Here is a 72,089-nt window from a genome sequence, read left to right on the forward strand (position 1 = left end):
CGCCAACACAATGATGATACTTTACTCATATCTTGCTTTCCTACTTGAGCTATGTCATGTGCATTATGTATGCCCACCATTTGCACACATGACATGCTTGACATGATTCCTTCTAGTACGTTGCATCTTTGCACTACTAGCTTGCTTGACTTGATCACTATGATTACTTGCTTTGATGCATCACTCATGTTCCATTCTTACTCGCTTTCCTGGGTTGATGACATATATGTTCATACCTCTCACATGATATATCTTAATCATTGTCACTTGTCTCCATTAGTTGCATCTCTCATATCATCTTCTCTTGAGTGCAAACTTGCTATGCTTATTGATCTTGGAGGCTTGGACATATTACTTGTGAAGCATGCTTGTTTACTTGAGCCTATTGTATTTGGTTGTTCTTGCATCATATGCCTCCATACTATGAAATACAACCTTGTCCTTTCTTATGATGAGCGTGATGCATACACTTGTCGGTTATCGTACCACACGAATGATAGGTTTTTCACTTTCGCTAACCTCATTTGTTTTTCCGAGTGTTTGTCATGTTCTTTCGTTTTGAAGGATTCGCAAGGCGGTACCATGATGAGACACATTGGTTATGTGAAGACATACAAGATGCACAACTCCAACATCCTTGAGAAACTCCTAAAGGTGAACTCCTTCACTTTGAGACATCCTCACATATGCATATCGGATGGGTCATTCTTTCATTGTTGTTTCCTTCTTGTCTACATGATGCATCTATTGGATGGAGGACCGACATTGGGGATGGACCCTCTGGACCTTCAAGTTGAGGAATGCCACGACATCGACCTATGGTACATCCATGCCTACCGTGTACATGGCAATATGGTTTACGATCCGAGGTCGGATCTTTCTCAAGGGGGGGGGGGGATGATGCGGAACATCCCACATTCATCTCCATGTACACCTTCATAGCACATCAAGCCCCAAGTGGACCTACCGGACTTAAGGTGAACCCGCTCCTCTTCAAGATTTACATGAATATCTATGGGACTTGGTCGCTACCTCACCACAGAACATTGTGCATTATTAGGTACGAGGACGACCGCCACCCAGCAGCTACGGAGCGTCCCGGAGGCCAAGGAGAAGGACCCAAGGCCACAAGGAAGAACGGGAAGCACAACCGCAGCTGGACAGGAGGTCCCAGGCGACCCCGTGCGCACGGGCCCCGAGACCCCGTGCCCACGGGCTACACAGGGAGCTGGCGCTGGAGCACCCCGTGCGCACGGGCTTGTACCGTGCCCACGGGACCCCCGTGCTCACGGGCCCAACTTACCCCGTGTGCACGGGCCCTACAGGATGGACGGCTGTGATTGCTGTTTGGGCCTCCTCTTCATCCACTTCGTCCCCATGCCTATATATTCCGTACCTAGACCATATGTTAGGGTTAGCAAAGGATATGATAGACATATGTGAGCTTTGCTCCATGGATCCACTCCACTACGAGATCAAGACCTCCTCTTGGAGTGATCAACCTCAAGACCCCCTCATGGGTGGCCCCCCTTCAAGACCTCATTCCTCATAGGATTGGGATGAACTAGTACCTTGTATCTTTCGTTTGTTTTCTTTGAATCATTGTATCTCTCTTTGTGTGATTGGATCTAGCATATGTGTGATTGGATCTAGTCAATTTGAGTGTTTTCCCTCTTGTGTTCATCTTATTCTTGGGGATTCCCCCTCCAATTCGTGAAAGATCTCCACTTAGGGTTCCACCCTACAACAAGAATATGGCGCGTACTCCAATTGGATCATGCACTTCGATGGCTCTAAAATGCTGGCTGGTCTGGGGGCTGGCGTCGTCCTGACGTCCCCCACGGGGGATACAGTCCAATACATACTCCAAATACTATACACAGACTCCAACAACGCAGCCGAATATGAGGCCCTGTTACATGGTCTCCGGATGGCAGTTTCCATGGGCATTCAACGCCTGGAGGTGCGTGGGGACTCGAACCTTGCAATATCTCAAATAAATGGAGACTTCGACGCCAAGGATCCGAAAATGGCGGCTTATCGCAACGCCGTCCTCAAAATGTCAGCTCGGTTCGAGGGGCTTGAATTCCACCATGTGGCTCGGGAAAACAATCAGGCGGCGGATATCCTCGCCCGTATCGGCGCTAAGCGCGACCCTATCCCACCTAACATCTTCTTGGAAAGGCTGTTTAAGCCATCCGTGGCATGGGAAGGGGACACCGGTAACAATAGTCCGGACCCGGCCACAATACCAGATACCGAACACTCTGACATAATCGGAGGCTCTGCCACCGAAATAACACCTTCAGCCCACGTGATAATGGCCGTCATCGCCCCATGGACAGAACCATTCCTGGCCTACCTAACCAGGCAGGAACTACCCGAGGACCAAAATGAGGCACGCTGCATAGTGCGGTGGTCTAAAGCCTACAAGGTCCACGAGGGAGAGCTTTATAAGAAAAGCACTACCGGAGTCCTTCAAAGGTGCATCTCCGAAGAGGAAGGGCGGAAGCTTTTGGCAGAAATCCATGCTGGACTCCGCGGCCACCACGCCACAGCCCGGGCCCTTGTAAGCAAGGCCTTCCGTACAGGTTTCTATTGGCTGACGGCCCGAGCAGACGCACAGGACCTTGTTCAACGTTGCGTCGGTTGCCAGCTTTTTGCAAACCAAAGCCATATGCAGCCTACCGCTCTCCAAAAAATCCCCATTACTTGGCCCTTTGCGGTCTGGGGGCTTGATATGGTCGGACCCCTCAAAGGGGGAACCCATAAGAAAAAATACCTATTGGTCATGGTGGACAAATTTTCACCAAATGGATAGAAGCCAAACCAGTCAAAACGGCTGAATCCGGACCGGTGATAGACTTCATATCTGGGGTTGTACACCGTTATGGCGTCCCCCACAGCATCATCACCGACAACGGCTCGAACTTTACAGCCGACGAGGTAAAACTTTGGTGCAGCAACATGGGCATCAAGCTCGATTATGCTTCTGTCTATCACCCGCAAACTAACGGTCAAGTCAAGCGAGCAAATGGTCTTATCATGAGCGGCATTAAACCTAGATTAGTGCGGTCCTTAAAGGAATCAAACACGCACTGGGTAGAGGAGCTCGACTCCATACTATGGGGGCTGCGGACCATGCCGAATCGCACTACCGGATACACACTGTTTTTTATGGTGTACGGTGCAGAGGCGGTACTGCCCTGCAACATAATTCATGACTCACCTCGAGTGCGCATGTATGAAGAGAAAGAAGCTAAGCTTGATCGGCAGGACAATTTGGACGCCCTGGAGGAGGAGCGTGACGTGGCAAAAGCCCGTTCCGCATTCTATCAGCAACAAGCTCGAAGGTATCAAAGCAGAGAAGTACGGGCCAAAACCTATAACGTTGGCGAACTTGTTCTATGCCTACCGGAGAAGAAAAAGAACAAGCTCAAGCCCAAATGGGAAGGTCCCTTCATTATTGACCAAGTTCTGACCGGTGGAGCATACCGTCTGCGGGATGCATCGGACAATTGACTCGAGCCAAATCCATGGAACGCAGCCAGACTCCGAAGGTTCTACGCCTAGTGCCGGACTCTATGTTCGTCTCCTTACCTCCGTCAATTTTTTAAATATCCGTTATCTGTCTTTTATCTTTTCCTTTTTTCCTTTTCTTCAAGGCCTTAAAAGGCTAAATTGTGTCTTGACTACACAATCTTGACGCGCTAACCGCGCACATTATACCTGGGGGCTTCTTACACAGAAGCTTAATATAACTATTTTCCGGGCTCTATGCCCCACACATGTGTTATTCTTCCACATGTACCTTTTTTCGCCATTATATGCATCGATATGACTTAAGTTTTGGCCAAGTTGGGTTGCCTGGATCTTGTGTTTATGCCCTACGTTCCCGTTAATTCGGCTAGGGCATAAGGGGAGCACCTCTGTGATTGTTACTGCCGGGTCAGCCGGATGTGTACCTCAGACTGGGTGAAGCCGAAAGCTAGCGTTCTTAAGGGAATACTCGGTCGGTGAACAAAAGATGACTTTTATTTATTTTAATACACGCCCCCAGATGTTTATAGCATGCGTCTCTTTTCGCAGTTCAGACATGCACATTAGGGCATGCGTACCCAGGGAAAGGAACCCTTAACGGAACTATTCTCCCTGGAAGATGTTTCTTACTACCCATGTAATATAACATAGCTAGTTGGGTACTTGTCTGTTGAAGCACTTATGACCCCTACGCCTGGTCTCCACGCATACCCCGGCTTTTACATAACTGAGCGGGTATTCGGATACACTCCGGACTATTGGGTCCAGAGGTCGAAGCGAAAAGGTCCGCCATGACAAATGATTTACAATCCGGCTAGGGACAATATATGTCACTTGAAGTACACAGTCACTAAGACTGACTAAATTCTTCTTCTATACCATCCAACAGGCTGTCTAGCCTACAATCCTGTTGGGAATACTTTGCGGCTAATTCTACTTGGTCATACACCAAACTGACGGGGATCTCCTTCCCGTCAGGCCCCACAGGTCCGACCTCGGCCATGTGGTTAGGGTCAGCCTTGGTATACCGCGTCTTCACCATGGCCAAGGCTTCCCTCGCACCTTGTCGGCAGGCTGATATCTTCCATAATCGGAAGCGCCGCCGCGCTCCCTTGAGCTTCTCTATAAGCTCCCCCATGCCCCCTGGCAGGGAGACGGATGGCCACAAGGCTTGGGCAATGCCCTGCATCACCTACCGAACTTGTTCGTGGAGTTGTGAGAGCTCTGGCAGATGATCACCCGCGGACCCGGGCATCTCCTCCTCGGGACGACCCGTCAGCATACCTGCAGATATAAATCTGTTAGCCGGTCTCTTCGCCGAACTCTTTAAAAGTTCGTTCAAGCACTTACTGAAAATGCTGCGTCGAAGCCTCTTATTCTCCTTTACGGAGTCAGCAAGCTGGGCCCGAACATCCTTCAGTTCCACGCCCAGCTGGATATTGGCATCTTGGGGATTGTTTTTCTCCTGCCTAACCTTTTTAAGCACGCGCTCACCAGCCTTTAGCTGTCATTGGGCATGCGGCTCGTTCCCTATCACGACCTCCGGATTCGCTCCGGAGTCATCTGCAGAATCTATTGTTAGATTTGCACACATGCCGCATACTATCTGGTACCTGTCATTCTTTACAATAGAGACAAGTGTTACCAGAGGGGGCCTTCTCGGACTCCTTCAGCGCGGCAACTGCGGCCCGTAGCTGGGCTTTGCACTCTTCCAGCTCTTGAGACAATTGGGTATTCTTCTCTGTAAGAAGCTGCACACATAATGATCCTTAAATCCATTGTGTCAACTGTTTCAAGTCTCAGGGGCTACTGATATATATAATCATCAGATTTTCTTACCCGTATATCCTTTACATACTGGTCCATAGCTCTGGCAAGACCATTTTGAGCAACACGGATGTACGCGTCTCCTGAGTTGAAGGCATCAAACGCCTCTTGGGAGAAACAAGCGTCACGGAGTACGGCCCGGCGACGCCTGTGATTCATAGCGCTCTCCACTTCAGAATTTGTAGCGGATAGCCTATCCGCATCCTCTGTAGGAGGAACATCCGGCGTTCTCCCCATGTTAGCTTCCGCCTCCATGTCCGACCCTGGAGCCCGACTGGTGGAGGCGTGATCGGCAACCTCTCCGGATATAGTCCGGCGAGCGTTTTTCCTACTAGGAAACATGGACGTTATTACATTTTAAAAGACGACAACCACGGAGCGAGGTTCTGTATCATACCTCTGCGACGACGTCTCAGTCCTGACCGCCTTCCTTTTTAGCCTACCCGGCTTCGGTGCCCCTTGTTGGCGAGTCACTGCGGGTTCGGCATGGCATCCCGAGGGCCTTCCCTGTAAGACACCATAGGTGTACAGTAGGTGAAGTGCAAAAAAGGGGATCCTTCTCGGAAGTTGGGACTCCGGTTTTACTTACATGCGATGCAGGGAGTAGCCCAGGATAGTCAGCTATAATGGCCACCATGGCATCATCGCAGCTCAATTGATAGAATGTCCTGTCGATCAGCTCCACAAATATGTCTGGATCCTCTTCGAGTCCAGGATCGAGGGCCCGGTCAGGGTCCTCCGGTTGTGGAGGCGGGCTGTTGACCTCCCTTATAGCTTTTCGCAGTTCCTGCCTTGAAACGACAAGGTAAGTACTTATGATGAAGAATGCGGGAAGGCTGGGAGTAAAAAGTGACAGCTCACCCAGCTTGGAGGGTTGTACATGGAGAATCCATCTCGTGGCTTAATGCGGATGAACTCCTCTTCCTCTCCCTTGTACAAATCGGACAGAATTTTGGCTAGAGCAGCAACTGAGTCCAGTCCCTTACGCCTGCAGCGGGTGGCATCATCTTCCCCGTTAAAATGCCACATGGGGTGCCCTCGATATTGAAGTGGTTGTACCCCCCACATTATACATATTGACATAACCTCGATTATTGTCAGTCCTGATTGAGCCAGCATGTTTATCCGGCCCATCAGGTAAAGGACTTCTCCGTTATCTTCCTCCTGAGGGCTCCGAGGGCACCAGCTGCGGCGTTTCTTCAGGGGAGCGTTGTCGAACTCAAGGAGGCCCATCCGAATATGGTCCGGAAGGGGGACGTCCTCCATATAAAACCACTCCGAAGGCCAGTCCTCGGATGTCTTCTTCGGAGTACCGGACAGGTATCCAGTCCCGGCGATGCGCCATATTTCGGCTCCGCCCACTTGGTACAGTGACCCCTCCTGTGTACGGGGTGCGAGGCAGAATAGCCTCTTCCATAGCTCGAAATGAGCTTCGCAGCCCAGAAACAACTCACAAAAAGCGACATAGCCAGCAATGTGTAATATGGAGGCGGGGGTGAAATTATGCCGCTGGAAGCCATAGAACTCCAGGAGCCCGCAGAGGAACGGATGAATTAGAAATCCAAGCCCTCTTAATAAGTAAGGGACAAGGCATACCCGCTCCCCCATGGATGGGCTGGGAAAGATCTCTTGCTCCCCGCCGTTATAGGTGGCGAGCCCGGCTCGAACGGGGACCATATACGCTGGAGGGAGAAACCCCTGGGTCTGTAACTCTACTCATTGGTTGTGAGGGACGGAACACTTCTTCCAATTGCCGGGCTTAGGGCTACGGGAGCGAGAGGAGGAGCTGCGATGACCGGCCATGTTGGAATGGATTTTTTTCCGGGCGCGCTCTGATGGATACTCGTTGTGGGAGGATGGTGTGATCTGGATCTGAGAATCCCCGTCTCTTTAATAGACGATTTACCCACATGGCTAGGGTGGCAATTGAAAAATGCCCCGACTTCTCGCATTCGCTCGACGCATGGAGAATATCCATTATTAGGCGCGGAAGCCAAGGAGTGCAACATTTATGGGAAGCCGGACACTACTCAAACAAGTATTCAGTATTTGGAGAAGAACCCGCCTTGCAATGCCGAAGACAATCTGCGCGCCGGACTCATCCATTGAAGCCTGGTTCGGGGGCTACTGAGGGAGTCTTGGATTAGGGGGTCCTCGGACAGCCGGACTATATCCTTTGGCCGGACTGTTGGACTATGAAGATACAAGATTGAAGACTTCGTCCCGTGTCCGGATGGGACTCTCCTTGGCGTGGAAGGCAAGCTTGGCAATACGGATATGTAGATCTCCTCCCTTGTAACCGACTCCGTGTAACCCTAGCCCCCTCCGGTGTCTATATAAACCAGAGGGTTTGGTCCGTAGGACAACAACAATCATACCATAGGCTAGCTTCTAGGGTTTAGCCTCTGCGATCTCGTGGTAGATCAACTCTTGTAATACTCATATCATCAAGATCAATCAAGCAGGAAGTAGGGTATTACCTCCATCGAGAGGGCCCGAACCTGGGTAAACATTGTGTCCCCCGCCTCCTGTTACCATCCGCCTTACACGCACAGTTTGGACCCCCTACCCGAGATCCGCCGGTTTTGACACCGACACAGTGTGCCATGCTTTATGGATTAGAACCGGGACTTCAACGACGTTTTGAACGTCATGGAGCATATGCGATGTTCCAGGAGTTGAAGTTAATATTTCAAGCAAATGCCCAGATTGAGAGATATGAAGTCTCCAATAAGTTCTACAACTGCAAAATGGAGGAGAATAGTTCTGTCAGTGAACATATACTCAGAATGTCTGGGTACTGCAATGACTCAACTGGAAGTTAATCTTCCTGTTGATAGTGTCATTGACAGAGTTCTTCAATCACTGCCACCAAGCTACAAAAGCTTCGTGATGAACTATAATATGCAAGGGATGGATAAGACAATTCCCGAGCTCTTTGCGATGCTAAAGGCTGCGGAGGTAGAAATCAAGAAGGAACATCAAGTGTTGATGGTTAACAAGACCACTAGTTTCAAGAAAAAGGGCAAAGGGAAGAAGGGGAACTTCAAGAAGAACGACATGCAAGTTGTTGCTCAAGTGAAGAAGCCCAAGTCTGGACCTAAGCCTAAGATTGAGTGCTTCTACTGCAAAGGGACTGGTCAATGGAAGCAGAACTGCCCCAAGTATTTGGCGGATAAGAAGGATGGCAAAGTGAAAGGTATATTTGATATACATGTTATTGATGTGTACCTTACTAATGCTCGTAGTAGCGCCTGGGTATTTGATACTGGTTCTGTTGCTCATATTTGCAACTCGAAACGGGGCAACGGATGAAGCGAAGATTGGCTAAGGACGAGGTGACGATGCGCGTGGGAAGTGGTTCCAAAGTCGATGTGATTGCGATCGGCACGCTACCTCTACATCTACCTTCGGGATTAGTTTTAGACCTGAATAATTGTTATTTGGTGCCAGCGTTAAGCATGAACATTATATCTGGATCTTGTTTGATGCAAGACGGTTATTCATTTAAATCAGAGAATAATGGTTGTTCTATTTATATGGGTAATATCTTTTATGGTCATGCACCCTTGATGAGTGATCTATTTTTGTTGAATCTCGATATTAGTGATACACATATTCATAGTATTGAAGCCAAAAGATATAAGTTTAATAATGATAGTGCAACTTATTTGTGGCACTGCCGTTTAGGTCATATTGGTGTAAAGCGCATGAAGAAACTCCATGCTGATGGGCTTTTGGAATCACTTGATGCTTGCGAACCATGCCTCATGGGCAAGATGACTAAGACTCCATTCTCCAGAACAATGGAGCGAGCAACAGACTTGTTGGAAATAGTACATACTGATGTATGCGGTCCGATGAGTGTTGAGGCTCGCGGCGGGTATCATTATTTTCTGACCTTCACGGATGATTTGAGCAGATATGGGCGTATCTACTTAATGAAACATAAGTCTGAAACATTTGAAAAGTTCAAAGAATTTCAGAGTGAAGTGGAAAATCATCGTAACAAGAAAATAAAGTTTCTACGATCTGATCGTGGAGGTGAATATTTGAGTTACGAGTTTGGTCTTCATTTGAAACAATGTGGAATAGTTTCACAACTTACGCCACCTGGAACACCACAGCGTAATGGTGTGTCCGAACGTCGTAATCGTACTTTATTAGATATGGTACGATCTATGATGTCTCTTACTAATTTACCGCTATCGTTTTGGGGTTATGCTTTAGAGACGGCTGTATTCACGTTAAATAGGGCACCATCTAAATCCGTTGAGATGACACCGTATGAACTGTGGTTTGGCAAGAAACCCAAATTATCATTTCTAAAAGTTTGGGGCTGCGATGCTTATGTGAAAAAGCTTCAACCTGATACGCTCGAACCCATATCGGAGAAATGTGTCTTCATAGGATACCCAAAGGAGACTGTTGGGTACACCTTCTATCACAGATCCGAAGGCAAAATAGTAGTTGCTAAAAATGGATCCTATCTAGAGAAGGAGTTTCTCTCGAAAGAAGTGAGTGGGAGGAAAGTAGAACTTGATGAGGTAATTGTACCCGCTCCCTTATTGGAAAGTAGTTCATCACAGAAATTAGTTCCAGTGATTCCTACACCAATTAGTGAGGTCAATCAGAGTAAGATCCGCACCAGAGTGGTACGGTAATCCTGTTCTGGAAGTCATGTTGCTTGACCATGACTAACCTACGAAGTATGAGGAAGCGATGATGAGCCCAGATTTCGCGAAATGGCTTGAGGCCATGAAATATGAGATGGGATCCATGTATGAGAACAAAGTGTGGACTTTGGTTGACTTGCCCAATGATCGGCAATCCATAGAGAATAAATGGATCTTCAAGAAGAAGACTGATGCTGATGGTAATGTTACTGTCTACAAAGCTCGACTTGTTGCGAAAGGTTTTTGACAAGTTCAAGGAGTTGACTACGATGAGATCTTCTCACCCGTAGCGATGCTTAAGTCTGTCCGAATCATGTTAGCAATTGCCGCATTTTATGATTATGTAATTTGGCAAATGGATGTCAAAACTGGATTTCTTAATTGATATCTTAAAGAAGAGTTGTATATGATGCAACCAGAAGGTTTTGTCGATCCTAAAGGTGCTAACAAAGTGTGCAAGCTCCAGCGATCCATTTATGGACTGGTGCAAGACTCTCGGAGTTGGAATATAAGCTTTCATAATGTGATCAAAGCATATGGTTTTATACAGACTTTTGGAGAAACCTGTATTTACAAGAAAGTGAGTGGGAGCTCTGTAGCATTTCTGATATTATATGTGGATGACATATTGTTGATCGGAAATGATATAGAATTTCTGAATAGCATAAAGGGATACTTGAATAAGAGTTTTTCAATGAAAGACCTCGGTGAAGCTGCTTACATATTGGGCATCAAGATCTATAGAGATAGATCAAGACGCTTAATTGGACTTTCACAAAGCACATACCTTGATAAAGTTTTGAAGAAGTTCAAAATGGATCAAGCAAAGAAAGGGTTCTTGCCTGTGTTACAAGGTGTGAAGTTGAGTCAGACTCAATGCCCGACCACTGCAGAAGATAGAGAGAAGATGAAAGATGTTCCCTATGCCTCAGCCATAGGTTCTATCATGTATGCAATGCTGTGTACCAGACCTGATGTGTGCCTTGCTATTAGTTTAGCGGGGAGGTACCAAAGTAATCCACGAGTGGATCACTGGACAGCGGTCAAGAACATCCTGAAATACCAGAAAAGGACTAAGGATATGTTTCTCGCTTATGGAGGTGACAAAGAGCTAGTCGTAAATGGTTACGTTGATGCAAGCTTTGACACTGATCCGGACGATTCTAAATCGCAAACCGGATACGTGTTTACATTGAACGGTGGAGCTGTCAGTTGGTGCAATTCTAAACAAAGCGTCGTGGCGGGATCTACGTGTGAAGCGGAGTACATAGCTGCTTCGGAAGCAGCAAATGAAGGAGTCTGGATGAAGGAATTCATATCCGATCTAGGTGTCATACCTAGTGCATCGGGTCCAATGAAAATCTTTTGTGACAATACTGGTGCAATTGCCTTGGTGAAGGAATCCAAATTTCACAAGAGAACCAAGCACATCAAGAGACGCTTCAATTCCATCCGGGATCTAGTCCAGGTGGGAGACATAGAAATTTGCAAGATACATACGGATCTGAATGTTGCAGACCCATTGACTAAGCCTCTTCCACGAGCAAAACATGATCAGCACCAAGGCTCCATGGGTGTTAGAATCATTATTGTGTAATCTAGATTATTGACTCTAGTGCAAGTGGGAGACTGAAGGAAATATGCCCTAGAGGCAATAATAAAGTTATTATTTATTTCCTTATATCATGATAAATGTTTATTATTCATGCTAGAATTGTATTAACCGGAAACATAATACTTGTGTGAATACATAGACAAACATAGTGTCACTAGTATGCCTCTACTTGACTAGCTCGTTGATCAAAGATGGTTATGTTTCCTAGCCATTGACATGAGTTGTCATTTGATTAACGGGATCACATCATTAGGAGAATGATGTGATTGACTTGACCCATTCCGTTAGCTTAGCACTCGATCATTTAGTATGTTGCTATTGCTTTCTTCATGACTTATACATGTTCCTATGACTATGAGATTATGCAACTCCCGTTTACCGGAGGAACACTTTGTGTGCGACCAAACGTCACAACGTAACTGGGTGATTATAAAGGTGCTCTACAGGTGTCTCTGAAGGTACATGTTGGGTTGGCGTATTTCGAGATTAGGATTTGTCACTCCGATTGTCGGAGAGGTATCTCTGGGCCCACTCGATAATGCACATCACTTAAGCCTTGCAAGCATTGCAACTAATGAGTTAGTTGCAGGATGATGTATTACGAAACGAGTAAAGAGACTTGCCGGTAACGAGATTGAACTAGGTATTGAGATACCGACGATCGAATCTCGGGCAAGTAACATACCGATGACAAAGGGAACAACGTATGTTGTTATGCGGTCTGACCGATAAAGATCTTCGTAGAATATGTGGGAGCCAATATGAGCATCCAGGTTCCGCTATTGGTTATTGACCGGAGACGTGTCTCGGTCATGTCTACATAGTTCTCGAACCCATAGGGTCCGCACGCTTAAAGTTTCGATGACAGTTATATTATGAGTTTATGAGTTTTTATGTACCGAAGGTTGTTCGGAGTCCCGGATGTGATCACGGACATGACGAGGAGTCTCGAAATGGTCGAGACATGAAGATTGATATATTGGATGACTATATTCGGACACCGGAATGGTTCCGGGGGTTATCGGATATATACCGGAGTACCGGGGGGTTACCGGAACCCCCCCGGAGGCTATTGGGCCTCATGGGCCCAATTGGTGGAAGACGAGAGGAGGCCAAGGGGCAGCCGCGCGCCCCTCCCCCCCCCAGTCCGAATTGGACAAGGAGGGGGGCGGCGCCCCCCCTTTCCTTTCCCCCTCTCTCCTTCCCTCTCCTCTCCTAGTCCAACAAGGAAAAGGGAGGGAGTCCTACTCCCGGTGGGAGTAGGACTCCTCCTGGCGCGCCTCCTCCTGGCCAACCGCACCTCCCCCCTTGCTCCTTTATATACAGGGGCAGGGGGCACCCTAGAGACACAACAATTGATCCCTTGGATCTCTTAGCCGTGTGCGGTGCCCCCCTCCACCATAGTCCACCTCGATAATATCGTAGCGGTGCTTAGGCGAAGCCCTGCGTCGGTAGAACATCATCATCGTCACCACGCCGTTGTGCTGACGGAACTCTCCCTCAAAGCTCGGCTGGATTGGAGTTCGAGGGACGTCATCGAGCTAAACGTGTGCTAAACTCGGAGGTGTCGTACGTTCGGTACTCGGATCGGTCGGATCATGAAGACGCACGACTACATCAACCGCGTTGTGCTAACGCTTCCGCTTTCGGTCTACGAGGGTACGTGGACAACACTCTCCCCTCTCGTTGTTATGCATCACCATGATCTTGTGTGTGCGTAGGAATTTTTTTGAAATTACTACGTTCCCCAACAGAATTGTATTAACCGAAAACTTAGTACATGTGTGAATACATACACAAAACAGAGTGTCCCTAGTATGCCTCTACTTTACTAGCTCATTATTCAAAGATGGTTAAGTTTCCTGACCATAGACATGTGTTGTCATTTGATGAACGGGATCACATCATTAGAGAATGATGTGATGGGACAAGACCCATCCGTTAGCTTAGCATAAATGATCGTTTAGTTTTATTGCTATTGCTTTCTTCATGACTTATACATGTTCCTCTGACTATGAGATTATGCAACTCCCGAATACCGGAGGAACACCTTGTGTGCTATCAAACGTTACAAGTAACTGGGTGATTATAAATATACTCTACAGGTGTGTCCGATGGTGTTTGTTGAGTTGGCATAGATCAAGATTAGGATTTGTCACTTCGTGTTTCGGAGAGGTATCTCTGGGCCCTCTCGGCAATGCTCATCACTCTAAGCCTTGCAAACAATATAACTAATGAGTTAGTTGCGGGATGATGCATTACGGAAGGAGTAAAGGGACTTGCCGGTAACGAGATTGAACTAGGTATGATGATACCGACGATCGAATCTCAGGCAAGTAACATACCGATGACAAACGGAACAACGTATGTTGTTATGCGGTTTGACCGATAAAGATCTTTGTAGAATATGTAGGAGCCAATATGAGCATCCAGGTTCCGCTATTGGTTATTGACCGGAGATGTGTCTCGGTCATGTCTACATAGTTCTCGAGCTCGTAGGGTCCACACGCTTAACGTTCGATGACGATTCGTATTATGAGTTATGTGATTTGATGACCGAAGTTGTTCGGAGTACCGGATGAGATCACGGACATGACGAGGAGTCTCGAAATGGTCGAGAGGTAAAGATCGATATATTGGAAAGCTATATTCGGACATCGGAAAGGTTCCGAGTGATTCGGGTATTTTTCGGAGTACCGGAGAGTTACAGGAATTCACCGGGAGAAGTAATGGGCCTTATTGGGCCATACGGGAAAAGAGGAGGCAGGCCAAGGGGAGGTGGTGCCCTCCCATGGGTCCGAATTGGACTAGGGGAAGGGGGCAGCGGCCCCCTTGCCTTTTCCTACTCCCTCTCTCTTTTCCTCTTTCCGTCCCTCCTACTCCGAAAAGGAAAGGGATTCCTACTAGGACTTGGAAGTCCTAGTAGGACTCCATACTCTTGGCACGCCCCGAGGGGGGCGGCCTCTCTCCCTCCCTCCTTTATATACGTGGGCAGGGGCACCCCAAAGACACAACAAGTCTTCTCTTAGCCGTGTGCGGTGCCCCGCTCCACAGTTACACACCTCGGTCATATCGTTGTAGTGCTTAGGCGAAGCCCTGCGCCGGTAACTTCATCATCACCGTCGCCACGCCGTCGTGCTGATGGAACTCTCCCTCGGCCTCAACTGGATCAAGAGTTCGAGGGACGTCATCGAGCTAAACGTGTGCTGAACGCGGAGGTGCCGTACGTTCGGTGCTTGGATCGGTTAGATCGCGGAGACGTTCGACTAAATTAACCGCGTTACTAAACGCTTCCGCTTTCGGTCTACGAGGGTACGTGGACACACTCTCCCGCTCGTTGCTATGCATCTCCTAGATAGATCTTGCGTAATCGTAGGTAAATTTTTTGAAATACTGCGTTCCCCAACAGGACACACTCCCCCGCTCGTTGCTATGCTTCTCCTAGATAGATCTTGCGTGATCATAGGATTTTTTTTTTGAAATATTGCGTTCCCCGACACCCTGCCTTTTCCTCAGGTGGCTAACCCATGGGCTGAGTTGGCCCTGGGCAAGCAAACAACCCTATTTGGTTGCATGGGAGGGAGGAATATCCGTGGCCTTTCCACAGCCCAACCCCGGGCAGATCTCCCTGTGTCGACAGCTCGGGGAGAAAACACCCGACTCGTTCCTTCTCTCGCTCATGAGTTATGATCCTCCAGCCTCCGACCGCGTGATGCTCCCGCCCCTGCCCCCTTCCTCCCCTCTCGTCAGTCGTCCAAACTAAGCTGATGTTCTCCCCGTGGTGGGAGGGGATCCGCAATGTCCATGAAAATTACCCCGAGGTGGATTAGTGCCCTAGGAAACTTTACTCTTCCAACCAAATTAGGCCTGAATGGGTGCCTGATTGACACTCAAGCTGGTTTGTTTGTCCACCACGTGGATCTCGCCAGGTCCGACTACGATGTGGCCATGGTCACACAGTAGCGGCGGCGGGAGGGTGGTGCCAAGGGCCTACCTCGTGGGATCATAGAGACCAGCTCTGACATGTTCCTCCTCCCACTCTGGGATGCCATTACCAAGCACACCAGCCCCAAGGTCTGCTCCTCGATCGCCCCCCCCCTGACTGTTACTCTTACAGATGCTGTCATAGAATTGGTTGGGCTCTTATATGAAACTAAACCACATTGGATGAAGTTGTCTACACTGAATGAATTGGCTCTCTTGGCTGAAACTGAACCACATTGAATGGATGAATGAAATGGTCCCCTTAGTAACAGATAGTCTCTTAATGTGACGACGGTTTGAACTTTTTGTGTACTGACCAGTCTTATGCTCGCCTATGCCATGGTTCCTATGCTTGCAGTTGTTGTGACTCAGTATTAGTTGGTTTATTTACTTAGCTGGAATACCCTTACCTGATCACCTATGCCATGGTTACTCTGACTCAATATCAGTTACTCCCTCACTATCAGTTTACTGTGACTCATTAGAGTACTAGAGTATTGTGTGTGTGTTGTGTCCATGTGTAAATGTGTACATATTGGTTTACATTTTTTCGATAAAGGGAATATATTAATATCGCGAAGATACCAAATACACCCAGCCTCTGCACCAACAAGATAACGGAAGACATCAAGGATGCACACGGACAAAAACAAAAATATAAAAGAGAGAAATATAAAAACAAAGACCCCGTCACAGTGATGAAACACTCGCAACAGCGATACTCTAACCACCACCTAAGACAACACCCGAACAACATAAGAGGTTCTCCAAAAGCGAAGCCTCCAACAAGGAAAACAATGCTCAAGCATTGTCGTCGCCCGATCAAGGATCTTGAGTTTTCACCCTGAAGAGAGTCTGAGATCCAAAAAACAATTCCTTCACAAGACCATTGCCAGGTACAACCAATGAAGGCAGATCTTGGGCTTTTACCCTGAAGATTGCAGCTCGGTACTCAAGTAGCACCCCCAAAAATGTTGACCACATGTGTTGCCGCCCCCTCTTGCTAACCGCCGTTTCAAGTCCTCAACACTCGACACACAGGAAAAAACCCTGTGACGCCATGCTTCGACACAACCAAAACTCCTCTCCGCCATTGCAAGTCTCCGATCGCAGCCACCATGACTTTCTTCACCACTGTCAATGCCGTGGAAATCTATATTTAGACATGTCCCATGGCACTGGCAAGACAGCGAAGCTTCGCAGCACGCCCTCATGAAGCCTCCCTAGCTGAAGATGAGGGCGCGTCCGACCAGATCAATTCCGATCTAGATATCCAGTGGCGCCATGCATAAAAAACCGAGATCTCCGAGAGGAAAGACCGGAACCCGTCGGTGTCCAGATAGAGGAGACCGACATGAAGCAGGTCGAAGATTTGGAACTTGAAGAACAACAGGGCCGACCACCGCAGAGCTCCCCTTGAAGAACATATTGGTATACATGCACATGTGTGTGTTGTGTTCATGCACATACACATCATTGTACAACTATTCCTAGGCCAAGAGAGATATTATGAGTACTCCTAGGCTAAGAGAGATTGAAATTGAGTATTCGTAGGCTAAGAGAGAGATTATGAGTACTCCTAGGGTAAGAGAGAGATTGAGTTGAATACTCCAAGGCTAAGAGAGAGATTGAAATATGCATGATTTGGCACTGGCCTGGAGTAGTTCATTGATAGTGTTAAAAATTCTTTTAAGTAGGCATGACACTTCTATTCTTGGAGTAAATTCAGTTAAAGAGCTTGGCTCCTGATCTTAATATTTGCATCTCATTTTTATTGTAAGCAAGTTTGCTGAAGTTGTTGTAGTGTTAGTGCAAGCTTGCTGGAGTGTTTTGCAACATGCTAGGAGTATATATTCATTGTTGAAGAGAAAATATACTCCTAGCAAGCAAGTAAAGAATATACTCCTAAGATGAGTATTGTATCTATCTATCTATCAATAGTATAGCCTAGGACTACAAATTTGTTGTTTTTTATTTTCAGAATTCTATTGGACAAATTTTGAGCAAGTGCCTAATCTTATTTTAAGCCTGGAAGGAAAAATTCTCTTGGACAAATTTTAAACTGTATAAAGGTTAATCCTTTCTATTTTCTAATTCACTGTTTTTGTTCTGTTTTCTTCTTCTGTATCTTGCTTCGTTCACTAACACAAATTTCCATCTTTTGCAGGATGGGATATTATCTGTAAAATGTGTACTAGAGTAATTTGCCTTCGGTTCAAAGGAAGCTTCATTTTGTACAACTTTTGGTTGCACCAGACAATTTTCAAATTGTGACTATTTTGTTAGGGACAACTTTGGCTGGAACATTAAGATATAGTATAAGTGTTTGTAACAATGGGTGAACTATTTTTTGGTACCTTTCGATATTTATGAATGTTAAATTGCAAGCCCATTTTCGGGATTTGGGAAGGTTCTAGATCCTTCCCTGAACTAGTTTGGGGGTGAATCACCGGTTTTGGGAAGGTTCTAGATCCTTCCCCGAACCAGTTTTTTCTGGTTTCTTTTTTCCTTTCAGTTTTTTCTTTTCCGGTTTTTTTTCTTTTTTGTTCCTGTTTTATTTCTTTTTATTTTATTTTCATTTTTATTCTTATTTACTCAATTTGCGGTAATATTTTTAATATTTGCGAATTTTTTAGTTTCTTATTTGTTTTATTTTTTCGTTTTCATTTTACAAATATCTTTTTTTTCAAATTCATGATTTGTTTAAATTGTGAACAGTGTTTTGAAATCATGAACATTTTTTAAATACCTGATTTTTTTGAACTTACGTACTTTTTTACTTTTCATTTTTTTGTGAATTTTCTTTTAAATTCATGAACACTTTTTTGTTCATCGAATTCAAAAAAACCATCAATGGAAAAATATGTTCAAAAATTGAAAACATATTCATCAATCAATTTTTGTTCATCAATTTAATAAATGTTCATCAAAATTAAAAAATTGTTCATCAAATTGCAAAAATGTTCTTTAAATTCCAAATTTGTTCATCGAATCTGCACATGCTTATGGGCACGTCTGTCTATATCTCGCTCGCTGCAAAACATGAAGCAGACGATGCCCATAGCTGAAGCTTGCCTGTGTTGCAGTACGGATGGTCTATTAACATAGGTAATTTCCTTCTTTATTTAAAAAAACGTGCATAAGAATATATATATCAATAAATATGTTTAATTGGTTAATTTTGGAAAAAAAATTGAAAATGAATAGGCAAGATATAGCCATTGCACATGATTACAACCATTGTACGCAGTGGCGGAGCTAGAGGGTGGACAGAGGCCCTAGGTGTTGGGGAATGTAGTAATAATTCAAAATTTTCCTACGTGTCACCAAGATCAATTTAGGAGATGCTAGCAATGAGAGAGAGGGAGTGCATCTTCATTCCCTTGAAGATCGCTAAGCGGAAGCGTTACAAGAACGCGGTTGATGGAGTCGTACTCGCGGCGATTCAAATCGCGGAAGATCCGATCCAAGCGCCGAACGGACGGCGCCTCCGCATTCAACACACGTGCAGCCCGGGGATGTCTCCTCCTTCTTGATCCAGCAAGGGGAGAGGAGAAGTTGAGGGAGATCTCCGGCAGCACAACAACGTGGTGGTGGAGCTTGCGGTTCTCCTGCAGGGCTTCGCCAAGCACTACGGAGGAGGAGGAGGTGTTGGAGAGGGGGAAGGGCTGCGCCAGGGAAGGGGTGCGGCTGCCCTCTCTCTCCCTCACTATATATAGGGGGAAGGGGGGAGGAGGAGGCGCCCTAGGGTTTCCCTAGGGGAGGGGAGGCGGCCACAGGAAAACCCTAGATGGGTTTGGGCGCCCCCACCCCTAGGAAACTTGCCCCCCAGGCCGGGAGGGGTGGCTGCCCTAGGGGAGGCGCCCCCACCTCTCCAGGTTACGGGAGATGGGGTGGGAGGGGCGCACAGCCCCTTAGTGGGCTGATGTGCCCCTTCCCCTTGGCCCATAAGGCCCCCCAATGCTTGTCGGGGCCTCCGAAACCCCTTTCGGACACGCTGGTCGTCACCCGGTACCTCCGGAACAATTCCGGACTCCAATACCCTTCGTCCAATATATCGATCTTCACCTCCGGACCATTCCGGAACTCCTCGTGATATCTGCGATCTCATCCGGGACTCCGAACAACCTTCGGTAACCACATACTATTCCCATTACAACTCTAGCGTCACCGAACCTTAAGTGTGTAGACCCTACGGGTTTGGGAACCATGCAGACATGACCGAGACACCTCTCCGGCCAATAACCAATAGCGGGATCGGATACCCATATTGGCTCCCACATGTTCCACGATGATCTCATCGGATGAACCACGATGTCGGGGATTCAATCAATCCCGTATACAATTCCCTTTGTCTATCGGTATGTTACTTGCCCGAGATTCGATCGTCGGTATTCCCATACCTTGTTCAATCTCGTTACCGACAAGTCTCTTTACTCGTTCCATAACGGATGATCCCGTGGCTAACTCCTTAGTCACATTGAGCTCATTATGATGATGCATTACCGAGTGGGCCCAGAGATACCTCTCCGCCATACGGAGTGACAAATCCCAGTCTCGATTCGTGTCAACCCAACAGACACTTTCGGAGATACTTGTAGTGCACCTTTATAGTCACCCAGTTACGTTGTGACTTTTGATACACCCAAAGCGCTCCTACGGTATCCGAGAGTTGCACAATCTCATGGTCTAAGGAAATGATACTTGACATTAGAAAAGCTCTAGCAAACGAACTACACGATCTTGTGCTATGCTTAGGATTGGGTCTTGTCCATCACATCATTCTCCTAATGATCTGACCCCGTTATCAACGACATCCAATGTCCATGGTCAGGAAACTACAACCATCTATTGATCAACGAGCTAGTCAACTAGAGGCTCACTAGGGACATGTTGTGGTCTATGTATTCACACATGTATTACGGTTTTCGGTTAGTACAATTATGTGACTAAGACCCAAAGAGTTCTGGGGTTTACTAGAGTCATAGTTCACATCGCCATGTGACTAAGACCCAAAGAGTTTACTAGAGTCAATAATCTAGTTCACATCACCATGTGATTAAGACTCAATGAGTTCTGGGGTTTGACCATGTTATGCTTGTGAGAGGTTTTAGTCAACGGGTCTGCAACATTCAGATCCGTATGTACTTCGCAAATCTCTATGTCATATCATAGATGTTGCTTACACGCTTCACTTGGAGCTATTCCAAATGGTTGCTCCACTATACGTATCCGGTTTTGCTACTCAGAGTCATCCGGATAGGTGTTAAAGCTTGCATCGACGTAACCCTTTATGCTGAACTCTTTATCACCTCTATAACAGAGAAACATTTCCTTATTCCTCTAAGGACAATTTTGACCGCTATCCAATGATCCATTCTTGGATCTCTCTCGTACCCCCTTGCCAGACACGTGGCAAGGCACATACCAGGTGTGGTACACAGCATGGCATATCGTATAGAGCCTATGGCTAAGGCATAGGGGACGACCTTCGTCCTTTCTCTTTCTTCTGCCGTGGTCGAGCTTTGAGTCTTACTCAACTTCACACCTTACAACTCAGGCAAGAACTCCTTCTTTGACTGATACATTTTGAACTCCTTCAAAATCATGTCAAGGTATGCGCTCTGTGAAAGTCTTATCAGGCGTCTTGATCTATCTTTATAGATCTTGATGCCCAATATGTAAGCAGTTTTACCCGGGTCTTCCTTTGAAAAAACTCCATTAAAACAACCCTTTATGCTTTCCAGAAATTCTACATCATTTCTGATCAACAATATGTCATCCACATATACTTATCAAAAATGTTGTAGTGCTCCCACTCACTTGCTTGCAAATACAAGTTTCTTGCAAACTTTGTATAAACCAAAAGCTTTGATCACCTCATCAAAGCCTATGTTCCAACTCCGAGATGCTTGCTCCAGTTCATAGGAGGATCGCTGGAGCTTGCATACCTTTTAGCATCCTTGGGATCGACAAAACCTTCTGGTTGTATCACATATAGCCTTTCCTCACGGAAACCGTCAAGGAAACTTTGTTTTGACATCCATCTGCCAGATTTTGTAAATGAAAATGCAGCAACTGCTAACAAAATTCTAACAGACTTTAGGATCGCTATGATTGAGAGAGTCTCATCACAGTCAACTCCTTGTACTTGTTGGAAAATTCTTTGAGACAAGTCGAGCTTCATAAATGGTGACATTACCATCAGCGTCTGGCTTCTTCCTAAAGATCCATTTATTCTCAATGGCTTGCCGATCATCGGGCAAGTCCACCAAAGTCCATACTTTGTTCTCATACATGGATCCTATCTCGGATTTCATGACTCCTAGCCATTTGTTGGAATCCGGACCCACCATCGCTTCTCCATAGCTCATAGGTTCATCGTTGTCCAACAACACCTTTAAGACAGGGTTACCACTCAGAAGTTGTACACACCCTTGTCGACCTACGAGGTTCGATAGTAACTTGATCTGAAGCTTCATTATCATCATCATTAGCTTTCTCTTCAACTGATGTAGGTGCCACAGAAACATCTTTCTGTGATGCGCCACTCTCTGGTTGAAGTGAAGGTTCGACAACCTCATCAAGTTCTATCTTCCTCCCATTCAATTCTTTCAAGAGAAACTCTTTCTGGAGAAAGGACATGTTCATAGAGACAAACACTTTGCCCTCAGATCTGAGATAGAAGGTATACCCAATCGTCTTGTTTGGTATTCTATGAAGACACAATATTCCGCTTTGGGTTCGAGCTTTTCTGGCCAAAGCCTATCGACATAAGCATCGTAGCCCCAAACCCTAAGAAACAACAACTTAGGTTTCTTGCCAAACCATATAGTTCATACGGTGTCGTCTGCACGGACTTTAGATGGTGCCCTATTTAAAGTGAATGTAGTTGTCTCTAATGCATAACCCCAAAACGATAGCGGTAGATCGGTAAGAGACATCATAGATCGCACCATATCCAATAGGGTGCGATTACGACATTTGGACACACCATTACACTATGGTGTTCCAGGTGGCGTCAATTGTGAAATGATTCCACCTTGTCTTAAGTGATTGCCAAACTCATAACTCAGGTACTCTCCCCTTGATCATATCGTAGGAACTTGATCTTCTTGTTACGATGATTCTCAACTTCACTCTGAAATTGCTTGAACTTTTCAAACGTTTCAGACTTATGCTTCATTAAGTAAACATGCCCATATCTACTCAATTCATCGGTGAAGGTGAGAAAATAACGATATCCACTGCATGCTTTAACACTCATCGGACTGCACACATCAGCATGTATGATTTCCAACAAGTCACTTGCCCGTTCCAGTGTTCCAAAGAACGGGGTTTTAGTCATCTTGCCAACGAGGCATGGTTCGCATGTGTCAAGTGATTCAAAATCAAGTGACTTCAAAAGTCCATCCTCATGGAGGTTCTTCATGCGCTTTACACCAATATGACCTAAGTGGCAATGCCACAAGAAAGTGGTACTATCATTATCAACTCTACATCTTTTGGCATTAATGTTATGAACATGTGTATCACTACGACCGAGATTCAATAAACCATTCACATTGGGTGCATGACCATAGAAGGTGTTATTCATGTAAACAGAATAACCATTATTCTCTGACTTAAATGAATAACTGTATTGCAATAAACATGATCTGACCATGTTCATGCTCAACGCAGACACCAATGCAAACAACATTTATCTAGGTTCAACACTAATCCCGAAGGTAGAGGGAGCATGCGATGGTGATCACATCAACCTTGGAAACACTTTCAACACACATCGTCACCTCGCCCTTAGCTAGTCTCCGTTTATTCCGTAGCTTTTGTTTCGAGTTACCATTCTTAGTAACTGAACCGGTATCTAATACCCAGGTGCTACTAGGAGTACTAGTAAGGTACACATCAATAACACATATATCAAATATACTTCTGTTGAAGTTGCCAGCCTTCTTATCTACCAAGTATTTGAGGCAGTTCCGCTACCAGTGACCGTTCCCCTAATAGAAGCACTTCGTCTCGGGTTTGGGTATTCTATGGGTTTCTTCACTGGAGCGGCAACTGGCTTGCCATTCATGAAGCTTCCCTTCTTGCCCTTGCCCTTCTTGAAACCAGTGGTCTTCTTAACCATCACCACTTGATGCTCCTTCTTGATTTCTACCTTCATGGCCTTAAGCACGACGAACAGCTCTGGGATCAACTTCCCTTGCATGTTATAGTTCATCGCGAAACTCTAGTAGCTTGGTGATAGTGACTGGAGAACATTGTTAATCACTCTCTTATCTGGAAGATTAACTCCCACTTGATTCAAGCGATTGAACTACCCAGACATTCTGAGCACATGCTCACCTGCTGAGCTATTCTCCTCCATCTTGTAGGCAAAGATCTTGTCAGAGGTCTCAAACCTCTCAACACGGGCATGAGCCCGAAATTCCAATTTCAGCTCTTGGAACATCTCATATGTTCCATGGTGTTCAAACGCCTTTGGAGCCCCGATTCTAAGCCGTAAATCATGGAGCACTAAACTATCAAGTAGTCATCAGAACGTGTCTGCCAGATGTTCACAACATCAACAGAAGATGCTAGAGGGGTTTGGCACACCGAGCGGTGCATCAAAGACAGAAGCCTTCTGTGTAGCAGTGAGGACAATCCTCAGACTACGACACTAGTCCGCATAATTGCTTACAATATCTTTCAACTTAGTCTTTCTCTAGGAACGCATTAAAACAGGGAGCTAAAGCGCGAGCTATTAATCTACAACATTATTTTCAAAGACAATTTAGACTATGTTCATGATAATGAGTTCAATTAATCAAATTTTTAATGAACTCCCACTCAGATAGACATCCCTCTAGTCATCTAAGTGATACATGATCCGAATCGACTAGGCCGTGTCCGATCATCACGTGAGACGGACTAGTCACCAATGGTGAACATATCCATGTTGATCGCATCTACTATACGACTCATGTTCGACCTTTCGGTCTCTCGTGTTCCGAGGCCATGTCTGTACATGCTAGGCTCGTCAAGTCAACCTAAGTGTTTCGCATGTGTAAATCTGGCTTACACCCATTGTATGTGAACGTTAGAATCTATCACACCCGATCATCACGTGGTGCTTCGAAACAACAAACCTTTGCAATGGTGCACAGTTAGGGGGAACACATTTCTTGAAATTTTAGTGAGGGATCATCTTATTTATGCTACCGTCATTCTAAGCAAATAAGATGTAAACATGACAAACATCACATGCAAATCATAAAGTGACATGATATGGCCAATATCATCTTGCGCCTTTGATCTCCATCTTCAAGGCGCGGCATGATCACCTTCGTCACCGGCATGACACCATGATCTCCATCATCGTGTCTTCATGAAGTTGTCTCGCCAACTATTACTTCTACTACTATGGCTAACGGTTAGCAATAAAGTAAAGTAATTACATGGCGTTTACATTGACTCGCAGGTCATACAATAAATTAAGACAACTCCTATGGCTCCTGCCGGTTGTCATACTCATCGACATGCAAGTCGTGATTCCTATTACAAGAACATGATCAATCTCATACATCACATATATCATTCATCACATCCTTTTGGCCATATCACATCACATAGCATACCCTGCAAAAACAAGTTAGACGTCCTCTAATTGTTGTTGCATGTTTTACGTGGCTGCTATGGGTTTCTAGCAAGAACGTTTCTTACCTACGCAAAAGCCACAACGGTGATATGCCCTACGCAAAAGCCACAACGGTGATATGCCAATTGCTATTTACCCTTCATAAGGACCCTCTTCATCGAATCCGATCCGACTAAAGTGGGAGAGACAGACACCCGCTAGCCACCTTATGCATCAAGTGCATGTCAGTAGGTGGAACCAGTCTCACGTAAGCGTACGTGTAAGGTCGGTCTGGGCCTCTTCATCCCACAATGCCGCTGAATCAAGATAAGACTAGTAACAGCAAGCAAATTGACCAAATCATCGCCCACAACTACTTTGTGTTCTACTCGTGCATAGAATCTACGCATAAACCTGGCTCTGATACCACTGTTCGGGAACGTAGTAATAATTCAAAATTTTCCTACGTGTCACCAAGATCAATCTAGGAGATGCTAGCAACGAGAGAGAGGGAGTGCATCTTCATACCCTTGAAGATCGCTAAGCGGAAGCGTAACAAGAACGCGGTTGATGGAGTCGTACTCGCTGCGAATCAAATCGCGGAAGATCCGATCCAAGCGCCGAACGGACGGCGCCTCCGCATTCAACCCACGTACAGCCCGGGGACGTCTCCTCCTTCTTGATCCAACAAGGGGAGAGGAGAAGTTGAGGGAGAGCTCCGGCAGCACGACGGCGTGGTGGTGGAGCTTGCGGTTCTCCTGCAGGGCTTCGCCAAGCACTACGGAGGAGGAGGACGTGTTGGAGAGGGGAAAGGGCTGCGCCAGGGAAGGGGTGCGGCTGCCCTCTCTCTCCCTCACTATATATAGGGGGAAGGGGGAGGAGGAGGCGCCCTAGGGTTTCCCTAGGGGAGGGGCGGCGGCCACAGGGAAAACCCTAGATGGGTTTGGGCGCCCCCACCCCTAGGAAACTTGCCCCCCAAGCCGGGAGGGGTGGCTGCCCTAGGGGAGGCGCCCCCACCTCTCCAGGTTACGTGATGGGGTGGGAGGGGTGCACAGCCCCTTAGTGGGCTGATGTGCCCCTTCCCCTTGGCCCATAAGGCCCCCCAACGCTTGTCGGGGCCTCCGAAACCCCTTTCGAACACGCTGGTCGTCACCCGGTACCCCCGGAACAATTCAGGACTCCAATACCCTTCGTCCAATATATCGATCTTCACCTTCGGACCATTCCGGAACTCCTCGTGATATCCACGATCTCATCCGGGACTCCGAACAACCTTCGGTAACCACATACTATTCCCATTACAACTCTAGCGTCACCGAACCTTAAGTGTGTAGACCCTGCGGGTTTGGGAACCATGCAGACATGATCGAGACACCTCTCCGGCCAATAACCAATAGCGGGATCTGGATACCCATATTGGCTCCCACATGTTCCACGATGATCTCATCGGATGAACCACGATGTCGGGGATTCAATCAATCCCGTATACAATTCCCTTTGTCTATCGGTATGTTACTTGCCCGAGATTCTATCATCGGTATTCCCATACCTTGTTCAATCTCGTTACCGGAAAGTCTCTTTACTCGTTCCATAACGCAAGATCCCGTGGCTAACTCCTTAGTCACATTGAGCTCATTATGATGATGCATTACTGAGTGGGCCCAGAGATACCTCTCCGTCATACGGAGTGACAAATCCCAGTCTCGATTTGTGCCAACCCAACAGACACTTTCGGAGATACCTGTAGTGCACCTTTATAGTCACCCAGTTACGTTGTGACGTTTGATACACCCAAAGCACTCCTACGGTATTCGGGAGTTGCACAATCTCATGGTCTAAGGAAATGATACTTGACATTAGAAAAGCTCTAGCAAACGAACTACACGATCTTGTGCTATGCTTAGGATTGGGTCTTGTCCATCTCATCATTCTCCTAATGATGTGACCCCGTTATCAACGACATCCAATGTCCATGGTCAGGAAACCACAACCTTATATTGATCAACGAGCTAGTTAACTAAAGGCTCACTAGGGACATGTTGTGGTCTATGTATTCACACATGTACTACGGTTTCCGGTTAATACAATTATAACATGAACAATAGACAATTATCATGAACGAGGAAATATAATAATAACCATTTTATTATTGCCTATAGGGCATATTTCAACACTAGGATTTTTCCAATTGCTTTATATCATAGCAAAAAAAGAGTTAAAAAATATTTGTAAAAGCAAATTCTTTACAGTTCCACTATTGGCCCACCCAGACTCAATGAGCTGGATGCGCTACTGATTCTACTACGCTCAGAAAGATAAAAATGGTTACAACTATTCCTTTTAAATTAGTGCTAGAGATTATTCTCCACATAAAAATTAATATAAAGCACCCTTAAAACATGATATGGACTACTACTATCCTTCGAATTGCTGGCTACTGGAGACCTACAACAATAGCCTCAAGATAAGATATGTCGCCACACAGCCGGGCCGGTGTGAGCGGTCACATTGCTTGATTTCAAAATAGAAACCCTGCATATCCGATTATCCATGGACGCGCGCATGGGATGGAGCAGGAAACCGGATCTGATGCCCCCTAAGATCGAAAACAACCCGGCCACAGGACACAGGTCCACATGAGCCACGACAAGAACCCTTGATAGCTCGGGAAGGAAAAGACGGGTCGTCGAGCCAGTCATATGATAGACCGAGGCACTGTGATGCATGTGCATCCCCAGGATGAGGTACCTGACGTCCAACATTTCTTTCGGCTCGATCGATCACAAACGCCCAAAGGCCGGAGAGAGCATGGGCCGTGGCCATACGTAACTGCCAGCTGTACCCCGCTCATGCAGCACGCACGTCGCCGTTGACGCGGTCCAACGACGAAGAAGATGTAGAAGAAAACAAGAACCCCACCGAGCGTCGGTCGGTCCCGTACCCGCTGCCATCAAGTGCCGCCGAGGGAGGGAGGAAGCCGACGGTTACCAGCCCACACACACACTGACACTGAAATCACTCCACGCAATTGAAAGCGAGATACTCCATGGTGCGGTTTCGATCGCGAGGCGACACGTTACTACGAGGATGCGTGGTGGCCTCCCCCTCCCGTCCCGCACCCCACCTACTCATGCGCGCCGCATGAGGATATATTTTTATTTATTTATTTTTGACGTATGCTGCATATCCATGCACGCATCCAGCCATCCATCCTGATCCTAGCGACGCCAGCGACGGCACCGAAATGAATGAATGACTGAGATTGGCGCCGCCTAAAAAGCCGAAGCGCTCTGTGCTTGCTTTCTGGCGAGATTACGTAGGCGCAGGCAGCCCTCCTTAAATTCTGAGATACAACGTCGCTTGCCCCTGTGTCCCGCGGGCCGTTTTCCGCTTGAGAGTTGAGGCTTGAGACAGAGACATGGCTGCGGAGGTGGAGATGGGGGCAGGCGGGGCGCTGCTGGAGGGGGGCGCCGGCGGCAGGAGGGGCGGCAGGAGGAGGCAGCCGCTGGGGTGGAGGTGCATGCCCTTCATCATAGGTACGTACGCTTGAACGCTTCACAAGCTCGGTTCTACACTTCTACGGGATAGATTTCGTCCATTCCCGTGCCCATCTCTCCGTCTCTCACTCTGCTTTGGTTTCATCTTCTTTCCGATCTGTGCTCTTGCTTTGCTTTTGTGCGCGTGAGTGTTTTTGTTTTGTTACTGGGACAAAATTACAAGAGGAGTGCATCAAAGGCTGGCCAGTGGCCAGCCTCTACCTCGGCCTGCCGTCGTACAGTCCAGGCGCGCATCCGTAGCTACCTCGGCCGGTCGTACAGTGCAGGCTTGCCGGCCGGCCGAGCTAGCAAGCTCATCATGGTGGCCTTGAACAATTTCCAAAAACAAAAACAAAAAACTACGAGCAACTAATTCTGGCTTTCCCCGCAAAGGAAAAAATGAGTTGAACAATTAGTTCTAGTAACAGTTTGATTGATATAGGGAAGATCAAGGATTAGATCTGCTCGTGCCGCGTTGAATGGTCGGTCATATGTTTCCATGGCACACAAAAAAGATGAATGGCATTTAGGGATAGATTGGCAAATCTTAAACATTTATGAGCTTAAAGATTGTGAGGCTTTGCTACCACAATTATCACACATTCAATGCAGTAGACAGAAGTGTATCATGGTCTTCTGATTAGCTGGTTAGTTTGATTTATATGTTAGGATCTTTTTTATTCGCACAATGTTATGGACCACAACGACAGAATTGTGAACTTCTACTGTAATAAAGCAGAGTCATTTTGTAATTTCCAGAACACCGCACAAACTATTTAGTCACCATACTAGGTAAGAGATGTGACTGACACTTCCATTCTACGCAGCAACCGAGACGTTTGAGAAGGTGGGGTCAGTTGGCGTGGCAGCAAATCTCACGGTCTATCTTGTCAAGCGCTACAACATTGGGCGGCTCGCGGCAGCAAACATCACCAACATTTTCTACGGTACGCTCAACTTTGCGCCGTTACTAGGCGCCTTCATCTCCGACGCCTACTTGGGAAGGTTCAGAACCCTGGCCTACGGATCCTTCTTTAGCCTCCTGGTATGTCCGTGGCTCTTTTATTCGTCTTGTTTCGCCTGCTTGTATTGACAAAAGGAAATGTGAGATAAGTTGTCATTGACAAAATAAGTCTAACGAACGAATGAAATAGACAGCATTATGCTTTTAAAAAAAACAGCATTATTGATTGATTAATATGAGAAATAGCATGTGCAACGAACCACGGGCAATGGCGAACATTTTATCTGCTTATTACCGCAACAAAACTTGATGTCTCGGCAAATGACATTTATTTACCGGGTTAGCTGTTCTAAGGAATTACTGTCACGAACTAGAAAAATGTGAACTATGCTGAATTTCCTACAATATGTTCGCAGATGTCAGCAACTAATAGATTTTGCATTGCTCACAGTCTAATATGCGTATTTATTTGCTATGAAAACAGGGGATGCTGGGATTGACTTTGTCTGCATCAGTTCCAGCTCTCAAACCACCAGGCTGCAGTCAGACAGCCCAATTAGGTGGGCACTGCGACAGTCCATCAACACTCCAGCTGAGCGTGCTATACATATCTCTAGCGTTTCTAACCATCGGCGGTGGAGCAATCCGACCATGCAGCTTGCCCTTTGGAGTAGACCAATTCGATATGACTGATGAAAAAAGCCGAAAGGGCCTGAATAGCTATTATAACTGGTATTATGGCACAACTACTGCTGCCCTGGTGTTCTCCATGACTATTCTCATCTACATCCAGAATAGCATCAGCTGGCCAATAGGATTTGGCATTCCCACATTCTTCATGCTTATGTCAATCATCATTTTATTCATGGGCACTAGACTTTATGTCCATGTGCCACCAGAAGGAAGCATCTTCACTGGAATTGCCCAAGTTTTAGTGGCATCATTTAAAAAGAGAAGACTCAAGCTTCCGCATCCTGACAATATAAATCAACAAGAGTTGCTGCTCTTCAGTCCTCCGATAGGTGGCCACCGTATTTTCAGATTGCCACTTACTTCCCAGTTCAGGTAAAATAAAAAAACTAGCCACGATGGAAGTGTCACAACACAGACAAGAAATACGATTTGATAGCGTCCCATTCCCAAAAGTATCATGTTTTTTTCCAAGAAAACTATTCCAATTAGCTTGCAAAAGTGTTCTATAGGCTTAACATCCATGTAACTTGCTAAAACATGCAGAAATTCATGTGTTGGTAAATGTAAGCCATTTTTCTGCAAGTAAAGTGAGCAAAACAACCTGCACTCCTCGACAAAGTGAAATAAAAAGATAAAGAACATGCTAGCCAGATCAAACAAAGATACTAATCATTTCAAACAATTATGTGCTAGATGCTAATGTATATCCACCTTTTATTGTCATTTGTACTCAGGTGTCTGAACAAAGGTGCGATTGTAAGGGATGGTGATATAAATGATGACGGTTCTGCAAGAAACTCATGGGAGCTTTGCAGTATCCAGCAGATAGAAGAGGTTAAATGTTTGTTAAGAATTGTGCCTATCTGTATATCTGGCATCATATGCTTCGTCGCGTTGGCTCAACAATTCACATATATAATCTTGCAAACATTAACAATGGACTGTCACCTTGGAACACATTTTGAAATCCCTGCAGGCTCTGTTATATCCATATCCTTAATCGCCCTAACTGCATTCCTGCCGATTTATGGCCGAATATTGGTACCTATAGCTAGAAGATTCACCGGAGTGGAAAGTGGAATTACACTTCTTCAGAGACAGGGTATAGGATTGGTGATTTCTCCCATTTCAATGGTGGTAGCAGGGCTTGTTGAACACAAAAGGAGAAACTCAGCATTGTCTAATGGAGGAAAATCACCTATGTCAGTCATGTGGCTTGCCCCCCAATTAATCTTAATGGGTATTGCTGAGGCCTTCAATGCAGTTGGACAAATAGAATTCTATAATAAGCAGTTTCCAGAGCAGATGCTAACCCTAGCAGGATCCCTCTTTTTCGTTACGTTAGCTGGAGCAAACTACTTGAGTACTGCTCTGGCAAACATTACAAGGAAAGTGACTACCAGAGATGGCCACACAAGCTGGTTGACAGATGACATTAATCTTGGCAAGCTTGATTATTACTTCTATTTCATTGCCCTCATAGGAGTACTGAACCTTTTCTACTTCCTTATATGCTCACACTACTATCAATATAAATCCATGTCACTCCATGCTGAAGAGTCCATCAAAGTACACACCAAGGAAGAGGCAGAAGCAGAGGCCGACGCCAATACTGCACCTAAAAAATAAGTATTGCGAGGGAAATTTGTCCTGCAGAGAGTATATACTTGGAAATTTGTCAACAGACTTTCCTTTCGCAATATGGCACAGGACTTTATTATCTTCTTAATGTGATGAAGAACTAATGTAGCGTAGTTTAGCCAGGATGTATGACTGTTATCCAAAGAGCATCAATGAAGAGCTAAAAGGTCTATTGTATTCCAATTTGATGAAGTGTGAGTTTCTGGAACATAATGACGCCAGCGATATTTTTGTGGAACTTAATTAAGTCAGTAGTGTGTCTGCAGCAAGTACACACAGGCCGTACTTGCTAGTACAGCCTTTCGTGCATATAATACTTACTTACGAAGCCTTTTATCCCAAACAAGTTGGGGTAGGCTAGATATGAAACCCTTTCGCGAGGACTTCCCAGGAGGTCACCCATCCTAGTACTACTCTCGCCCAAATGGGTTTCATACCCAAAAGACTGGCTAGTTTTTACGTTGGCTCGCCAAGCCTATCACAACCCTTAGATATGAAACCATTTCACGAGGACTTCCCAGGAGGTCACCCATCCTAGTACTACTCTCGCTCAAATGGGTTTCATACCTATGGGACTGGCTAGTTTTTACGTTGGCTCGCCAAGCCTATCACAACCCTCCTCCTTTACCCGGGCTTGGGACCGGCTATGCCTAGAAGACATAGGCGGAGTTCCTTCGTGCATATAATATTTATTTATTTTTAAATGCATTCAAATAATGTTTAGATTATTTACGGATCATTTGAGGATTGGACTAGGGCTCCCAAAACTAATGGCAACTAAGCAGTTACTCCCTCCGTTCCAAATTACTCGTCGTGCTTTTAGTTCAAATTTGAACTAAAACCACGACGAGTAATTTGGAACGGAGGGAGTAGATTAAACCAATCACGCCCTTGTGGACTGTGCCTCCACTAATAGGTGTTCAACATGTGAAGAAACTAACAAGTTAAATAACCTTTTCGTTATACTTTCAGGTGAAGTTCAAACATCCCCGCAAAAAAAAAAGGTGAAGTTCAAACAGTACGGACATAGGGTCATCCTTCAATGAAACTGTCTCAAACAACTGTTTCAAAAAAAAAACCTTAGATTTGTTTTATCTGAATTTGGATAGAATGTTAAGGATATGCACAATAGCATATTCAAACGAGTATAGAAATCAAATCCCAGCAATGTTTCTGTATATGAGTTTACAGTAGCCAAAAAAGATCATATTTTAGGGAACGGATATGACAAAAATTTACCCACCGTGGGAAGTCGTGGAACAATAACTGGACCACCACGAACTTTGTCAAGAGCAAAACTTATTCGTAATGCCCGCCCCAGCATTACCTGTAGAATTAAAAAAAATCCAGGTCATTTGTTTGATCCTTCTATGAATTGAATATCTAGCAATAGCAGTTTGTAAGGCAACTCTCTTCATAAAGAACCTTTCCATCCATAGCGTCCTTGGCACACTTAGCCTCATAATTATTTGAGAACTGGACAAAACCAAAGCCTCTTGACCTTCCAGAGTTTTTGTCATACATTATTCTCACTGCAACACAAAATAGTATCCATATAACTTCACTGTATTAAGATAAGTTTAACACATGTAAAAACAGCATTAAGTATTAATTTTCTGGGATGAATAGAACAAATGATACTGAAGTTCCATTATGGCCACAAAATCTAATACCAGGCAAACAATGATATAACTCAGTCAGCTAGTTCCACAGTATATGCACATTGACATGTTATCACTCAGAGTATGCCCCTGTGTTAGGTCAATCAATAACCACATGCCACGGACAAACTTGCTCAAAATAGAAATGATGGACACTGACAGAAACCCATGCGCATGAACCAGACTACATGCAGGTACAGAGTAATGTACACTTGTGGGGGGCCACTGCAGACTAGCTATCTATGACATAAAACTAATAAAGTATATGGCTACCTCTTAGAGTCTTAGTATCAACACATCAGAAGTATAGGATCTGTCGGTACTGCAAGAGCAATATGCATGAATTATATCGCCTTTTAGGAAGAAAGGGCGCAACTAGATTCATGAACACCCAATTCAGAAGTAATAACTCAAAATCAGCTGATACATAGGGACTGCCAAAAGAAATTGCAAGTAGTAGCAGAAATACTTGGATCCAGTTAACCTGATCAATGGATGCAGATATAAAAATATGAATTATCAAATATTTCAAGCAAATCCAACTTATGTATTTTTGAATTGTCTAGGAGCTAATTGTTTGTTCATGAATTACATAATGAAGTGCAGCCAACCATCTTACTCAAAAGTAATTAGATACTACGCACAGCACACAGCTGGTAGTTGCAGCTTCCTCTACCAACATATATATTACTGTGAATGTACATTGTTGTCTTGTTGATGTTGCTGCTATTCACTCTCCTTTTCTTTGGAGTTGTTGCAATCAGCACACGTGTTTTCAGGACCAGCTCCAGAGTGATTGATACAGATGCCAATCAAGCCAACTAGAGGTTAGTAAGATTGGGACTCCAAGTTCTAACCAGATATATTCCAACCCATATGTAAAGGAAAATGTCCATAAACAAAAGAAAGTAATGAAAATTTGAGGTGTGCTTAACAACTCTTCTAAGTGGTCAGAATACCGTCTGACGAACTCCACATTCATGTGTCAAAAGGCTGAGCCGACTGTTAATCACAAGACTTAAGACCCAATGGCCAAGGGTCCGAGGCAATCCACTATTGCACCTGAGCCTTTTGAAACCTAATGCTGATGCTCATCCATTGTTCACACTTCACAGTAGACTAACCATTTGACAAAGTAAAATTCAAACATTAATGCCCAAAATAGATTCCAATAGCTTGAGACTGGTGGTCCTTGTGTGATATATCCTTGCCCTTCCCAGGGAAGTACTCTTCAGCTGCCTTGTGATGGATCATGGATGGCATGGCCTAAATTGAACTAAGCCCCAGAGTTTTCTTTGCGATCTGTTTTGTATAACAGGATCTGACAGATTCAGCAGCACTGAATTTCCCAAGTGATGCATAAGTGTTAGAAAGTAACAACACGTGTCCATAATCAAATGATTCCACTGTAAGCACCTTCTCCGCAGCAACATTAGTGAACTTCATGTCACTGTGCAAATGACCCCCTCCCATAAGGGCTTTCCAAGCATTTAGTCCCAATTTATTGTCAGTCAAGCTAGCCACTCCTGCTGCTTCGTCCAAGCGGCCAGCTCTTGCTAACATATCCACTATGCATCCAATGTGCTCCTGACATGGATTTATGCCCTTATCGTTTATCATTCTTCTAAAGATGATCAACCCATCATCCACCAGGCCAGAATGGCTGCATGCTAGCAATGTGTTCAAGTATGTTACACTGTCTCGGCCCTCGCTAGATTTCTCCATCTCATTAAAAAGTGTTATTGCTTCCTCTCCTTGGCCATTTATACCAAAGGATAATATCATAGTATTCCACGAGACAGTGTCTCGACAAATCATCTCATCAAACAATTTTTGGGCTAGAGCCACATATCCACACTTACCATAAACTGCCATAAGGGTGTTAAGAACAGGTCTGTACAAAGACAAACCTGACTTGTAGCTATACCCATGAAGCTGAACACACAGATCAAACTTAGCAATCACATAACAGGCGAGCAATAAGGTGACTAACGTTACATAATCAATCGCAAACAAGCCTCCATGCCTCATCTTAGCAAAGAGATCCAATCCTTCTAGCACATCTCCATTTTCTACACACGCCGCCACCATTGCAGTCCATGAGACCAAGCTCTTATCCCTTCTTCCATCAAACAACTTCCTTGCAGAGCTTAAATCCTTACATTTGGAATACATTGTGATTAATGAATTCACTACAGGAAGCTCTCTACTAAACCCACGGATCACAATCTGGTTATGAACCAACTTTCCTCTGCTTCCATCACCCATAAGTGCACAAGCTTGCACCAAACCAACCATTGATACCATGTCAGGGACTATACCATTTGACCTCATCTTGACAAACATACATATAACCTCACCAGCATGCCCTTTTTCAAGAAGGAAACCCATCATCATCGTCCAACTAACAACATTGTTGACAGGAACCTTCCTGAAAATCTCTCTTCCAATCTCAAGGCTAACAAAACTCAAGTACATGCCCAGTATCGAGTTTGTCACTGATACATCCAAATCAAGCCCCATCTTAACTGCGTAAGCATGTGCAGTCCCACACAGTCCAACATCACCACAACCAGCACAAGCTTGAGCAGTGCTTATCATAGTCACAACATTATCAATTGGCCCCAACGAATGAAGCAACCTTTTAAACACCAGCACTGCCTCCTCGAACAAATCATTGTGCACTAACCCGGAGATCATCGCATTCCAGGTAACTATACCTGGATCCCTCATTTCACCAAACAAAGCACGTGCCTTGATGGGGCAGCCGCATTTCGCATATGAATCAAGCAACGCGGTTCGGACAAAAGGATTGGAGTCCAACCGAAGCTTGACAACCCACCCATGGATGCACTCGGTGAGCACGGCGTCACCCAGCCCGGCCGCAGCGAGCGATGCACTGACCAAGGTGAACGAGTTTGGGCACACTCCTGCCCTCACCATGCCGACAAACAGCCCAACGGCCTCATCGAACGACCCGGCCCTCGCATTCCGGTAGATTGCCGCCGAGAAGGCAACCACGTCCCTAACAGGCATTCTGTCGAACAGTTCGCGAGGCTGGGCGGAACCAGGTCGTCCAGGACCTGGGAGCCGTTTCGTCGAGCACCTACCACGCGCACCATCTGAACCCGCCCAGCACCCAGCACGCGAGAGGTTATATTGCTACCGACCAAATGAGAAATGGCTTTGGTTTGCATGTGGATTGGTCTTTACCTTCGGTGACGGTGCCGAAGGAGGAGAAGGCGTCCGTCAGCGACCGCTCGTCCGCGGACCACGAGAGCCCTGCCCATGCTCGCAAGCAAACGAGGCAAACTGAGGTGAGAGCCAGGGAATGATTGGGGAAGAAGTAAACGGGGGCAGGAGGGTGGAGTGGTACCGGCGACGAAGAGCTTGTGCTTGTTGGAGGCCGGCTGTGGCGGTGGGGCGGGATGGGGAGGGGGCGGCTCGTGGGGCGGAGGGGCGACGGCGGAGAGAGAGCGGCGCAGGTGATGGTGGAGAGGTGCGAGGCGCAGGCGCGAGAGCAGTTCCGGGAGCGCCATGCCGGCGGGGCCGGTGACGGGCTGACGGCTGGCCAACAGAACAGAGACGAGCGCGGGGTAGAATTCCACAAGCAAGGCTGCAGGGGTATATCGGGGGGACTTGAGTTGCCGAGTTGGGTGGGTTTTTTTTTTTTTTTTTGCCTTGACCAGTTGGGTTTAAGAACAGGTTTTAGCACCACCATCATGATGTCATAGTGCTTACTAATGCTCTTTTATGATTTTAATTTTCATGGGTTCTCTCTAGATGTGATTTTAGTGGTTTTAATTTTGTCACAAAAATGTATGATAAGCGTATTTTTTGCTCGCCGCGAATAGGAGGTTTGGTTTCAAAATTTGTGTATTATTTGTTCATAGGTTGCCTGAAAATTAAATCTCAAACACTTTTATAAAACATGTACTTATGTTAACATCAACCATTACCAGCATGGTCTTATGTTCATATATACACCGTTTGTCCAGAAGCATAAGGTGCATATGCTTTCCAAACTTTATCTTTGATCCAGAATTTATTCAATAATAAGTGGACTACATGATACATAATGAAAAAAGTATACAAATTGGATTTGTATTAAGAAGTATTTTTCGGTGGTATCAAACTTATCTAGGAAAACCATAGACTGATCGTTCATCAAAAGCAAATCTTAGAGACATATGCGCCTTATATTTCAAAGGAGATGGAGTATAATTTGCATACCTTCAATTTCGAGGAGGGCTCCTCAACCGCCATAGTCGACTAGGTCTCTTTGTAGCCCTAGGCCTCGTCCCCTTTATAAGGCGAGGTCAGACTAGTTGATAGGCAACCTTAACTCATAGTAGGTTCACCCTAATACATCATAAACGTATCTAGAATTTTTAATTGTTGTCTATTGTTATTATATCAATTTTGTATAGTTTTGTCACCAATTTATTATTATTATTATTATTGCTATTAACTAGTGTCCAGTGTTAGTTAATGTTTTTGCTTGTTTTTTGGACTTTCAGCAAAATCCATTTTACAGGGCTAAAAAAGGGAGGGGGGATGCAAAAAAATCACATTATGAAGCTTCCATGGAGCATCGAAGCCAGCTAGGGGGGCCCCTGTGGGCCCCACACAACCAGGCCATGTGCCCGGGGGTGACCGAGTGGGCCCCATAGGAGGCCTCTCCACTGCCTCTTTTTTCTGCTGCCTTTATATACTCCCCAAACCCTGAAAATAATTATCAAGGAATTTTTTCACTGTTGCACACCTCTGTTTCACCGCGATTCAGTCTGGAGGCAATTTTCTATACTCTAACGAAATGGGGGTTCAACCAGGTGGACATCTACATCCCCATGCTGCCACCATGATCATCTGTGAGTAGTCCCTTTGGCCTATGGATCCATAACAATAGCTAGACGGCAATCTCTTCCATGTTCTGCAATCCAATGATCACATGAGCTGCCCTACATGATTGTGTTCCATCTGATGTAATCTTTATTGGTGTGTTTGATGAGGTGGCTTTATGATCAGATCTATATATGATTATGTTTGGATTCTTTTGAGTTCTTTGCTGCATAATTTATAGACACATATGCTCTTCAATCTATTAGTTTTGCATTGGTCATGTTCATATGAATGATCTTCAAAAAAGAGTTATATATGTTAGCTGGGTTTAACCTTGCAAATAATCTACCGCAATAATGTAAAGTGAAAAAGGCTTGCATCGTGCGGCTACCAATAAGGATAAAAAGTTAGTTGCGTAGTTGTCCTTCGAACGCGGGGTGAAGATAATATACTATCTCCATCGCGACATCATACTTATTGCAATACTCGGTTTTACTTAATACTCTCAGATGCACCCTATATAGCGATCTTGAGGTGGAGTATTAACTATAGATACAGTTGGATAAGGTTTATGGATATTTGAACATGGTACCTATACGCAATAATGCCATGTATATGTGGGGGTACGTTGTACGTTACTCTAGCACCAAATAAAATTCTGTACCACACAACCAAGAACATACTGCTGGAGATAGGTCACAGGTACAGATTATACCGCTAGATGCGCAGTCACTATAAAGGGAGTAGAGTTGGTGCTGTGTGTAACCAATCAGAGTCGCCTCCTCCTCGCAGAGTCGATCTCCCGCAAACGGTTCCCTGCGGATCCCTCGAACAGTTCATCCAAACACTGCAGATGTGATGCCTCCATGGTATCCACATGTATGGGGAGTAGCATCGGGCGGCGGGCTGCTAAGTCCGGTCGCGCGACATATGGGCGTGGGGAGTGATGGCGACGACTGTGGTGGGAGGAAAATGATCAACGCTAAAAGGTGCACCCATTCCCCTTTATATAGACCTCCAAGGTGGGCTCAACACTTGAGACCTACTAGGAGTCCACACTCATTTTCCACTTGGATCCAATCTGGATGGGCTGCTGCCCCTTAAGTGTGTGACCCTATAGGTTTGTGTACACATGGACACGACCCGAGTCGATAGGTGGTAGCGCCTCCTAGAGGAATTTGGCAACTCCCATGCATGCATAAATTCATTTGATGAACCTCGACAATGTGTCACGCGCAACATTTATTTTTCCTCATGATATATGTTGTCGAGCTCAAAGTGAGTACTTGTCACCCTTATGGTATTTCAACCTCTCTTCACGAAACCATGATACGGATTTTCGAAATGGGTTAACTCTTAACCCAAGTCGACCATGCTTCTAAATCTAATCACTCGAGAGGGCCCAGAGAATATCTCTTTGTATCGGAGGGGTAAATCCCATCTTGTTCAACCATGTTTCGTGACATGTCTCACGACTCACCTGAAAGCTATCTTTAGAGCATCTCCAATAGATGATGTGAATTTGGAGATGTAAAACAGGATTTACATCTCCAAAAGATGCATTTTACATCTCCAAAAAAAGAGGCAACTCCAACAGATGATGTACATTGGAGATGTAAAAGAGCAACTCCAATAGACAATGCAAATGAAGATGTAAAAAGAGACAGGAGGAACACCAGCGGCTGAGCGATGAGAGCCGGGAGGAGTGCCGACAGACCGAGCGGCGGCATGTAGCGATCTGACCTCAGGCGGTCAAATCTCTGTGCATAAGTGTCATCCCTGGATCGGTAATGCTGACACACACAGTACTCGAAAGATTTATAACAGAGTGCAATCACACACTTATTACATCGAATGTCTCAAAAGAGAACTTATTACAATAAATATGGCTTAAGGCCATCTAAATAAAATAATAGCGAAAGGCTTGGAAGATAAAGTGAGTCCATCAACTCCAACGGCATAGCTGAGTGCACGACAACGACCTAGCGCACCTTGCTCTTCGTCTGAAAAGTCTGCAACATGATATATTGCAGCCCGGAAACGGGTCAGCACATGGAATATGCTGGAAATATAACACAATAGAGCAAATGAACAGATAAATGCTATCACTATATGCATATATGGCTGGTGGAGGCTCTATGGTTAAAATGTTTTGCGAAAGGCCAATTTTTTCCTACAACAAAGGAATATACTTTATTTAACTATCATGGTGGTTGAAACATTGAGAAGGTTCCTCCAACTCAATCCCAATTAAAAGTAATTAACATCCCAGCAAATTAATTTAGAGTGATGAGATCAAATCAATAATTCAAGTACCAGATACTCAAGATGTCCATAACCGGGGACACGGCTAACCATGATTAGTTTGTACACTCTGCAGAGGTTTGCGCACTTTTCCCCACAAGACTCGATCTCCTCCGTTAGATTTCATGCACTACATGGTGTTTGAGAAACGGATGACCGAGACATAGTCTTTTAGAAGCATTAACTATAACCCTGGGTAGACAGTACCAACCTACATCCCCTACATCTGCTAGCCTACCACTTGAAGAGGTCATGCAACATACTCAACTATGCTAGAGCCCATAATAGCTTGTGGCTGCACACGAAAGTTTCTAGCATGAATAATCTTATGATCCCTTTGAGCCTGGGTGGCGAACCATAGGATGATCACACGGGTACTTCGGGATATCCTAGGACAACACTGGATTCTCCAGGTGCCCGCAACCAATCCACCCAGATGTGTATTTAAGTAGCCACCTTAAGTTAACCATTAATTAACAATCTCACATCTATCATGGATACACTCAAACCCAATCCACGTCTACGAGCATAGCATGGCAATATAAGCATAACGTAGAAGTAACTCCCAAGGGTTTGTTAATAAAACAGGTAATAGGTTCTACCTCATCATCTACTTCCCAATACCCACAAGTTAATCACATCCTAATCATGCAGTGTTTGAGGATTATAACTAATGCATAAAAACTGGGTATGAAAAGAGTATGATCAATGTGTTACTTGCCTTGCTGACGATCCGCAAACCCTAGAGACTCGTAGTAGCACGCTTCGCACTCCGGGAATTCTATCGCAAACAAACAATAGCATACATAAGCACTCCAGCATAGATGCAAGGGTAAAACTCAAATAAGAAGATCAAATCTGAAATTTCAACTGAAGAGATTCGATCTGCAAAAAGAATCAATCGAATCGGAGCTACGGAACTGAAACGGTCAAAAGAACTTCGAATTCAAATCTGCTTGAAACCAAATTCTAAATTGTTAAAATCATGTTCAAGTTGATTAAACAGAAAGAGGGGCTCGATACGAAGATTTTGGCGTTGGTTTCATTGAATTTGAACGAACGGTTAAAAAGTTGCGAGGGTTTGAAGATCAGGGGCTAATCTGCGGTAAAAAAAATCGCGGATAGGTCCCTGGCCGGAAAAATATAATAAAAAGAAAAAGACTACGACGCGAACGTTCGTTAACAGAGATGAACGGGTGGATTCGTTCGTTAAAATGAACAAACGAATGCAAACGGAACTAAACCGAGAAAAGCCGAACCGGAAAAAAAAACCGAATCTAGGGTTTTTAAGAAAAACCGGTGGTTTTTACCTAAAACCGAAAAAAGACCGGTGGCGATGGGATTCCGGCGGGGCGAGGCGGCGGGGTTGCGCGGGACGGCGAGGCAAGGCGCGGCGGTGGGCGGCGCGGGGCCGCGTGGCGCTGCGGCGGCGCTGCTGCTGCGGTGGGCGGGATGGCGATGTGGGGCGGGGCGGCGGCTTTTAAAGGGGGCGAGGGGGAGGGGTGGCTTGGGGAGGGGGCAAGATGGCGGCGGTGTCCGAGGTGGCGACGATGGCGTGCGGGAGCCGGACTCCGGCTCGGGTCGGGGCCGACGCGGCGCTGGGCCAGCTGGGCTTCGGCCCAGTCGGTCCGAAGATTTTTTTTAAATAATTCCGCCGAAATAAAAATCCTAAAGAAATATAAAAAAATTCTAAAAATGCCAAAAACAATTTTCACCGTCTAAATATAATATTTAGAACAAGGTGAACATCTTCTTGGCCTAAAAATGCAATTTTGAAAAAATGCATATTTTTCTAATTCAAATAAAATAGCAATAAAATCCAAATAAAATAATTTATTTGATTCTAACATTTTTACTCCAATATTTCTTTTGTGTTGGAGAAGTCATATTATCTCCTCTCATATATTTTTTAATATGAAATATTTTGGAGAGAAAAATGATTAAAACCAAAATGATCCTCTTTTCAATAGTTGAGAAAATTCAAATATGAAAAATACATGAAATCCCCAACTCTCTCCGTGGGTCCTTGAGTTGCTTAGAATTTTTAGGATCACAACCGAAAAGCAAATAAAATATGAGATGCATATGATGACCTATGTATAACATTCCAAATTGAAAATTTGGGATGTTACAAACCTACCCCCTTAAGATGAATCTCGTCCTCGAGATTCGGGTTGGCTAGAAAATAGGTGTGGGTGGTCTTTCCGTAGATCATCCTCTCGTTCCCAGGTGGCTTCATCCTCGGTATGGTGGCTCCACTGAACTTTGCAAAACTTGATAACTTTGCTGCGTGTAACTCGGCTGGCAAACTCGAGAATCTTGACTGGTTTCTCCTCGTAGGTCAGATCACTATCCAACTGAATTACTTCCAGGGGCACTGTATCTCTCAGAGGAATATCGGCCATCTCAGCATGGCACTTCTTCAACTGGGAAATGTGGAACACGTCATGAACTCCTGACAGTCCTTCCGGTAACTCCAACTTGTAGGCTACTTCTCCCATACGTTCCAAAACTCGGTATGGTCCTACAAATCTCGGGGCTAACTTTCCCTTAACTCCAAAGCATTTAACTCCTCGCAGTGGTGATACACGAAGATATGCCCTGTCTCTGATTTCATAGACTACCTCCTTGCGCTTGGTATCGGCATAACTCTTCTGCCTGGACTGAGCTACCTTCAGTCTATCGCGAATCAACTTAACCTTCTCTTCGGACTCTTTAATCAAATTTGGTCCAAACAACTGACGGTCTCCAACTTCATCCCACATCAACGGTGTTCTGCACCTCCTTCCATACAAAGCTTCGAAAGGTGCCATCTTCAAACTGGCCTGGTAGCTGTTATTGTATGAGAACTCCGCGTAAGGCAAATTGTCATCCCAACTAGATCAATAATCTAGCGCACAATCTCTCAACATGTCCTCTAGAATCTGATTGACTCTCTCGGTCTGTCCATCTGTCTGCGGATGAAAAGCTGTACTAAACTCTAGCCTGGTACCCAAAGTCTAGTGCATAAACTTTGAAGTAAAATGTGTTCCTCTATCTGATACGATGGTCCTCGGAACTCCGTGCAGACATACGATCCTGGTCATATATATCTTGGCCAACTTCGCACTTGTATAGGTGGTCTTCACTGGGATAAAGTGAGCCACTTTGGTCAAATGATCCACTACTACCCAGATAGAATCATATCCCGATCGGGTCCTGGGTAACCCGGTGATAAAATCCATGCCAAGCTTATCCCACTTCCATTCGGGTATCGACATAGGCTGCAGTAGTCCTGCTGGCTTCTGATGTTCTGCCTTTACTCTCTGACATACATCACATACGGCTACATACTCGGCAATATCCTTCCTCATTCCTGTCCACCAGAAATGCTCCTTCAAATCCAAATACATCTTGGTGTTTCCCGGGTGTATCGAGTATGGCGAGTCATGAGCTTCCTGAAGTATCAACTTCCTGATCTTTGCATTATTGGGTACATAAACTCGGTCCTCAAACCACAAGGTGTCGTGCTCATCCTCACGAAAACTGATGTCTACTACTCAACCTTCTTCTTGTAGACGTTGTTGGCCCTCCAAGTGCAGATGTTTGTAGGACAGTAGCAAATTTCCCTCAAGTGGATGACCTAAGGTTTATCAATCCGTGGAAGGTGTAGGATGAAGATGGTCTCTCTCAAACAACCCTGCAACCAAATAACAAAGAGTCTCTTGTGTCCCCAACACACCCAATACAATGATAAATTGTATAGGTGCACTAGTTCGGCGAAGAGATGGTGATACAAGTGCAATATGGATGGTAGATATAGGTTTTTGTAATCTGAAAATATAAAAATAGCAAGGTAACTAATGATAAAAGTGAGCACAAACGGTATTGCAATGATAGGAAACAAGGCCTAGGGTTCATACTTTCACTAGTGCAAGTTCTCTCAACAATAATAACATAATTGGATCATATAACTATCCCTCAACATGCAACAAAGAGTCACTCCAAAGTCACTAATAGTGGAGAACAAACAAAGAGATTATTGTAGGGTACGAAACCACCTCAAAGTTATTCTTTCTGATCAATCTATCATAGAGTTTATACTAGAATAACACCTTAAGACACAAAACAACCAAAACCCTAATGTCACCTAGATACTCCAATGTCACCTCAAGTATCCGTGGGTATGATTATACGATATGCATCACACAATCTCAGATTCATCTATTCAACCAACACAAAGAACTTCAAAGAGTGCCCCAAAGTTTTTACCGGAGAGTCAAGACGAAAACGTGTGCCAACCCCTATGCATAGGTTCATGGGCGGAACCCGCAAGTTGATCACCAGAACATACATCAAGTGGATCACGTGATATCCATTGTCACCACAGATAAGCACGGCAAGACATACATCAAGTGTTCTCAAATCCTTAAAGACTCAATCCGATAAGATAACTTCAAATGGAAAACTCAATCCATTACAAGAGAGTGGAGGGGGAGAAACATCATAAGATCCAACTATAATAGCAAAGCTCGCGATACATCAAGATCGTACCACCTCAAGAACACGAGAGAGAGAGAGATCAAACACATAGCTACTGGTACATACTGTTGGGGAACGTAGCAATAATTCAAAATTTTCCTACGTGTCACCAAGATCAATCTAGGAGATGCTAGCAACGAGAGAGAGGGAGTGCATCTTCATACCCTTGAAGATCGCTAAGCGGAAGCGTTACAAGAACGTGGTTGATGGAGTCGTACTCGCGGCGATTCAAATCGCGGAAGATCCGATCCAAGCGCCGAACGGACGGCGCCTCCGCGTTCAACACACGTACAGCCCGGGGACGTCTCCTCCTTCTTGATCCAGCAAGGGGAGAGGAGAAGTTGAGGGAAAGCTCCGGCAGCACGACGGCGTGGTGGTGGTGCAGCTCGTGGTTCTCCGGCAGGGCTTCGCCAAGCACTATGGAGGAGGAGGAGGTGTTGGAGGAGGAGAGGGCTGCGCCAGGGGAGGGGGTGCGGCTGCCCTCTCTCTCCCTCACTATATATAGGGGGAAGGGGGGTGGAGGAGGCGCCCTAGGGTTCCCTAGGGGAGGGGTGGAGGCCACAGGGGAAACCCTAGATGGGTTTGGGCGCCCCCACCCCTAGGAAACTTGCCCCCCAAGCCGGGAGGGGCGGCTGCCCTAGGGGAGGCGCCCCCAACTCTCCAGGTTATGTGAGAGGGGTTGGGAGGGGCGCACATCCCCTTAGTGGGCTGGTGTGCCCCCTCCCCTTGGCCCATAAGGCCCCCCAATGCTTGCTGGGGGCTCCAAAACACCTTTCGGTCACGTTGGTCGTGACCCGGTACTCCCAGAACAATTCCGGACTCCAATACCCTTCGTCCAATATACCGATCTTCACCTCCGAACCATTCCGGAGCTCCTCGTGACGTCTAGGATCTCATCCGGGACTCTGAACAACCTTCGGTAACCACATACTATTTCCCATAACAACTCTAGCGTCACTGAACCTTAAGTGTGTAGACCCTACGGGTTCGGGAACCATGCAGACATGACCGAGACACCTCTCCGGCCAATAACCAATAGCGGGATCTGGATACCCATATTAGCTCCCACATGTTCCACGATGATCTCATCGGATGAACCACGATGTCGGGGATTCAATCAATCCCGTAGTCAATTCCCTTTGTCCATCGGTATGTTACTTGCCCGAGATTCGATCGTCGGTATCCCCATACCTCGTTCAATCTCGTTACCGGCAAGTCTCTTTACTCGTTCCGTAACGCATGATACCGTGGCTAACTCCTTAGTCACATTGAGCTCATTATGATGATGCATTACCGAGTGGGCCTAGAGATACCTCTTCATCATACGGAGTGACAAATCCCAGTCTCGATTCATGCCAAACCAACAGATACTTTCGGAGATACCTGTAGTGCACCTTTATAGCCACCCAGTTACGTTGTGACGTTTGATACACCCAAAGCATTCCTACGGTATCCGGGAGTTGCACAATCTCATGGTCTAAGGAAATGATACTTGACATTAGAAAAGCTCTAGCAAACGAACTACACGATCTTGTGCTATGCTTAGGATTGGGTCTTGTCCATCACATCATTCTCCTAATGATGTGATCCTGTTATCAACGACATCTAATGTCCATGGTTAGGAAACCATAACCATCTATTGATCAACGAGCTAGTCAACTAGAGGCTTACTAGGGACATGTTGTGGTCTATGTATTCACACATGTATTACGGTTTCCGGTTAACACAATTATAGCATGAACAATAGACAATTATCATGAACAAGGAAATATAATAATAACCATTTTATTATTGCCTCTAGGGCATATTTCCAACAGTCTCCCACTTGCACTAGAGTCAATAATCTAGTTCACATCACCATGTGATTAACACTCATAGTTCACATCGCCATGTGACTAATACCCAAAGAGTTTACTAGTGTCAATAATCTAGTTAACATCACCATGTGATTAACACTCAGTGAGTTCTTGGGTTTGATCATGTTATGCTTACGAGAGAGGTTTTAGTCAACGGGTCTGCAACATTCAGATCCGTGTGTTCTTCGCAAATCTCCGTTCCATATTGTAGATGTTGCTACTATGCTCCACTTGGAGCTATTCCAAATGGTTTCCCCACTATACATATCCGGTTTGCTACTCAGAGTCATCCGGATAGGTGTTAAAGCTTGCATCGACGTAACCCTTTACACCGAACTCTTCATCACCTCCATAATCGAGAAACATTTCCTTATTCCTAAGGACAATTTTGACCACTGTACAATGATCCACTCCTGGATCACTCTTATAGCCCCTTGCCAGACACGTGGCAAGGCACATCTCGGTACACAGCATGGCATATCGTATAGAGCCTATGGCTAAGGCATAGGGGACGACTTTCGTCCTTTCTCTTTCTTCTGCCGTGGTCGAGCTTCAAGTCTTAACTTCACACCTTACAACTCAGGCAAGAAATCCTTCTTTGACTGATCCATCTTGAACTCCTTCAAGATCATGTCAAGGTATGTGCTCTATGAAAGTCTTATCAGGCGTCTTGATCTATCTCTATAGATCTTGATACCCAACATGTAAGCAGTTTTACATAGGTCTTCCTTTGAAAAACTCCATTCAAACAACCCTTTATGCTTTCCAGAAATTCTACATCATTTCCGATCAACAATATGTCATCCACATATACTTATCAAAATGTTGTAGTGCTCCCACTCACTTTCTTGTAAATACAAGTTTCTTGCAAACTTTGTATAAACCCAAAAGCTTTGATCACCTCATCAAAGCGTATGATCCAACTCTGAGATGCTTGCTCCAATCCATAGAAGGACCGCTGGAGTTTGCATACCTTTTAGCTTCCTTAGGATTGACAAAACCTTCTGGTTGTATCACATACAGCCTTTCCTCATGGAAACCGTCAAGGAAACTTTGTTTTGACATCCATCTGCCTGATTTCGTAAATGAAAATGCAGCAACTGCTAACATAATTCTAACATACTTTAGCATCGCTATGATTGAGAAAGTCTCATCACAGTCAACTCCTTGAACTTGTCGGAAACTTCTTTGAGACAAGTCGAGCTTCATAAATGGTGACATTACCATTAGCGTCTGTCTTCTTCTTAAAGATCCATTTATTCTCAATGGCTTGCCGATCATCGGGCAAGTCCACCAAAGTCCATACTTTGTTCTCATACATGGATCCTATCTCGGATTTCATGGCTTCCAGCCATTTATTGGAATCCGGGCCCACCATCGCTTCTCCATAGCTCATAGGTTCATCGTTGTCCAACAACATGACCTTTAAGACAGGGTTACCACTCAGAAGTTGTACACACCCTTGTCGACCTATGAGGTTCGATAGTAACTTGATCTGAAGCTCCATGATCATCATCATTAGCTTTCTCTTCAACTGAGGTAGGTGCCACAGAAACATCTTTCTGTGCTGCGCTACTCTCTGGTTGAAGTAAAGGTTCAACAACCTCATCAAGTTCTATCTTCCTCCCACTCAATTCTTTCGAGAGAAACTCTTTCTCGAGAAAGGACCTGTTCCTAGCGACAAACACTTTGCCCTCAGATCTGAGATAGAAGGTATACCCAATCGTCTTGTTTGGGTATTCTATGAAGACACAATTTTCCGCTTTGGGTTCGAGCTTTTCTGGCCGAAGCCTATCGACATAAGAATCGTAGCCCCAAACCTTAAGAAACAACAACTTAGGTTTCTTGCCAAACCATAGTTCATACGGTGTCGTCTCCACGGACTTAGATGGTGCCCTATTTAAAGTGAATGTAATTGTCTCTAATGCATAACCCCAAAATGATAGCGGTAGATCGGTAAGAGACATCATAGATTGCACCATATCCAATAGGGTGTGATTATGACGTTTGGACACACCATTACGCTATGGTGTTCTAGGTGGCGTCAACTGTGAAACGATTCCACCTTGTCTTTAGTGATTGCCAAACTCATAACTCAGATACTCTCCCCTTGATCAGATCGTAGGAACTTGATCTTCTTGTTATGATGATTCTCAACTTCACTCTGAAATTGCTTGAACTTTTCAAACGTTTCAGACTTATGCTTCATTAAGTAAATATACCCATATCTACTCAATTCATCGGTGAAGGTGAGAAAATAACGATATCCACCATGTGCGTCAACACTCATCGGACCGCACACATCAGCATGTGTGATTTCCAACAAGTCACTTGCCCGTTCCATTGTTCCAAAGAAACGGGGTTTTAGTCATCTTACCAATGAGGCATGGTTCGCATGTGTCAAGTGATTCAAAATCAAGTGACTCCAAAAGTCCATTAGCATGGAGGTTCTTTATGCGCTTTACACCAATATGACCTAAGCGGCGGTGCCACAAGAAAGTGGTACTATCATTATCAACTCTACATCTTTTGGCATCAATGTTATGAACATGTGTATCACTACGACCGAGATTCAATAAACCATTCACATTGGGTGCATGACCATAGAAGGTATTATTCATGTAAACAGAATAACCATTATTCTCTGACTTAAATGAATAATCGTATTGCAATAAACATGATCTAATCATGTTCATGCTCAACGCAGACACCAATGCAAACAACATTTATTTGGGTTCAACACTAATCCCGAATGTAGAGGGAGCGTGCGATGGTGATCATATCATCTTTGGAAACACTTCCAACACATATCGTCACCTCGCCCTTAGCTAGTCTCCGTTTATTCCGTAGCTTTTGTTTCGAGTTACCAATATTAGCAACTGAACCGGTATCTAATACCCATGTGCTACTAGGAGTACTAGTAAGGTACACATCAATAACACATATATCAAATATACTTTTGTTGAAGTTGCCAGCCTTCTTATCTACCAAGTATTTGAGGCAGTTCCGCTACCAGTGACCGTTCCCCTAATAGAAGCACTTCGTCTCGGGTTTGGGTTCTTGGGTTTCTTCACTGGAGCGGCAACTGGCTTGCCATTCATGAAGTTTCCCTTCTTGCCCTTGCCCTTCTTTGAAACCAGTGGTCTTGTTAACCATCAACACTTGATGCTCCTTCTTGATTTCTACCTTTACGGCCTTAAGCACGACGAACAGCTTCGGGATCAACTTCCCTTGCATGTTATAGTTCATCACGAAGCTCTAGTAGCTTGGTGATAGTGACTGGAGAACTCTGTCAATCACTCTCTTATCTGGAAGATTAACTCCCACTTGATTCAAGCGATTGAAGTACCCAGACATTCTGAGCACATGCTCACTGGCTGAGCTATTCTCCTCCATCTTGTAGGCAAAGATCTTGTCAGAGGTCTCAAACCTCTCAACACGGGCATGAGCCTGAAATACCAATTTCAGCTCTTGGAACATCTCATATGTTCCATGGCGTTCAAAACGCTTTTGGAGCCCCGACTCTAAGCCGTAAAGCATGGCGCACTAAACTATCAGGTAGTCATCAGAACGTGTCTGCCAGATGTTCACAACATCCACAGACGACGCCAGAGGGGTTGGCACACCGAGCGGTGCATCAAGGACAGAAGCCTTCTGTGTAGCAGTGAGGACAATCCTCAGACTACGGCCCTAGTCCACACAATTGCTTACAATATCTTTCAACTTAGTCTTTCTCTAGGAATGTATTAAAACAAGGAGCTAAAGCGCGAGCTATTAATCTACAACATAATTTGCAAAGACAATTTAGACTATGTTCATGATAATTAAGTTCATCTAATCAAATTATTTAATGAACTCCCACTCAGATAGACATCCCTCTAGTCATCTAAGTGATACATGATCCGAATCGACTAGGCCGTGTCCGATCATCACGTGAGACGGACTAGTCATCAACGGTGAACATCTCCATGTTGATCGCATCTACTATACGACTCATGTTCGACCTTTCGGTCTCTTGTGTTCCGAGGCCATGTCTGTACATGCTAGGCTCGTCAAGTCAACCTAAGTGTTTCGCATGTGTAAATCTGGCTTACACCCGTTGTATGCGAACGTTAGAATCTATCACACCCGATCATCACGTGGTGCTTCGAAACAACGAACCTTCGCAACGGTGCACAGTTAGGGGGAACACATTTCTTGAAATTTTAGTGAGGGATCATCTTATTTATGCTACCGTCGTTCTAAGCAAATAAGATGTAAACATGACAAACATCACATGCAAATCATAAAGTGACATGATATGGCCAATATCATCTTGCGCCTTTGATCTCCATCTTCGAGGCGCGGCATGATCACCTTCGTCACCGGCATGACACCATGATCTCCATCATCGTGTCTTCATGAAGTTGTCTCGCCAACTATTACTTCTACTACTATGGCTAACGGTTAGCAATAAAGTAAAGTAATTACATGGCGTTTTCATTGACACGCAGGTCATACAATAAATTAAGACAACTCCTATGGCTCCTGCCGGTTGTCATACTCATCGACATGCAAGTCGTGATTCCTATTACAAGAACATGATCAATCTCATACATCACATATATCATTCATCACATCCTTTTGGCCATATCACATCACATAGCATACCCTGCAAAAACAAGTTAGACGTCCTCTAATTGTTGTTGCATGTTTTACGTGGCTGCTATGGGTTTCTAGCAAGAACGTTTCTTACCTACGCAAAAGCCACAACGGTGATATGCCAATTGCTATTTACCCTTCATAAGGACCCTCTTCATCGAATCCGATCCGACTAAAGTGGGAGAGACAGACACCCGCTAGCCACCTTATGCATCAAGTGCATGTCAGTCGGTGGAACCTGTCTCACGTAAGAGTACGTGTAAGGTCGGTCCGGGCCGCTTCATCCCACAATGCCGCCGAATCAAGATAAGACTAGTAACGGTAAGCAAATTGAACAATCGTCGCCCACAACTACTTTGTGTTCTACTCGTGCATAGAATCTACGCATAGACCTAGCTCATGATGCCACTGTTGGGGAACGTAGTAATAATTCAAAATTTTCCTACGTGTCACCAAGATCAATCTAGGAGATGCTAGCAACGAGAGAGAGGGAGTGCATCTTCATACCCTTGAAGATCGCTAAGTGGAAGCGTTACAAGAACGTGGTTGATGGAGTTGTACTCGCGGCGATTCAAATCGCGGAAGATACGATCCAAGCGCCGAACGGACGGCGCCTCCGCGTTCAACACACGTACAGCCCGGGGACATATCCTCCTTCTTGATCCAGCAAGGGGAGAGCAGAAGTTGAGGGAAAGCTCCGGTAGCACGACGGCGTGGTGGTGGTGGAGCTCGTGGTTCTTCGGCAGGGCTTCGCCAAGCACTATGGAGGAGGAGGAGGAGCTGTTGGAGGAGGAGAGGGCTGCGCCAGGGGAGGGGGTGCGGCTGCCCTCTCTCTCCCTCACTATATATAGGGGGAAGGGGGTGGAGGAGGCTCCCTAGGGTTCCCTAGGGGAGGGGTGGCGGCCACAGGGGAAACCCTATATGGGTTTGGGCGCCCCCACCCCTAGGAAACTTGCCCCCCAAGCCCGGAGGGGCGGCTGCCCTAGGGGAGGCGCCCCCACCTCTCCAGGTTATGTGAGAGGGGTTGGGAGGGGCGCACGGCCCCTTAGTGGGCTGGTGTGCCCCCTCCCCTTGGCCCATAAGGCCCCCCCAACGCTTGCCGGGGGCTCCGAAACACCTTTCGGTCACGCTGGTGGTCACCCGGTACTCCCAGAACAATTCCGAACTCCAATACACTTCGTCCAATATACCGATCTTCAGCTCCGGACCATTCCGGAACTCCTCGTGACATCCGGGATCTCATCCGGGACTTCGAACAACCTTCGGTAACCACATACTATTTCCCATAACAACTCTAGCGTCACCGAACCTTAAGTGTGTAGACCCTACAGGTTCGGGAACCATGCAGACATGACCGAGACACCTCTCCGACCAATAACCAATAGCGGGATCTGGATACCCATATTGGATCCCACATGTTCCACGATGATCTCATCGGATGAACCACGATGTCGGGGATTCAATCAATCCAGTAGTCAATTCCCTTTGTCCATCGGTATGTTACTTGCCCGAGATTCGATCGTTGGTATCCCCATACCTCGTTCAATCTCGTTACCGGCAAGTCTCTTTACTCGTTCCGTAACGCATGATCCCGTGGCTAACTCCTTAGTCACATTGAGCTCATTATGATGATGCATTACCGAGTGGGCCTAGAGATACCTCTCCGTCATACGGAGTGACAAATCCCAGTCTCGATTCATGCCAACCCAACAGATACTTTCGGAGATACCTGTAGTGCACCTTTATAGCCACCCAGTTACGTTGTGACGTTTGATACACCCAAAGCATTCCTACGGTATCCGGGAGTTGCACAATCTCATGGTCTAAGGAAATGATACTTGACATTAGAAAAGCTCTAGCAAACGAACTACACGATCTTGTGCTATGCTTAGGATTGGGTCTTGTCCATCACATCATTCTCCTAATGATGTGATCCTGTTATCAACGACATCTAATGTCCATGATTAGGAAATCATAACCATCTATTGATCAACGACCTAGTCAACTAGAGGCTTACTAGGGACATGTTGTGGTCTATGTATTCACACATGTATTACGGTTTCCGGTTAACACAGTTATAGCATGAACAATAGACAATTATCGTGAACAAGGAAATATAATAATAACCATTTTATTATTGCCTCTAGGGCATATTTCCAACACATACCCTCAGCCCCGAGGGTGAACTACTCCCTCCTCGTCATGGAGAGCGCCGGGATGATGAAGATGGCCACCGGTGAGGGATCCCCCCTCCGGCAGGGTGCCGGAACAGGGTCCCGATTGGTTTTTGGTTGCTACAGAGGCTTGCGCGGCGGAACTCCCGATCTATTCTGTTCCCCGATGTTTTTAGGGTATATGGATATATATAGGCAAAAGAAGTCGGTCAGGGGAGCCACGAGGGGCCCACGAGGGTGGGGGCGCGCCCAGGGGGCAGGCGCGCCTCCCTGCCTCGTGGCCACCTCGAAGCTTCCCTTACTTCAACTCCAAGTCTCCTGGATCACGTTCGTTCCAAAAATCACGCTCCCGAAGGTTTCATTCCGTTTGGACTCCGTTTGATATTCCTTTTCTGCGAAACACTGAAACAAGGGAAAAAACAGAAACTAGCATTGGGCTCTGGGTTAATAGGTTAGTCCCAAAAATAATATAAAAGTGCATAGTAAAGCCCATTAAACATCCAAGATGGATAATATAATAGCATGAATACTTCATAAATTATAGATATGTTGGAGACGTATCAGCATCCCCAAGCTTAATTCCTGCTCGTCCTCGAGTAGGTAAATGATAAAAGAAATAATTTATGAAGTGTGAATGCTAGCAGGTGCACAAGTTTGATCAATGATAATTTCAATCACCTTTTCTAGCATCATCATATGTCATAACAATAGCTCAACTCATAAAACTTTGCATGATCAAGTAACAAACTATTCACATGTTAAAGTATAGATCATAAACTTTCTTGAAAAGTAACAAACCGTGTTATTAGTCATCAAACAATTACAATTCATCTTATTTTCAGGAAGAGTCTATGTCAGAGCTTCGATTCAGCAAACTTCAGATACTCAACTATCATTTAGTCTTCCATGATTGCTACCACTCAAAGCATATTTTTAGAAAAAATAGTTTTCATCGAACACAGAGAAAGATAGGGGCTTAATGTTTCGCCTCCAAACCTTTTACCTCAAGGGTAATGTCAACAGTAATAATTCATGCTCAAATATATTTGAATGGCCATATATGCTTAGATCTTTACATCACACGATGCTTGCCAACTAAAGAGTAGGTTGGAACGAGAAGGAATACTACTGACTCTTGCATAAAAGTAAAAGATAGGCCCTTCGCAGAGGGAAGCAGGGATTTGCAGAGGTGCCAGAGCTCGAAGCAAAAATAGAGATGAAAATAATTTTGAGAGGTATGCTTTCATTGTCAACATAACGACCAAGAGTTCCCAATATCTTCCATACTAGATACATTATAGGCGGTTCCCAAGCAGAAAGGTAAAGTTTTTACTCACCCTCCACCAACATTCACACTCCACGGCTTGTCCGAAACAACGAGTGCCGTCCAACTATCAACATTCCTGGGGGAGTTTTGTTTAAATTATTTGCGATTTTGTTTTTGATCTTTTGATCATAGGATTGGGCATCCCAGTTACCAGCCATTTTCTCGTGAATGATGGGAGGAGTCCACTCATCGTGAGAATAACCCACCTAGCATGGAAGATACTGACACCCCTAGTCGCTACATGAGCGATTCGGGCATACAAAACAGATTATTATTTGAAGGTTTAGAGTTTGGCACATGCAAATTTACTTGGAACGGCAGGTAAATACCGCATATAGGTAGATATGGTGGACACTCATGGAAGAAACTTGGTTCAAGGAATTTGGATGCACAAGCAGTATTCCCGCTTAGTACAGATATTTTGGCTAGCAAAGGGTTCTAAATAGCAAGCACCACATGTTAGAGGATCCATAACAATATAACTTCTATACAAATATACCCAAGCATAACTCATTATGTTGTCTTCCTTGTCCAACTTCAACTAATTTGTTCAGGTTTGAAAATAATTAATGGGGCTCACAATCATAGAAGATGTCCAAGATAGTATATTTATATGTGAAATCTCTCTTCTTTCAATATTCTTTCATGAATTGTTCAAGTGACCAATACAATGTTTGCTAACCTTCAATAAATTTACCACCTCCACTTCTTATATGTGGAGTCATTACTCCCTATGGTAAAGGCATATGAAACATATATAATTTCAGATTTATGACATTCAAATCATTCAACCATTTACTCATAGGATATAAGTGAAGCACACGAGTAAATGACAAACTACTCCAAAAAGATATAAGTGAAGATCAATGAGTAGTTAAATAATTATGTAGCTATGTGAAGAATCTCTCTCATTTAAGAATTTCAGATCTTGGTATTTTATTCAAACAGCAAGCAAAGCTAAAGAAAATAAAATGACGCTCCAAGCAAAACACATATCATGTGGTGAATAAAAATATAGCTCCAAGTAAAGTTACCGATGAACGAAGACGAAAGAGGGGATGCCATCCGGGGCATCCCCAAGCTTAGGCTCTTGGTTGTGCTTGAATATTACCTTGGGGTGCCTTGGACATCCCCAAGCTTAGGCTCTTGCCACTCCTTATTCCATAGTCCATCGAATCTTTACCCAAAACTTGAAAACTTCACAACACAAAACTCAACAGAAAACCTCGTGAGCTCCGTTAGCGAAAGAAAACAAAACACCACTTCAAGGTACTGTATTAAACTCATTATTTATTTATATTGGTGTTAAACCTACTTTATTCCAACTTCTCTATGGTTTATAAACTATTTTACTAGCCATAGTTTCATCAAAATAAGCAACCAACACACGAAAAACAGAATCTGTCAAAAACAGAACAGTCTGTAGTAATCTGTAACTAACGCAAACTTATGGAACTCAAAAAATTCTACAAAAATAGGACGACCTAGATAATTTGATTATTGATCTTCTGAAATTGGAATCAATATTTTATCACGTTCTGGTGATTTTAAACAATTGTTTTCGTGAACAGAAAGTTTCTGGAATTTTCAGCAAGATCAAATAACTATCATCCAAGAAGATCCTATAGGTCTTACTTGGCACAAACACTAATTAAAACATAAAACCACATCTAACCAGAGTCTAGATGATTTATTTATTACTAAACAGAAACAAAAAGCAAGAAACAAAAATAAAAATTGGGTTGCCTCCCAACAAGTGCTAACGTTTAACGCCCCTAGCTAGGCATGATGATTTCAATGATGCTCGCATAAAAGATAAGAGTTGAAACATAAAGAGAGCATCATGAAGAATATGAATAGCATATTTAAGTCTAACCCACTTCCTATGCATAGGGATTTTGTGAGCAAACAACTTATGGGAACAACAATCAACTAGCATAGGAAGAGAAAACAAGCAAATCTTCAAGATTTTCAACAGATAGAGAGGAAACTTGAAATTATTGTAATATGTAGAAGCATATGATCCTCTCTCATAATAATTTTCAGTAGCATCATGAATTAATTCAACCATATAACCAGCACATAAAGCATTCTTTTCATGATCTACTTGCATAGAAATTTTACTACTCTCCACATAAGCAAATTTATTCTCATCAATAGTAGTGGGAGCAAACTCAACAGAATAACTATCATGTGAAGCATAATCCAATTGAAAATTAAAATCATGATGACAAGTTTCATGGTTATCTTTATTCTTTATAGCATACGTGTCATCACAATAATCATCATAAATAGGAGGCATGCTTTCATCATAATAAATTTGCTCATCAAAACTTGGGGGACTAAACATATCATCTTCATCAAACATAGCATGCCCACGCTTGTGGCTTTGCATATCATTAGCAACATGGGTATTCAAAGAATTCATACTAACAACATTGCAATCATGCTCATCATTCACATATTTTATGCCAAGCATTCTATGTAATTATTCTTCTAGTACTTGAGCACAATTTTCTTTCCCATCATTTTCATGAAAGACATTAAAAAGATGAAGCATATGAGGCACCCTTAATTCCATTTTTGTGTAGTTTTCTTTTATAAACTAAACTAGTGATAAAACAAGAAACTAAAAGATACGATTGCAAGATCTAAAGATATACCTTCAAGCACTCACCTCCTCGGCAACAGCGCCAGAAAAGAGCTTAGTTGACGGGGTGTGAGTGCCGCTTACCTAGCCTCCCCGGCAACGGCGCCAGAAAAGAGCTTGATGTCTACTACTCAACCTTCTTCTTGTAGACGTTGTTGGGCCTCCAAGTGCAAAGGTTTGTAGGACAGTAGAAAATTTCCCTCAAGTCGATGACCTAAGGTTTATCAATCCGTGGGAGGTGTAGGATGAAGACGGTCTCTCTCAAACAACCCTGCAACCAAATAACAAAGAGTCTCTTGTGTCCCCAACACACCCAATACAATGATAAATTGTATAGGTGCACTAGTTCGACGAAGAGATGGTGATACAAGTGCAATATGGATGGTAGATATAGGTTTTTGTAATCTGAAAATATAAAAATAGCAAGGTAACTAATGATAAAAGTGAGCACAAACGGTATTGCAATGATAGGAAACAAGGCCTAGGGTTCATACTTTCACTAGTGCAAGTTCTCTCAACAATAATAACATAATTGGATCATATAACTATCCCTCAACATGCAACAAAGAGTCACTCCAAAGTCACTAATAGCGGAGAACAAACAAAGAGATTATTGTAGCGTACGAAACCACCTCAAAGTTATTCTTTCTGATCAATCTATCATAGAGTTCGTACTAGAATAACACCTTAAGACACAAATCAACCAAAACCCTAATGTCACCTAGATTCTCCAAGGTCACCTCAAGTATCCGTGGGTATGATTATACGATATGCATCACACAATCTCAGATTCATCTATTCAACCAACACAAAGAACTTCAAAGAGTGCCCCAAAGTTTCTACCGGAGAGTCAAGACGAAAACGTTTGCCAACCCCTATGCATAGGTTCATGGGCGGAACCCGCAAGTTGACCACCGAAACATACATCAAGTGGATCACGTGATATCCCATTGTCACCATAGATAAGCACGACAAGACATACATCAAGTGTTCTCAAATCCTTAAAGACTCAATCCGATAAGATAATTTCAAAGGGAAAACTCAATCCATTACAAGAGAGTAGAGGGGGAGAAACATCATAAGATCCAACTATAATAGCAAAGCTCGCGATACATCAAGATCGTACCACCTTAGGAACACGAGAGAGAGAGATCAAACACATAGCTACTGGTACATGCCCTCAGCCCCGAGGGTGAACTACTCCCTCTCCTCGTCATGGAGAGCGCCGGGATGATGAAGATGGCCACCGGTGAGGGATCCCCCCTCCGGCAGGGTGCCGGAACAGGGTCCCGATTGGTTTTTGGTGGCTACAGAGGCTTGCGGTGGCGGAACTCCCGATCTATTCTGTTCCCCGATGTTTTTAGGGTATATGGATATATATATAGGCGAAAGAAGTTGGTCAGGGGAGCCACGAGGGGCCCACGAGGGTGGGGGCGCACCCAGGGGGCAGGCGCGCCTCCCTGCCTCGTGGCCACCTCGAAGCTTCCCTGACTTCAACTCCAAGTCTCATGGATCACGTTCGTTCCAAAAATCACGCTGCCGAAGGTTTCATTCCATTTGGACTCCGTTTGATATTCCTTTTCTGCGAAACACTGAAACAAGGGAAAAAAACAGAAACTGGCACTGGGCTCTGGGTTAATAGGTTAGTCCCAAAAATAATATAAAAGTGCATAGTAAAGCCCATTAAACATCGAAGACGGATAACATAATAGCATGAATACTTCATAAATTATAGATATGTTGGAGACGTATCAAAAACCTTTGGCCTTTCCTTTACTCATTTTCTCCTTTATCTCGGCAATCTGCTTCTGAGCTTCACGAATCTTTCCCAATAATGTCGACTGAACCTCCATTGCTGCAACAAAAACTCTAGGGACTATCTCCAAACGAAGCTCCCCGAGATCCTCGGCTAACTCCTTTGGCAATCCTCCGCTTACGAGGGTATTGACATAACTCTTCCGGCTCAAAGCGTCTGCTACGACATTGGCTTTTCCTGGATGATAATTCAGCTTCATATCATAATCCTTAATAAGCTCCAACCATCTCCTCTGCCTGAGATTCAGCTCCTTCTATGTGAAAATGTACTTCAAACTCTTATGATCCGTGTACACATCACAATGGTTTCCAATAAGAAAATGTCTCCAGGTCTTGAGTGCATGAACTATAGCTGCTAACTCTAAATCATGGGTATCATAATTCAACTCATGCGGTCCAAGTTGACGTGAGGCATATGGAACAACTCTTCCTAAGGATACACTTGGAAATCCTTGCGTAGATCCGGCAAAATTAGCACTGGGGCTGTTGTCGGTGTCAAAACCGGCGGATCTCGGGTAGGGGGTCCCGAACTGTGCGTCTAAGGCAGATGGTAACAGGAGGCGGGGGACACAATGTTTACCCAGGTTCGGGCCCTCTCGATGGAGGTAATACCCTACTTCCTGCTTGATTGATCTTGATGATATGAGTATTACAAGAGTTGATCTACCACGAGATCGTAGAGGCTAAACCCTAGAAGCTAGCCTATGGTATGATTGTTCTTGTCCTACGGACTAAACCCTCCGGTTTATATAGACACCGGAGGGGGCTAGGGTTACACAGAGTCGGTTACAAGGGAGGAGATCTACATATCCGTATTGCCAAGCTTGCCTTCCACGCCAAGGAGAGTCCCATCCGGACACGGGACGAAGTCTTCAATCTTGTATCTTCATAGTCCAACAGTCTGGCCCAAGGATATAGTCCAGCTGTCCGAGGACCCCCTAATCCAGGACTCCCTCAGTAGCCCCTGAACCAGGCTTCAATGACGATGAGTCCGGCGCGCAGATTTGTCTTCGGCATTGCAAGGCGGGTTCTTCCTCCGAATACTCCATAGAAGATCTTGAACACAAGGATAGTGTCCGGCTCTGCAAAACAAGTTCCACATACCACCGTAGAGAGAATAACATTTCCACAAATCTAATCTGCTGACGACTTTTCATAACGTGACATCAGACCACGGCCTGATCATTATTCGAACCGTTTTTCTCAATCAGCCTGCCACTGCATGTTTTGCGAGGCGATTTTATTGGCATGTCTTGTTGAAGCAGAGATCGTGTCCCCTTATTACGGGATTCTCATCAATACGGATGTGGGTAACCCAATCGTGCCCGTTGGTTTTACTCCTCGATTTTAGGCAAGTCCCAAACGGCCACGAGGAGGACGCTTGATATTCACCCTCTTTATAAAGAGGCCAAGGCCTGTCCTTTTTCTTCTCGTACTCGATCGAATCCTTCCCCCGCCTCGAGTTTCAACAGCCAAGGCTCAGGTCAGGCGCTTCGGACCTTCATCCATGTCCGGATCCAACCTTCAAGGTCGGTGGATGCCCTCCTCTGTCACAGAGGAAGACATCAAGAAGCTAAGAGAGGCTAGGTACTTGACCGCCGAAATCTCGCACAGGCTACCTGCTCGAGGGCAGGTCATTCCCACTCCCGAACCCGGCGAGAGCGTCGTATTCATCTCTCATTTCCTCTGAGGGCCAGGCCTTGTTCTAGATCCCTTTGTTAGGGGGCTCATGTTCTATTACGGGCTGGATTTCCATGACCTGGCCCCGGATTCCATCCTTCACATCTCGTCGTTGATCGTCGTGTGTGAAGCCTTCCTCCGCATTACCCCACACTTCGGCTTATGGCTCAAGACCTTCAATGTGAAGCCGAAGATGATTGAGGGGCGACATGCAGAGTGCGGAGGTGCCGTAATAAGCAAAGGCACCGATGTTCCATGGCCAAAGGGTTCCTTCCCGGAGGTGTCCAGTTTATGGCAACGGGAGTGGTTTTATATCACAGCTCCCCGGGGTACCAAGTGGGTAGCCGCCCCTGCCTTTCGCTCGGCCCCCCCTCCCGCCACAACTGACGTCATGGATCAACAAGGGGCTGGACTAGGGGCCAGTAAACGATGTGCCGATATTGCAGAGTCGCATCCGAGATCTCCTCGAGAGAGATGTCAGCCTGGTCACGGTAATGCAAGTCATGCTAGTTCGTCGAGTCCCACCTTGCAAACGTCGACCCCTCCGTATGTGGGAGTTCAACCCGGAAGGACCGCGAGCTATTCAACACTTCCTCGGCATGACGCTCGAAGAGATGTACAAATTGTTCTTCGGACCAGAAATAAGGTGTCCGGACACCACCGAGGATGCGGGTCTGAGCTGCAATCGTCCAGATACGCAAGTAAGTAGTCCCGTGGCCGAACACGTTGTCTTTTAATTTATCACAACATCATCCTGAAAATTCGCCTTTTGACCAGGACTGGATAAAAAAGGCGAAGATGATCAGGTGTCCGGCCCCCCTTCCCGAGGGCTCACCGGATCCTGTACTAGCCAGGATGCTTGAGCTTGCGCCTTATCAAGCGCCATCAGGGGAAGGTAAAGGGAGGAACAAAGAGGCCGAGAGCGAGCCTCACTTACTATTCATCCAGACCGGGGGAATCAGTGCCTCCTCGAAGGAGGATAACCGGGGGGAAGAATCTAAAATTCCCTCTCCCCAGGGAAGGAAGAGGACCGCCTCTGAAGACTTGGAAGTAATGGTCTCCAAGCGAGGGAAGAATCCTTTGTCGGAGGGTCCTACCCCGGAGGGTACCCTTGCCGCACAGTGCCCGCAAGGGGATCAGCCCTCCACCGAGCTGTAAGTAAACAAAGAGTACTTAATAGTAAAAATATCCTGCTTTACTTCTGAGGACAATAACCGAAGCATATATCTTGTAGTTCGGATCGTAGCCCTTCTCGACAGAGTTCGTCTTCGGGGGATCTTCTTCCGGAGATGATGGAGAGCGAAACACCTCCCCATGCCTCCCCGCCTCATGAGGCGGGCGACCCTGAGGTGTCGTCACGGAGGATTTCTCCTGATCCGCCAAGGCCAGAGGGTAATCCTTCGGCCACCCGAAGTCCGGAGTATTCGGCTCCTAAGGAGAGCAACAGAAAGAGGCCGGGACCGTCCGGTGCGCGACCCGACGCACTGAAGGATCTTCTGGAGCAAGCGGCTATCTCAGAAGCGCATCGTACGCTAATGGGTACGGTGGTTGAGAGGATTTCATCCGCCGAAAGCGGGCTGCATGAAGCTTTTATGAGCCTGCTGAGAGGCTTTGAGGTACGCAAAGTAGTATATGTTTTTGATGGTACCGCACACGCTAGGTGTGCCATATGCAGATAGTAGCCCCTGAGACTCTGGTTGCTGTCGAAAACGGCGGCAAACAGAGGATCATAGTCCCAGGTAATAATCATGCCGCCTTCATGTGCAGGTGGCGGAAGGTCCGGTGGCTAGCCGGACTGGTGAGTTTGCCGAGCTGAAGCGGCAACTTGATGCGGCAGATGCCGACATCGTGCTTGTAAACAAGCGGCTCGACGAGGCACAGGGTATGTGATTTCTCCGGTGATCAACACATAGTAAGAGGAGCATGATGCTAGTATCTTTAATATGTTGTGACTGCAGATGGGGCTGGCGCCGTGGAGACCCTTCGGGCGGAACTTGCCCGTGCCAAGGAACGAGCCAGGAAGAGTGATGCGGCCACTCTAAAGGCGGTCGAAGAGCTGAGAGCCGAACAGGCTGCGCATTGCCAAAGCAAGGAGAAAATAGCCAAGATGGCTGTTGAATTGAAGGATGCCGCCGACCGTTACGAGCTTCTTGAAAAGGAAAATCGAATGAAGATGACGGACCTGGAGAAGGCCATGGTAGCGTCCAAGGACGCCCGCTCTAAAATCAAAGCGGCGAAGGAGGAGCTGCGTCAAGCCGGGGATATTGCGGCTGGGAAGCCCTTTTTGTTGCGGACGAAGTTCGGAGATCCTAAGTATGCCCCTCTTGATCAACTATGGAGTTCTGCGGATGCATACGTGGATTTGGCAGCGAGTGCTGCTGATGCGGCCGAGTTTTTCAAAGATCAAAAAGATCGTGAAGTGGAAAAACTGTTCTGGTCACAGTTCAATGTTCCAGTGCGTCCGCTGCTGTTGAATGGGCGAATGGTCGAGTGGGCCGAGCTCCATAGGTTGTCCGGGCTTGCCATGAGGTCTGCTGTGGATCATCTTTGGCCGGAAGGGCCAAGGCCGAATAGTTATTTTAGTTTAGTGCAACAGTTCCTTGGTGCTGTGCCGCGCATCGACGCTATGAAGAGGTCGGCGTGCATAGAGGGTGCGCGGATGGCTCTTGCCCGTGTCAAGACATACTGGGCAGAGATGGAGGCCACCGCTATTGCAACCCAGAGTTCGGCCGTGGGCCGAGTATCGGCCGAGCACTACTTTGAAGAAGTCCTTGAAGGCGCTCGTTTAATAGAGGCTCAGTGCTCGAAGAATATTATGTTCTAGTGACATGTATTCCCATTGTAAGAACAATGTTTATTAAATTATAAAGGCTGTGTTTATACTTTTGCCTGAAAGTATTATGATGCCTCCTGTGCGGCCGTTTATGTATATATGTATATAACCTGAAAGTTTGCAGTCGTCGGCTTCAGCCCCCACGCATATAATGCGGGGGTGTTCGCAAAAAACGCGTATTCACACTTGATCCAACGTCTTGGTCCATTAAGGAGGTGATAGCGCAGCGAACGAGGCAATCGGACTATATTGCTTTAACACTTTCACTTAGCCATAGGAGTTTGACGGTGGGACTACTATATAGCCCCTGGTACCTCCGCGCTCGTCCGAATACGGGGCGCGTACATACATGACCGGGAAACGGCCCTTCGTTAATGCGGAGGAATCCCGAAGATTCCGCTAAGTCATCGAGTGGTTGACCAGTCTCGCGCTTTATCATGACAGTCAGTTTTCGGCTTTCTCTACTGAGGTGCTCACCCGGATGAACCAGGGCACAATCGCAGTAGTTCTCCCGGTGCCACCTTAGCCGATAGAGCGGAACGTAAGGTAGCAAAACACGGGAGCCGGGCAAACCCAACATTTGACCAAAGACATGATTCGGAGCTGATGCATATAAGGCCAAACTCGCGACGCCGAACACTTCCTAAGGTATTCAGTCTTTACAACATATACCGGGCTGAATAACGCCCTTGATAATGATCCCTGAGTGTCCAGGTACGTGCATCGTTCTGACATGGCAAAATGCCAATAACGTCATCATCGCTCTCGGTTATACTGAGTATCCGGAGGATGTGAACAAAAAGAGACAGTAAAAAAGGTTTACACAGGGTCTTAATCTGAAAAGAAACCTTTGAGCGGGTCCCTGCTGCACGTCTGCGCCTGTGTCTCCGTTGTGCCGTATCTTGGAAGGGTGTAGCACGATTGTCGTCTGTAAAAGAGAAGAACTTAGGTGAAAGTTGTCATGCAAAAAATTGGTTATTCTCGATAAACCATGAAAATTCAAGATAAGTAAAGTTGAGCAGAACTAGCCCTGTTTACACGCGGGAAGCCCCTGGTACCGCATATGAGGGTAATTCCATCAAACCAATCTTAGGTATATCTAAGCTGTTACAGCTAGTGATGTGCCAGACTCGTCTAGCTGTGTCCGCGGTCTTGATGACCGATCATTTATTCTGGTTGGAGAGGCCGTTTAGTGTTCGGCTGCTAAAGCCGCCACACGTTCTTCCACGCATAAGGAACGCTCGATATTTCCGCTAATTGTGATGATGCCACGTGGACCAGGCATCTTAAGCTTGAGAGAAGCGTAATGCGGTACTGCATTAAAATGAGCAAAAGCTGCTCTTCCGAGTAGTGCTTGATAGCCACTTCGTAATGGAGCGATGTCGAAGGTTAACTTTTCGCTTCGGAAGTTGTCGGGAGAACCGAATACAACCTCTAGTATTAGAGAGCCCGTGCAGCGGGCCTCTGGGCCTGGTATTACTCCCTTGAAGGTAGTATTACTGTGGCTGATTCTTGTCGGGTCTATCCCCATTTTGCGGACCGTGTCCTAATATATCAGATTAAGACTACTGTCGTCCATAAGGACTCGTGTGAGATGGTATCCGTTAATTATTGGGTCTAACATCAAGGCAGGCAATCCTCCGTGCCGGATACTTGTCAGGTGATCCCTGCGATCAAAAGTGATCGGGCAGGCCGACCAGGGGTTGAAATTAGGGGTGAAGGGCTCTACGGCACGTGTGTCTTGGAGTGCATGTTTGCTTCTCCTCTTCGTCACGTGAATCATGTTCACTGTTTTGACCTCTGGTGGGAATTTTTTCTGTCCCCCCGTGCTTTGATGTCGAGGCTCGTCCTCGTCTTCACTTGGTGTCTCCCTCCCCTTGTGTTCGGCATTTAGCTTACCGGCCTGCTTGAAGACCCAGCATTCTCTGTGGGTGTGATTTGCAGGTTTATTGGGGGTGCCATGAATCTGACATAGTTTGTCTAGAATCTTGTTTAGGCTGGACGGTCCATCTCTGCTGCCTTTGAAATGCTTTTTCCGCTGACCCGGTCGAGAGCCCCTGAATCCGGCGTTTACCGCCGTGTTATCTGGGCTGTCTTCTTTATTTCGATGCTTGCTTTTACTGCGTCGTGGTTTTCCATTGCCATCCCTGACTTCGGATGTGCCTGGGTCGCTGGTGCTACTACGGGCTAGCCAGCTATCTTCGCCCGCGCAAAAGCGGGTCATGAGGCTTGTCAGGGCTGCCATTGTTCTTGGTTTTTCTTGGCCGAGGTGTCTGGCGAGCCATTCGTCTCGGACGCTGTGTTTGAAAGCTGCTAAGGCTTCGGCGTCCGGGCAGTCGATGATTTGGTTCTTCTTAGTGAGAAATCTGTTCCAAAGCTTTCGGGCTGACTCTCCGGGCTGTTGAATTATATGACTTAAATCGTCTGCATCCGGAGGTCGGACATAGGTCCCTTGAAAATTAGCCCGAAAGCATCCTCAAGCTCCTCCCAACTTCCAATTGAGTTTTCGGGGAGGCTTTTCAGCCAGTGCCGAGCTGGTCCTTTCAGCTTGAGGGGCAAGTACTTGATGGCGTGGAGATCGTCTCCGCGAGCCATATGGATATGGAGGATAAAGTCCTCAATCCAGACCCCAGGGTCTGTGGTTCCGTCGTACGCCTCTATGTTCACTGGTTTGAATCCTTCTGGAAATTCGTGGTCCAGCACCTCATCGGTGAAACATAGGGGGTGTGCGGCACCCCTGTATTTGGATGTGTCGTGGCGTTCTGACGGTTGTAGTGTTCGGTTTTGGTTGTGCGCTGGAGCGCGTTTCCTTGATCCGTAGATGGATCTGGTCGCGCCGGTCTTCTGATGCAAGTCCTCACGTGAAGCGTGTGCTGACTTATGTGCGGCCTTGTTAGCCGCTCTATCGCGGCCACAAGGTGGTTGATCCGACCGGTCGGCCGTTTTATTTTTCGGCTGTGTGGGCTCTAAGGCCTCATCATCAAATTCAGGCAACAGCTTGCGCTTTGGATAGCTCTTTGTGTGGTAACTACCACCATACTTTTCTTCATTGTCGAGCACTTTGTTCCATCTACTGTTGAGCGTATTCTGCGCGGCCTTAAGCCTTTGCTTCTGCTTCTTCAGACTCCTCGCGGTGGCAATAAGCCTTCTGCGGAGGTTCTCTTGTTCCAAGTGCCTTTCCGGGATGATGTGTGCATCTTCGTCCGGACTGTTTTCCTCTCCGGAGGGAGGTTGATGAGCTTTATCCTCGGCGTCGCCGTGTTCGGACAGCGGATCCGTACTATGTTCGCCGTTTGCTGGTTCATCCTGCTCTGCCGCTGGGTCAATGTGGTCGTCGTTTCCTCTGGAGTCGACTGGGGTGTTATTTTCTCTTGCGCTGTTATCGCTGTTTTTGCCGAGGCGGGATTTGGAGCGGCGCCTACGCCGACGCTTTGGTTGCTTCTCGAGGGAGCTATCCTTCGCTGCATCCTTCCGTTCCTCGTCATTGTTTTCTTTGGGTGTATCCACCATGTATATGTCATGTGATGAAGTGGCTGTCCAGCGCCCTGTGGGCGATGGTTCCTGTTCCTCTCCTGCATCGTCGTCCATGCCGTCGATGTCTTCGGAGTCGAAATCGAGCATGTCGGTTAAATCGTCGACAGTGGCTACTAAGTGGGTGGTGGGTGGGTCGCGAATTTCTTCGTCGTCCGCATCCCATTCTAGCCGGACATAGTTCGGCCAAGGGTCTCCTGACAGGGAGAGAGACCTTAATGAATTTAGCACATCGCCAAAAGGCGAGTGCTGAAAGATATCCGCGGAGGTAAACTCCATGATCGGCGCCCAATCAGATTCGATGGGCACGGACACAAGCGGCTCGGAGTCCGTGGCCGGGGACGAATCCAACAGTTCGGCAACACGGGTCTCGTAGGAGGTGAAGTCAGTATTCGGCGCTATCGCCACTGAGTGTGCGGCCTCCGTGGCGGGGTCCATCCACCCGTCCACAGATGGCGCAATTTGTTCCGGATTGAGGGCCGGAGTAGTTGCAGGTGTGATCTCCCGAACACAGTCCGACGGCAGAGCTAAATCATGCTCGTCGTGATTGTGCGGCGCACCTGACATGGGCTCGAATCCGTCGAAGATCATGTCCCCGCGGATGTCAGCAGTATAGTACAAGTTTCCAAACCTGACCTGATGGCCAGGGGCGTAGCTATCGATCTGCTCCAGATGGCCAAGCGAGTTAGCCCGCAGTACGAAGCCGCCGAATACGAAGATCTGTCCGGGGAGGAAAACCTCACCCTGGATCGCATCGTTGCCGAGTTCGATGATCGAAGGAGCCATCAAGCCTTACGGTGACGGCACAGTGGAACTCTCAATGAAAGCACCAATGTCGGTGTCAAAACCGGCGGATCTCGGGTAGGGGGTCCCGAACTGTGCGTCTAAGGCGGATCGTAACAGGAGGCGGGGGACACAATGTTTACCCAGGTTCAGGCCCTCTCGATGGAGGTAATACCCTACTTCCTGCTTGATTGATCTTGATGATATGATTATTACAAGAGTTGATCTACCACGAGATCGTAGAGGCTAAACCCTAGAAGCTAGCCTATGGTATGATTGTTCTTGTCCTACGGACTAAACCCTCCGGTTTATATAGACACCGGAGGGGGCTAGGGTTACACAGAGTCGGTTACAAGGGAGGAGATCTACATATCTGTATTGCCAAGCTTGCCTTCCACACCAAGGAGAGTCCCATATGGACACGGGTCGAAGTCTTCAATCTTGTATCTTCATAGTCCAACAGTCCGGCCCAAGGATATAGTCCGGCTGTCCGAGGACCCCCTAATCCAGGACTCCCTCAGTTGTAACCAAACTTTTCTTCAGCTCCTGAAAACTTGCCTCACATTCTTCAGTCCATTTGAACTTGGTGTCTTTCTTCAACAACTCCGTCATAGGCTTCGCAATCTTGGAAAAATTCTCAATGAATCCCCGATAATATCCCGCGAGTCCTAGAAAACTGCGGATCTCTGCTACTGAGGTGGGTGCCAACCACTCAGTAACTGACTGAACCTTGGTGGGGTCTACTGCTATACCTTCTCCTGATATAACATGTCCAAGGAATCCAACTTCCTTCAACCAAAACTCACATTTGCTGAACTTGGCATACAACTGATGTTCCGTGAGCTTCTCGAGAACTAAACGCAAATGCTCCTTGTGTTCCTCTTCATTCTTCGAGTATACCAAGATATCATCAATGAACAATACGACAAACTTATCCAAGAACTCCATGAACACCTTATTCATCATACTCATAAAATAGGCAGGGGCGTTAGGCAATCCAAATGACATAACCATGTACTCATATAGCCCATACCTTGTGGTGAAGGCCGTCTTAGGTATATCCTGTTCTCGGATCTTCAACTGGTGATATCCTAATCGCAGATCGATATTGGAAAATACTTTAGCTCCTTGCAACTGATCAAACAAATCATTGATCATCGGCAGTGGGTACTTGTTCTTGATCGTCACTTCGTTCAATGCACGATAATCAACAACCATTCTCAATGATCCATCCTTCTTCTCAACCAAGAGCACCGGGGCTCCCGACGGTGACGAACTTCGTCGAATGTAACCTTTCTCCAATAACTCCTTGATCTGCTTCTTAATCTCCTCCAGATCATTTGCGGGCATCCGGTATGGTCTCTTCGATATCGGTCCGGTGCCTGGCAATAGCTCTATCAAAAACTCAATGTCTCGATCCGGCGGCATGCCTGGTAGCTCCTCTGGGAATACATCTGGGTAATCCTTCACTACAGGCACTTCCTCCTAAAAAAATCCTGTGAGAGAATTTACTTGGGTCCTCCTCGGCGCATGCTTGGATACATACTTGATCCTTTGTCCCTCCGGGGTGGTGAGCAGAATTGACCTACTAGCACAGTCAATGTTTCCTCCGTACTTCGATAGCCAATCCATACCTAGTATCACATCCAATCCTTGTGACTCCAAAATTATTAGGTCTGAGGGGAAAACATGGCTACCAATGGTTAAGGGTATCCGATCGCACCATCGGCTGGCCATATACTCTGCTCCTGGTGAGCTTACTAACATGGGTGACCTAAGGGCTAAGGTGGGTAACTTGAACTTGTCCACAAACCCCCTTGAAATGTATGAATGTGATGCACCAGTATCAAAAAGAACGATTGAAGTAAATGACTTAACCAAAAACTTACCTATAACTGCATCTGGCTGCTATTCAACCGCTTCCACGTTAACATGGTTCACTTGTCCCTTGTTGAAAGGGTTGGGCTTCTTACCAGAGCTTCCATTGCCATTACCATTCTTTGCTTCAGAACACTCAGTGGCGTAATGTCCAGTCTTCCCGCACTTGAAACAAGTAATGTGACTTAGATCCTTCTTGGCGGGTGTAGAGGGGTTAGAGTGGTTCTGATTGCTGCTTATTCCATTCCCATTTCCACTCTTGGGGCCACTGTGGTTATGCGAACTTCCTCCATTGTGAGTGTGGCCTCCATGGTTATGGGTAAATCCTCCCGAGTTCGGGGTGAAATGAGGCTTTTGCTGAGCTCCTGAATTGTACTTCCCTTGTCCATACTTCCTTTGCGGCTCTCAATCTGCTGCTGCTTCCCTTCAATCATAAGAGCCCTGTCTACCAACTCCGGGTAGTTAGCAAATGTTGCTACCATTAACTGCATACTCATCTCATCATTCAGCCCTTCCATAAACTTCTCCTGTTTGCGGCATCGGTGGCCACATCATCCGGGGCATAGCGAGCTAACTTACTGAACTCATCCTTGTACTGCCCCACAGTACGATTTCCTTGGCATAAGTTGCGAAACTCACGCTTCTTCATGTTCATAGCTCCAGATGAGACATGTGCGGTGCGGAATGCTTGCTGAAACTGATCCCAAGTGATATTGGCTATAGGGAAAGTGGTCGTGTAATTCTCCCACCATGAGGCTGCGGGTCCATCCAATTGATGTGCGGAAAAATGCACCTTCTCAGCATCTGTGCAACCTGCGGTGGTCAACTCCCTTCCAATCCTGCGTAGCCAGTCATCAGCAACTATTGGCTCGGTGCTACTGGAAAACACCGGCGGCTGCAACCTCAGAAAATGAGCTAAGTTGTCAACAGGAGGTGGTGGCGGTGGGTTGTTGTTGTTGTTGTTGCCTTGGTTCTGAACTAGTAGCTGCATCAAGGCATTTTGCTGTTGGATCAACTGAGTGAGCTCCGGTGGGAAGACAAATCCGGTGTCACGTCTCGGAGGCATCTGATGGGTTTAGAGGGGAGAGATTAGAATAGAATGAGGTCTAATGAGAAAGCACTACCCATATGCACATGAGACAACACAATCATATCACACCAAAACAATTCAAGCAAGGGCATACAATCGATCTAACCATCGTTATAGTGCTCGGACTACTACTATATACATGGGGGAAATACTACTAATAATATGGTGGTCTACTAGAAATTTTGATCGGTGGAAGACTCCATGCTATCCGCTCCAGCTTCATCTTCATAGTTATCATCACTACTGTCGGGGTCGGAGTCGGTCGTCGATGATGATGTAGTCTTCAGGATGGTCGTCATCTCCTCCTGGCGCGGGGTCTCCCATGAATACTCCTAGCTTCCTCGTCAGGTCGTCATTCTTCTCCACTAGTATTGCAATTTCCTCCTCGTATCCGTCGCGTGT

At 45.8% G+C, this 72,089-nt stretch overlaps 2 protein-coding genes across 5 annotated transcripts; one reads left to right on the forward strand and one right to left on the reverse strand.

Moving 5' to 3' along the window:
* Positions 1 to 28,554: 28,554 nt before the first annotated feature.
* Positions 28,555 to 38,450, forward strand: LOC123080235 (protein NRT1/ PTR FAMILY 2.13). 3 transcript variants are annotated; one of them, XM_044503142.1, is made up of 5 exons: positions 28,555 to 28,803; positions 29,631 to 29,848; positions 30,252 to 30,832; positions 31,195 to 31,294; positions 38,283 to 38,450. In XM_044503142.1, the coding sequence occupies exons 1-5, from the start codon at positions 28,686 to 28,688 to the stop codon at positions 38,433 to 38,435; spliced, it is 1,170 nt and encodes a 389-aa protein (XP_044359077.1). In that variant the 5' UTR covers positions 28,555 to 28,685; the 3' UTR covers positions 38,436 to 38,450. The 3 variants fall into 3 exon arrangements, with proteins under 3 accessions (XP_044359077.1, XP_044359078.1, XP_044359076.1); XM_044503143.1 differs by lacking the exon at positions 38,283 to 38,450 and adding an exon at positions 31,437 to 31,693 and having other exon boundaries at positions 28,564 to 28,803; XM_044503141.1 differs by lacking the exon at positions 38,283 to 38,450 and having other exon boundaries at positions 28,564 to 28,803; positions 31,195 to 32,344.
* Positions 29,435 to 37,372, reverse strand: LOC123080236 (glycine-rich RNA-binding protein 4, mitochondrial). 2 transcript variants are annotated; one of them, XM_044503144.1, is made up of 5 exons: positions 37,139 to 37,372; positions 36,976 to 37,044; positions 33,527 to 33,633; positions 33,345 to 33,428; positions 29,435 to 29,886 (listed from the first exon to the last, which is right to left on the reverse strand). In XM_044503144.1, exons 1-5 carry the CDS (start codon positions 37,299 to 37,301, stop codon positions 29,866 to 29,868), a joined length of 444 nt encoding a protein of 147 aa, XP_044359079.1. In that variant the 5' UTR covers positions 37,302 to 37,372; the 3' UTR covers positions 29,435 to 29,865. The 2 variants fall into 2 exon arrangements, with proteins under 2 accessions (XP_044359079.1, XP_044359080.1); XM_044503145.1 differs by having other exon boundaries at positions 29,495 to 29,883; positions 37,139 to 37,371.
* Positions 38,451 to 72,089: the final 33,639 nt, after the last annotated feature.

The sequence above is a fragment of the Triticum aestivum genome, chromosome 3D, assembly GCF_018294505.1.
Source record: "Triticum aestivum cultivar Chinese Spring chromosome 3D, IWGSC CS RefSeq v2.1, whole genome shotgun sequence".
Taxonomy (NCBI): domain Eukaryota; kingdom Viridiplantae; phylum Streptophyta; class Magnoliopsida; order Poales; family Poaceae; genus Triticum; species Triticum aestivum.

Bases quoted from the DNA above. Each gene is read 5' to 3' on its own strand.
- LOC123080235 (XM_044503141.1), top strand. From the start codon at position 28,686: ATGGCTGCGGAGGTGGAGATGGGGGCAGGCGGGGCGCTGCTGGAGGGG. The intron at 28,804-29,630 runs GTACGTACGCTT...CATTCTACGCAG, and splicing joins GTGCATGCCCTTCATCATAG to CAACCGAGACGTTTGAGAAG. The intron at 29,849-30,251 runs GTATGTCCGTGG...CTATGAAAACAG, and splicing joins GATCCTTCTTTAGCCTCCTG to GGGATGCTGGGATTGACTTT.
- LOC123080236 (XM_044503144.1), bottom strand. From the start codon at position 37,301: ATGGCGCTCCCGGAACTGCTCTCGCGCCTGCGCCTCGCACCTCTCCAC. The intron at 33,634-36,975 runs GTAAAGACCAAT...TTTGTGTTGCAG, and splicing joins CTTCGGCACCGTCACCGAAG to TGAGAATAATGTATGACAAA. The intron at 29,887-33,344 runs GTGGGTAAATTT...TGTCAATACAAG, and splicing joins TTGTTCCACGACTTCCCACG to CAGGCGAAACAAGACGAATA.